Below are 72,089 nucleotides of genomic sequence, written 5' to 3'. Positions count from 1 at the left end.
ATCTTGAAATTTTCCACATTTGCAATCACGAGTCTTGGATAGATTTTATGTGACAAAGAAAGACATATCTATGTCATAAAAGTCTTCTGATGTATTTCTCTCCCAACGTCCATTTTTTTTTTTTTTTTACAACCGATCTAAGAGGTTTTCTTCCAGAATTATCTTGAATTTAACTCCATCCATCACCCCGTCCACCAGCAATTTAATTTAAGCTAATTTCCTTGAGGAAAATAAACAAAAGTATTTTTGATTTAACCGCATTTCATCTTTTGGGATCTTAACCAATAGTTGCCCTGTCAGCAGATTCTCTCACCTGAGCTGTTAGCATTGCAGAAGTCCTGAAAAAAAAAACAACATTTTGACTGAACTAATGAGGGATCACATTTTGTCCTGTAGGAATATGCTTTAGGAACTGAGAGGAATTACAAAGGCTGACATGGAATAACCTGTGTGTAGAATGTTTACACTATAAACAGGCATGGAAAATGATTGCTCCTCGTTCTGGGTCAATGACCCACAGAGCTGCCAGCATTGCCAAAAACACACACACACACACACACACATCAAAATGTGTTTGCATCACATGAGCCACCGTGAAGAGGTCTGCAGACAGACCACGGTGTCATGCCTGACCAAGAAAAACACCAGTTCCCAGCAGCCTTTTTTGATCACTTCTTTGTCAGACAGTTCCTCAATCTCCTTTTGCCGTGTCAGTGCTTTCGTCGGCACTATCTTTCTGCTTTGTCCGCCGATCTCTTTCACTGCTCTGCACATATATGAGCGCCAGTCTTGTGTTCCATGTTTTAATTAATCCTCCCGGCATTGCAGAGTTCTTGCACAGAGTTTCCCACTCTGATAAAAATAAACCTTTGCGCTTAGAAGCTATCAGAGGTCTACTAGAAGACGTGCATTAGTCTGCCTGCTGCGTCCTAATAAGACGGAGTAAGTGGAGTGAATAAAGAAGTGAAGTAGAGAAGATGGATAACTCGGATGATTCTAGCATACAGTCTCGAGCCGAACCAAGAGGGGGCTGGTAATATTAAGCCAGGCAGGCTTATTTATCCTCAGTGTGTGGGCAATTTATGTAAGCAGTGCTCCTTTTGTATGGAGCCAGAAAAAGCCGTCTGACTTTTGTTCCTTCTTCTGGAATGGTCCCACGCCAGAGGCACGATTCACTGAAGTATCCCTAAAATATTCTTGAGGAAGCATATGTCTTTTGAGACAAGTGTTTTTAGAGAGTGGTGTATGGTCATGTTTAAGTTGTCCTTTTTTAAAAATAAAATGTTTTCCATTGATTTAATCAAATGCGTTGCAAAAGTATTAGAGCCTCTTGAACCTTTTGACATTTGTCTTAACAGCCACAAATCTCAGTGTGTTTTGATGGGATTTTTAAGGTGTTTGACAAACAGGAAGCTGTGCTGTTGTGATTTAGTTGAAAAAGGAAGCAGGATTTTATGATATCCTTACAAATAATCGGAAGATTGTGCCGTCAGCATCTATTCAGCCCCCATCGGGTAAATATTTTTCTGCAGCTTATTTGGGGGGGGTATGTATGAAGAGAGAATGAACCTCCTGCAGGGCCTCCAATTTGCCCCGAAGATTTCCATTTTCTTCCCATCTATCTTCTTGTCCATTCAGATTCTCTGCAGCAAACCATCCCCACAGCATAATGCTGCCACCACCATGTTTCATGGTGGGCCCAGAGTGTTAGCCTTTTGCTCACTGAGCTGTGGATCTCTGCAGCTCAGCCAGTGGTATCACAGACCTCTTGAATGAAGAAAATCATTCTAATTATTTTTTTTCCTTGCTCTTGTCTGCCACATTTTGGCACACAAGTTTGGAGATACTCATTTGTATTGCCTTGTTGCTGAAAATGTGCTATATAAATAAAATTACCTTTACCTTTACTCATTTAATTTAAAGCCTGCTGTAGATTTCTCCACATCTTTATCCCTGACCTGTCCAGTCTGTTTCTTGACCGTCTAGATCTTCACTAATGTTTTCTGACAGAAACTCTGAGACCTTCAGATGCAAGATCACTTTTCTAATAACATGACCTTTGAAGGCAGCTAATTGGAATGGATTTTATATTAGGGCGAAAGGGGCCAAATGCATATGCTTACCACTCTTTTCATATTTTTTTTTTTGTGGGATCAAAATTTAGAAAACCATTTATGATTCACCTTCACAGAATCATAACCTACTTTGTTTTGGTCTATAGCATATAATCTGAATAAAATACTCTGGTTTCTTGTTGCAACATGAAACGTGAACTTTTTTTTTTTTTTTTTTATCGAGGTAATAAATCTTCTGCAAGGCAACTGTATATTTGATTGAGGCAGACGTAACAAGAAACTGTTTATAGTACTGGGTCTCGCTTATCAAACACCCTTTTTTCTCCGGCTCAGCGTTGCATATGGCCGTCCTTCGCCCCGGGGATGTTATTGCTGAGCGGCATTTCACTTGGAATAAGATGAGCCGCTGAAATATGACACACAGCGGGAAGAGTCTCCCCCCATCCATCAGGTTAGCTCCCATCCTGTTGCCCCACAGGTGGCAGACCAGCAGGCGCATCACTTTACCCCGCTCTGTCAACAACGCTGTTGTTCTGAGCTTCTCATGCACAGACAAAAGGAGACCTGGGAGAGTCTGAACGCTTTTGGCCTGAGTTAAGCTGGAACCAATTGCTGTTGTATTATAAAAAGAAAAAAAAAGTGTGTGTGTTTTGAAAAATGCTATCCCTTGAGTTTCTATTTCTCTTTCGTCTGTGTTTTTAACTAATTTTCTTGTAGCTTTTACTTTGAAACATTTGCTGTTAATGCACTGTGCTCATGACCATCTGCAGGTGACAGTCAATACAGTGAGCTGAAAAGTTTTTTTTCTCTTTACTCCTGCATGACAGATTGAATATATTCTCCACGGGATTGAAGCACTAAACACCCAGAGGTTTTATGATGATGATGATAGGTCTCCAGCATCAGTACGAGTTTATGAGAAGTATGTAAATTGCCACCTTCTCTTTGTATTCAAGCTGCTGTGTGCTGCACTTTTTTGTATCCAGGTTAAGGCCAGTGAGTCTTTAAAACTTGATCTTAAAACAGACCTTTGTTTTTTTTTGTTTTGTTTTTTTTGTACATTATCAATTTAAAGTATAGTCTAAATCTTTTTTTTTTCCTTTCGCTGGAAAACAACTAAAAAAAGAAAAGTAATTTTAAAAGAAGATTCCTTTCCTTTGAAGTGTTATCAACCCTGATGTGTGCAGCTTTCTTTAAAGTATTATCCTTTCAGTTCCAGGAAGTGAGAACCTGAAATATACATTTTGCCATTTGTTTTTGTGTAAAACAATGTTTATTTCCACAAACAAACACAAATAGTTGTTAAAGCCAATAAACATGCATCATTTCTTACAGTTTCCTTATTGTCCTGGATTTTCACTTTGAGATTGATTTTTTTTTTTTTTTTCCCCCCTCATGACTGTGGATATGATATAATTTATTTGCTGTTGTGAAACTCTGCAATGAATGTGAATATCTGTTGGAGAAATAAATGCAATTGCAATGCAACTTCAGCATAATGTTGTTTGGGCTTTGTTCTTTCCTGGAAACAAGAGGTTCTGCGTCGAAAATGTCAGCTGATATTTATAACTGCAGTGTTTTCTGTTTTGTTTGAAGCTGCTGGTCCTCAGCTGCTAAAGTGCCATGATGGCAGAAAGGGCTGGAGGACAACAGAAAGCTCTGTTCTGGTAACTGCTGCGCTCTGTTGTCCCACTGAGGTGGAAAATTTGCTTTAAATTTGCTTTAACCCTTGAAACCAGGGACTCTTTCGCTCTCGCTCTATGTCCTCATTTTCTATTTACAGCGATGAGAAAAAACTATTTAGCCACTTACATATTTGTTCTGTTTTCCAATATCTGACGCACATAAATGTTTCAAGTCATCAAACTAAAATTTGAGAAAGAGATTAACTGAATAAAAATACAAAATCCAGTTTCGGTTAACCACATCAACAAGACTGTAAAAAAAAAAAAAAAAAAAAAAAAAAAATCACTTAAACCGAACTTCGTGAAACAGTCTAAAAACATCTTGTGCCCAGAGTGAAAACTTTACAAAACTATGTAGTTACCTGAAGCTGTTTATTTTCAAAACCCATTTAAAGGGGCTTAAATTAAACAATTCTGTAGTGAACTGAGAGTGGGCCAAAATTACTTGTAAGAGTTAATGGCAATAATCTCAAAATCTTGACCACAGCAGTTCCCACCATGAATGGTGCACCCAGTTATTAGGATCGGAGGTAATTAGTTTTTCAGATAGGATCTGGTTCGCTTGGCTAACTCTTTTCTTTATTCAATGAAACCATCGTTCAAAAGCTAAGTTTTGTATTTATCCAGCTTGTCTTTGTGTGTCTGCACAACCCATAAAGGTAGCAAACAGATTTTCTTCCCAACATCTAAGCCACTCCTGCCCCGTCCCCCTTTGACTCTTTTAAATGTCTGCCTTTCAGGTGCAGATTAAGTCACGCAATCAAAGAACTCCAGTCTTAGTGGTTCACAGAGGTTTCTTTGTAGGGACCTCTTTGTGAAACATCATGTGAACTCGTTGCAACACGTAATAAACATGTGTGTTTAACGCAACAATCTCATTCTCAAGTAAACTAAAAGGTTTGCCTCTTAAACTCTGACACAACACTCTTTCATGCTGTTCCCCCTGGGCAGCAGTCTCCAGGTTCTGTATTCAAGGTTTCACTTCACTTCCACTTTATTCTTCACCACAGAGGAACCGGAAAGTACCAGTGATGCCTGTTGGTGCTTAATTGATTTGAACTGGCAAGCTTACTTGACAGGTCTCTGGTGGGTCCAGAGGGAACCAGGACCAGTGATGTAAGGAGTAACTCTGCTCTCTCAGATTGACAGCTAAATACCAGAACACACTCACTCATAGGGAACAGAAGGCCTCTTTTCAAAGCAAGGGCTTTTAAAGACGCCGTCAAGCACACAACAGAATCCATCAATTTACACGTACACCGAGAACACAGCACATCAGAAAGACATCAGCCCTGAACTCTGGAGTTGTAGGAGTAAATGTGCTGAATTCAACTCAGCTGTTGGGTCACTTGATGACACAGGACTAGTTCCTATAAAAATAGAAAGTGAAAATCTATTAAGGGCTGCAGTTCTTGCAAAAACCAGAATAAACAAAAAAAAAAAAAAAACCACATATAAAGGTCTTTCTGACTTTAATGGCGGAGTGAACAAAGCCTGATTGCTGCATTGGTTTTCTATGCAGGCTTACATGTTTCTACTTTATCAGAATTGCATCTAATCTGATAGAGAAAATGCTGTTAGACAAGAACTGGAAAGGCAACAGCCCTCAGCATTAATCTGCAACTGAAGACAGAAATGGAACACTGACATCTAGCGTCCATTAAATTAATTACCAAGTTACCAATAAAATAAATTAATGATTATAATCATGACAATGACAAAAAATATCACTACAATAATCATAATTATAATAAGACCTCATTCTATCATAAATAAGCTCAAAGTAATATTAACAGTAATATTAGACTGAAACCTGGGTAGTTTTCTGGACCATTGTTGCATTTCAAACTAGATTGTTGCATTTCAAACCAATTTTTGTGGTCAATTTTAAATTGACCACAAAAAATGTCGTGGTATGGAGCAAGTACTTTCTCGTTTACCTGGAACATTTAGAAGAAATGTTGTATCACTAAGTGTTTCAAATTTTTTAGAAAGTTTTCAGCATTAAATTTAGACATGTTAGTTTAGAAGTGGCAACAGCTCATATTTTCTGAGGGGAAAACTCCTCAGAAACTCCTACATTTAAAGTGATGTCATAAACTTCAAGTTATGTTCTGATCTGAAGCTCTAATAAAAACAAACACAATCTCAGTGGATCATTCACAATATTTTATAAACCAAGGTCCCTCTGGACACATCACTCGTGTTTTATTTACTAAATATGTGAATGTTACTAAATTCCTCTGATTCAGTTTTACATTGTAAACACCATGACATTACCATACGTTTATGGCTATAAACACTGGGTTTCAATCCTAACAAGACTGAAAGCCAATCTTGTTGGATTTGGAACAATCTCATGTTGCTCCAGTAAATGGGAGAACACTAAAAGTCTGCATCTGGTGAAATCCCTTTTAAATTATTTACAATTACACTTTTCCACGGGCTTTGCAATGACTCTATATAAGTTCTAAATTGTTACTTTGACAGAATGACATGTCTTATCTTATCTTAATGGGTATATTTTTTGCAAGATGAGTCGCTCTCCCACATTCCTTCCTACTGCCTTTCATCCCTGCCTCCTTCATTCCTTTTTTTTCTACCTCCTTCATCACTCATTTTGATGTTTGTCATTTATACCCTTCATAAAATGAAGTTCATAAAATGAAAGATATAATCCCCACTTCATTCATCCCTCCTATCTTCATCAATCATCCCACAGACCTAGCCCATTTATTGCTCGGCTCTGCCTCCTTCATCCCTGAGATATTTTTCCTCATTCTTATCCCCTTTATTCCTTTTACCTTCATCCCTTTACTCCTTATCCGTATTTTTGTCTCATCCCTCTTCATCTCAAAGTTCCCTAGAAAACTCATCAATCTTTACCAATTCGCCAAGCATAGCATTGTAAAACTTTGCAGTTTTCTTTTTCTTAGCAAAACATTCTTGTTTTTCATCTGTCCATCTGTAAAACAAAAAAAAAACAAGTTTTTTTTTCTAATTTCTTCTATAAAGTAAATGATTAAAGTGTATTAAATGTACATTTACTAAAGATGACTTAGCTTTGAGAGGTGATCCCAGATGCTATCTTGAGTGAAATAAAAACATTCAGTGATCATGACGCTGATTGAAAATTGAAGCAGGTTTAAAAGCGACATATTGAGGTCAACTTAAAGGTGTGAATAACATTTCATTGTAATCCCTTAAAGAGTTAATGAGACTTTCTTTCAAACTACAAATGCCAACCTTACCGTGGCATTTGAAGAAAGGTCAGAAGAAAGTTGAGGTTATTAGGAGTCTGCTGCTGCACAGCATAGACTTGTTCAACACATATCATGGGAACAAATCAGCCCAACCAAAACCTCTTCAGCCTTTTTTTTTTTTTTGTTTTTTTTTTGTAGAATGGTGGAGAAACAGTTTCAACCACTGAAAGGCGAAGTGTACGGCATTTTTCTTTCAACACCTGAAAAGGTGTTTGGATGTTTTAATTCACAACCAGTCTATCTGGTTCTGATTTCGAAATGTGTGCCTGGGAATCTGAAAAACAGGAGATATTTACAATTTGCAGAGTACACGCAGGGCCTACACTTATTTTGCTGAATTGCAACAAAACACAAAAATGAATCAGCTTTGACCTGTTGTAACAGCAACGTTTTCATGTGATCTCGCAAGTAATTGCTTTACATTTTGGAAGGAAGGTTGAACATGTTAGATTTAATGTTTATTCTCTAATTGTTCACCATCTCCCTTCTCCCTTAATGCAAAAAAAAAAAAAAAAAAAAAAAAAAAAAGGAATCTGTAAAGGGATAAATGTTTTTCACGACGCTGTACTCTGGAAAAGAAAGGTGTTTTGCTCTTTTCACGTTCCCTCACCTACATGTGCGCATTCTCCAAAGAACTGGCGAATTTGACGGAAATCCCTGAATAAAATTAGACATGTATTAGAAACAAAAATAAATTCAAACATCAATCTGTTCTTCCAGGGAATATAACATATATATATATATATATATATATATATATATATATATATATATATATATATATATATATATATAATTATATACATCTTTAAAAACAAATTGTTCTCCTTTGAGTTCCTACGAATGAGGAAGATGATTGTTTTGAGCTCATGCTTGAAAGAAAGTTTTCTTGAGAACATCTATAATTAACACAATCTGAATTAATATGCCTCCCCTGTTTCTGGAACCCAGAGAGCACATGTCCTTGTGATAATATTTACATGCCTTAAAGTTGCACCTTGGGCAACCAAACATCTTGTTAGGCAGAGCTGCAATAAATGAGTTTGTTGTGAGGAGGGATTTGCTGGGATTACTTTCAACTCGGCACCAGGAGGGGAAAATCATCATGCAAATGTAAGAGGGACTATGACGGCTAATGTGTTTAATGTTGCTGAGGGGGAACAGAGCTTCTTAGTCTCTGGGGAGGAGGCAGAAGTATGAGCCTCACCAAAATAGCCTTTTTTTTTTTTTTTTTTTTTAATGAAATGACAACGTAAACAAAAATTCACAAAAGTTTTTATAATGGTGAAAAGAAATCTGCAAAACTTTGTTTTTTTGCCCCGTATTTTATGTAAAGCAGCACAATAATGTGAAGAATAGCAAGCGCTCAAGTTACACTAACAAAACTACACCCTTTTCTGATTCCAGTTTTATACAACAGGACCTGATATGAAAATATAATCTGTTCCTCAAGCAGGTGTAAACTTTGACGATGCCAAAATGGAAAAGCTGTTAATAAAAAAAATCTCGGAAACCTTTGTTGCTTCTAAGGGGGGAAGAATCAGTAGTCGCTGATGAAACACACCCGACTGATTATCAAAAAATGTGACCACCTCTACAAAAAACTAAATCAGTTTGCCGATCTTGAGCATGTTGGTGAAATAAGCCATGATCTTAGCTAAGCACTGCTCTTTAATCTGGTAAGGGTTTAAAATCCATTACTCCAAGTAGTTACCATCCTTCCCAGGAGTGACTACCCCATCAAAAAGGTCAGACTGTGCAAAGAACCGAGCTCCATCTTAGTCTCTACAGGCTGCAGTTAAATGTCAAAGTTCATTACCGTACACTTGGAAAATGAATGAATAACGTTGGCTTGGAAGAGTTGCTAGGAGAAAACCTCTTTTCTCTTTAAGGAATATCAGAGCACTGTCTGGTAGCTTTGCAAGGCATGCATCTGAATCAATCACAAGAGTTCAAGAACAAAAATACACAGCATCACAATTTGCATTTACAAACAGCATATCTACACCTCACAACACCTGCCAAGCGCGACGACAGAGGGGTGATGAAATGGATTTCTTTTAGAGCCGTAGGACCTGAGCACCGCACCGTCACTGTGTTGACCTCATTGTGGGAAGACCCGGCCAAAGTCCCTGAAGAAGGGTGTTAGACATATGTTGCCCTGTGTAACATGTGGTTTACTAATAATAATAATAATAATAATAATAATAATAATAATAATAATAATAATAAGAAAAATAATAAAGTGACCTACAATTAATCACAAATTAAAAACTCGGAAGTCATCTTGGGGCAAATAAACATAAGAGAACTTAAAGCAACCAAAATTAGTCTCAAGGGAAGTCAGCTATGTTGACCTGGTTGACATAGAAAAGAAAATGACATAAAATTACATTTAAATTATAATTTTACATGGTGAAGAAATATACTTTACACAACAAGAAAGAAAAAGATCTATTATATTCTAACAAATCACCACAGGGAGAAAACCAGATGTAGCAGTAGTGGCAATTGTGACAGCAAAAGAAAAGGCAAAAGGTATAATGACTCTAAATTATGTGAAATTATTTCTAGAACATGAGGTCCCATTATTCAATCATTCCAGAATATCAGTGAAAATACTGCATATGGTTACATTTGAAATCTGAAAAGTGTTTCTGATCTGTATGACTGTTTTATATGAGGATACTACATGCACATAGCTGTGCAATCTGATTTGTGAATGAAAAACAAACAAGGGGAAAATCCAGTGTGATTTACATTGTGGAAAAATGGACAATGAGGAGTCCAGTAATTTGTCCCTGATGGAGTTGTATCCTCATCCAGAGATTTTTTTTTTGTTTGTTTCAAGATGTGCTCAAGATGACATTGGCATCTGTTTTTGCTGTTATGCATTTCAGTAGGTTTCAGCATATCCACCATTCAGTAAAAGTTCAAAAGTTAAAAAAAAAACGTAGGTTTTAAATAGTCCATAAAACAGGGATATTTTCATCTTTACGTAGCCTGACGTCGCCTTTACTCTCTTACCATCCTGTTTAACTTTTCCGTCTTGCTCCTTTTTTTCCCATCTCATCTATTTTGAGCTGTTGTTCTTTATCGCATCACAAACTTTCTCTTCACCGTGTGATCCTGTGACATGTAAACAAACCATATGTGGCAGTCCCAGTTTTATTTTAACTTTATTTTTCATCTCTTTTAGCTTTTTGACAAGGCGTCTGAAGTCAGTGCAGCAGAAACCCAGCATGGATCCTCTCATTGTCCTTGTTGACAGCTCCAGCCGGGATCTTTAACATCTCTTTCACCGCAGGGGGTTCATTCTCTTCTTTCTTTTCCAAACTGTTGCAAACAGAGCTAAACCTTAGATGGGAGAAGAGGTGTCCGTGTGTGTTTACAGGCGTGTATGTCTGACTGAAGATGCACGTATATGAAGAAGCAGCTTCCGTAGCATCTTCTGTCCCAGTGGGAACATTGGCATAGGTTGCAGCTCTATGGATGCCGTCCCACCGATGTTTCTGGATGCACGAAAGAAAACAGGGACATGGACTGGATTATTATGAGTCTCATCACACTTTTGACAGGTTCTGGGGGTCTCACTGCTGGTATGAGTCAACAAACTTGCGTTCCTGTGGTTTTTGTAGCATCTTTTTTTTTTCCGGTTTGTTTCTAAATTTGGTAACAAGAAGAAACATCTCTTTGATGCACTTTATGAACACAGAACTCACACTGAGCGAAAAGCTTCTTAATACTTCTCAGTGTTTTGTTGAATTTTAAACAATTGTTGTGCTCTGTGTGATAACAAACTCCTGTTTTCACGCAAAAGAAAAATGTTCACAAAGCTGTAGGCTTCCATAGAAGCCTTTTCTTCCAAAGAAAACATTAAAGTGTGGTTAAAAACTCCCAGATTGTTTTTAGTGAATATTGTGGTCTAGAAAATAACCTCGTGTATGAATCGAAAGATGCCCCACTCAGTGAAACATGGTGGTGGTAGCGTCATGCTCTGTGTTTTTGTTGAAATGGAGGAAATTGTGAACAGTCAATACCAGGAAGTTTCACCTCAAACCTTCAGGCCACAGTCAATCAAGATTCTGACAAGGTTTGAATGTTGAAATTGAATCAAAATGTGTTTCCACATAGTTTGAAACCCAGTTTGTTCGTGCTTCAGTTAGATTGTTGTACAGGACAGGCTACATTAAATGTGTACAAGGATTTATCCTGATGTAATCTCTTTCACAAGAAATCCTGGAGATGTGAGGACACTATGAAGAACCACTGTATCTGCAATACAGATAAGTCAAAAGTGGCTTCTTTGCAAGTAAGTATATTTTCCAAAACCTAATTTAGTTTGATAGGAAGTAGCAGGTTGAAAAATCACAAATTGAGTAAAGAAATAAAAACTGCTCACTTACTCTTCCTGTGACACTTTAACTCGGGCTGTCAGCAATTCTTAATCCCAGCAGTAGGAGGCAGTGGCGTGCTGAAAACCCCTGTTTACGTTAAGTACCGTATTTTCCGCACTATAAGACGCACCTAAAAACCTTCAATTTCCTCAAAAGCCGACAGTGCGCCTTATAATCCGGTGCGCCTTATATATGGACCAATATTGAGCCACAACAGGTCCAGCAACGGACTTTACCACAGGGGCCGCGTTTCATTGGCTAATGCCCATTTTAGGTCACAGTGCAGCTACCACGTGCGTGACCGTCTCACAAACACAAGCTACAGTAGTAAACATATGCTAATGTACATTCAAAACCATGAATGCCGACTTACCCAGCCTTGCAAGAACAATAGGCATCAGTGATCTTGTCCACAGCTATATTTATGCTGAGGGTGTGAGGATCTGCTGTTTTCCTCATCTATCGGTAGCTTTTAGCTGTGACGCGCACAATGTTGGAGGCATCCAGTGGCTCAAACACCTTGATGTCGTCCAAAAAAGATGACATGAACTTGTTGGTTCCCCTGTCCATTGTCGTGGCTGATATGTTGTGAAAATCCGGCAGAAATGCTACGCTAATTAACTCAGATCGAAATGAAAGACGTCATGTTTACAGACATGCAGTAGGCTGCTTACGTAGTTGGTCCACTACGGTAAGCAGCCGCCTACTTCTTTTTCCCCCGTAGAAGAAGTGGTGCGCGGTGCATGCTGGGATAGTTGTCAGAACACTGGTTTGTTAATAAAGTTTGATAATACATTTAAAGCCAGGGGGGGAGGGGCAGGGGAAGAGAGACAGAGACTCTCTGCAGCATGTCGGTTGGTCTGTGTTACCCAGAAAGCAGTTGGGCATAATATCGCAACACCAACACCGTGAGTGAAACAACGGCTGGGCCAGCCTACTATATAAAGTACTCGGGGACCATTTCTTTATTAATGTGGATGTGTAATAATAGAGTATGAAGCGTCTATTCTATGCGCCTTATAATGCGGTGCGCCTAATGTATGAAAAAAGTCCTAAAATAGGCCATTCATTGAAGGTGCGCCTTATAATCCGGTGCGCCTTATAGTGCGGAAAATACGGTACTGAAATTTACCAGTCACCCTTACCTGGATAAAACAGATGGCAAAAGGAGATGCATATTATGTCAGCACCCACAAGTTAATTGCTTTATAATAGCTATTTAAGCTTCACTTAAGCTCCCCTGCTGGTAGAGAGAAAATCCACTCCAGGCTGATTATAGATAAAAACAGGATAAGAGGACGTTTTTTATTTCTACTTTATTTCTACTTTTCACATTGATTTATTCATTCCATCTCTGCAGAACCTTTGCAGAAATGCTTTTGACACTTCGTCATATCCAAGTAAAGCCCTTCTATTGTCACAATCATATTCTCATCTCTTTATCATCATGCAGAGATTAGGCTTTAGCTCTGTTCAAAAACATAAACAGCAGAGCGTAATGTTACACGTATACTATTTATTTTTTTGTGCTGTAAGCACCTAAATTGCTCTCAGTCAGCGGAACACGGCTCTAACAAGAGTCATCGCTGAATTAGATTATGCAACAAGCAAACAAACAAGCTACTTTTTATGATCAGATCATCCATTTATGGCTTGATACTGCTCGTGATTCCTGAAGAACTGGAGTGTATTTTATTACTCTGAGATAGATTTGGAGCACCATTTGTAATATGAAAAACATATGAAAACCAATTTTAGAAAGGTGTGGACAGTTAACTCAAATCAAGAAAAGCACAGGTTAATAATGATCTTTCTTTTCTGTTTTTTTTCCTGTTTTCCTTTGACAATAAGAAAGAAATGCTAGCACTCTGGCTGCTTGTCAGTTTTGTGTGCGCTCTGACAGGTTATCTTCTACAATTTTCTTAATATATAATTCTCAGGTAGCGGCAGAGTGAATCGGGTTCAAAAGCCTGCAGTTCAAGCAGAGCAGACACCCGTATTCATTAAACGCGACAAAGTCTTTCTTCGGCGGCAGGAATCTTCTGTTAAATCACTTTCAGTGCGTTGTGGGGTCTTTTTTTTTTTTTTCTCATATTGAGAAAAAGTTTTTTTCTTTGTTTGAACTATGACTGACTTCTTTTTTCCTTCTAGGGAAACAGAAGTCTGAGTTTCTGGGCAAACTACAGACGAGTATCTAAAATTAGATTAGACAAAGCAATCTCAAGGGTTTACAGTTGTTTATAATGTATTATGAATTTATGATATAAAGAGAAATCTCAAGTGGGACTTAGAGGAAAACAGTGGTTCTCTCTGTTGATCAGTACTTCAGGGATTCTGCACCTGGCTGAAGGACTTTGCCTCGGATGAGGACCAAGAATTGAATGGAGAGTGATCTGATGCACCGAGAAACACATCCTGGACACATCCTGTGGTATTTGAGGTTAATAATTGACTTGACCTTTGGAAAACTCTGCTGATGCCACAAACCATGTGTCCATCTCCTGCTCCATCCTAATGCAAACACTTGACCTCCTGTGTTTATGGACGGAGCTGATCTGCAGAGGGCAGATTGAGAAGTGGAGTTAGGGTTAGGGTTAGGGTTGGCCACAGAACTGTTTGAATTTCTATAAATTGCTGTAAGGGATAATTGAAGAAAAGAACAATCGGAGTAGGTTATGTTCCTGTACTTGAATGTAGGGATTCTATTATTCAGTTTCTGTGAGTTTCTTTAGGAAATAATTGCAACATATCCCTGTTGTCCTGTGCTTTATCATCCTTCATTGAAGACCTTTGCCTTCTGCTGTCTCAGACAAATAAGATTAAAAGAGTAATCCGCACAACTGCTGTGTGAGATTTTACTCGCACAGCAGTTGTGTGGATTACTTTACCTCTTGGTGAGTTACGCCCTTGTTATGTGGAGGATCTATACTCATTTCTATCTGGATTTTTGTATTTGTGTATACACCGACATTCTGAATTTTAGGTCATATTGTGCTTGTGAGACACCAAGCACAGAGAATGACCCAATTTTTATGTATTGCACTGATTTCATTAAAAGCCAAGACTTTTAAACATCTAAGCATTCTTTATTTCTGAGTTTCAAGGATTTTTTATTTTTTTTTTATTTTAGGGGATCCACCACTACCTTCCAAAAAAACATGGAGTGTAACGAATATAGTCTGCGGTACAAAGCTGGGGTTTAAACCAGAGCTCCTTCTTACTGACAATTGTTTAATTAAACGTCTTATACAAGTTTGCAAAATATTTTGTGATCATTTACAGTTGAAACAATTTACCAGTTTCTGCGATAGTAATTTAACAACTCAGAGAAATCAATGAGATTTGGGGCATTTTTGTCTTCTACTTTAACCAGCACCGTTGGGATTCCATCCTTCTTTTTTGCAAACATCAGGTCAAAATATATTTTTTAATAATACTAGAGTTAGATATTAACCTTCTGATGGATTAGCTCCAGACTATTTACTATTCAGGAGGTGGACACACCGTGGACAGGTTGCCAGTTCGCTGCACAGAAAGACACAATATGGAAAACATGTAAACCCCGTGCAGAAAGACCCCAGGTACGAATCTGAACTCACAACCTTCTTGCTGCAAGGTAACTGTGTTACCATACGTGCCAAGGTGCTGCCAATGAATTTAAATACCTCTAAAAATTCCTTTTTTAATTGTAGGTGGTTGTTTTCTGCATTCACCTCCACATCGTATTTCTTCCAGCTTTTTTAGAAGTTGTCTAAAAATGTCCCGAATCTTGCCTAATGTAAAGCTAGATGGGAGATATCCTAGACTGTAAATGCTATCAAAATTTCAAACTTAATCCTCAGAAATATATTCTCACTTCTCCACCCAACATTTACCATTAACTGTGGCTTCACAAGTCAACGTGGAGAAAACTTAACCACAAGACAAGAAGAGTAAATCCACAGTGCTTTATGTCTGTTATGGCTCCTCAAGGAGAATGTTGAGGTAAGGAAGGTAATTAGTTTGGTGAGCTTTGATACCTACCAGGGGAAGTTGTTTTGAGCAGACACAGAAAAGCCTTTGATGGTATAACTCAGCAGTGTGAACGAGTTGAAAGTAACTGGAAGCTACAAAGCACCAAGCAGGTTGATCCCTCACTGCGAGTGCCGCATTACGGCATGCTTTCCCCCACTGCCTACTTCTCTGCTTCTTTGTTTCTGAGTCCTTGATCTTCCTCTCACACAGGTCTCAGCATGGCAAATTGTAAAATGACTTTTTTTTTTTTTTTTAACTTCCCTCCTGGTTCTAATATTTCAGGGGGGGAAAAACAAGCCATACAGCAAAGCTTTTACTTTCTAACAGATTTAGCTGGTGCCCCAGGTTTTCAGTTCAGCTGCTCCCAGACCACATTTCTCCTCTTCAGATGTTTTCACTCCACTAACGGCCTCCCTCTCAGTAGGGTCCAGCACTGCTTTATTGGTTCCTTTTTGGTCGGATGAGCCAAGATGAAACACTCAGCTTGAGCACCTGCTGAGTTATGTCTCCAGACAAATAACTCTTTGATCTGCACACAGTTTGCTCTGAGCTGAAAACATACATCGAGGCAATATGTTATACAGGTGAGTTGCTGATATGTCGAGCAGTCATGTCCTTCCAGGCAGATTTTCTTCTCTGTCGTTAAATAGGCGACGCAAGTATTTCGAAACACATCAAACATTATTATGTCCGATCATTGTCTGTTTTTCAGAGAACAAGAGCGTTAGTGTTTCTTTGTTTTGGTTGTTAAACTTGATGTAATTTTACATAATTGATCAATTTTCAGTTTTTCACAGAGGTTTTGTGGAGCGACTATGAGAAATAAATGTGTTACTTACATGACATTACTTTATTGACGTCTTTACTTTGATGCAACGGATTAATTTTAAAGCTCTCTGCTAGACAAACTGATTTTAAAAAAAAATTTTTTTATGTATGAATGTTTGAGAGATCAGATCATACCTGTAGTACTACAATTGTACTTGTTTGATACTCATTCAGATTTATACAAACAATTACCACATTCATGTGCTCCATTAAAGAGAGTAACTGTAACTATGCCTAAAAAAGAGCTAACATTAAATGCAATCTAAATCCTTATCCCAGCTTTGAAAAAAAAAATCTGTCAAGGTTCAAGCCAGGATATTTTATTTTAGTCCTATTCTGCCAGTAATGGATATTCTTTTCGAGCTGACACAGGGGAACACTTACATGTTATTGTTTGGTTAAAAAGAGAAAAAGGTAGAAAATAGGGGAGATAGATACCGGGAGCCCTGGCAGCATTACTTCTCTCTAATCCTCTTTGTGCTTCACCTGGCTGGCATATTAATGATAGGGGAATGACCTAGATTTCTTTGGAAGCACACTTGCATATTTACAGTCCAAATCACAATGAATGAGTTGGCTGAGTTTTTATTTTAGACTGTTTCTTTCATCAGTGCAGCAGAGAAAGCTTGTGAGACCACTAGTCGCTTTGGTTTTGTAATTTTTTTAGGAGACTTATAATGAATGCAGTCCGTGTTTTCAGACATAGACTTGCAAGTCAAACTGATGGTGTCCTTTGATAATTCCTGCCTCCTGAACAAACGCCTCGCAATTAGCAAATCTGACAAATTCACATCTCAATGTGTTTCAAGCTAATGTAACACAGTTGGGAGAGCTATTTTTGATCTTTTTGCTTTTAGAAGCTTCACTTGGGAACGTGCAATGCAATTCGCAACATTCACACCACCGACAAAACGCGTAAGCTGCAAAATGAATTCCAGTAGTAGCAACAAACGCCGAGGCGCAGTAGTAAGGGTGTTTGCACTCTGTCAAATGAGACGGAAGCAAACCAGAGTCTGACTCATGACAGAGAAGTGTGGTGTTAAACTACGAGATGTTTTATTATAGTGTATTTCCTTCATTTTCACATATTCAACCACAAATTTCAAACGTGGTGTATGAGAGTTTTATAGCCCTTGTTAGTCTAATACGCTAAATGAAACCGAAGCAACCGCTTTGCTTAATGAGTCACCGAATTGGTAACAAGAGTTCACATATATGCACTTTATGAATCTAGCTGTTCTGTGAAGGCCTCAGAGGATTGTTAGAGAACATTAGTAAACAAACACCATTATGAAGATGCATAAGGAAAAAGGGGCAGGAAAAAAAAGTTGTGGAAGAGTTAGAAGCAGGGTCAAGTTATGAAACAATACTGCAAGCTTTGAATTCAAAAGCCCATTATTCAGAGGAGCAATGAAGAAGTGACTCCAGAGAAAGCTCAGAGATCCATACAGGTAGGACTATACGTAAAACACTGTGGGTAGCAGAAAAATAGCTCTGCACGTCAATATGAAAAGCATCTCTGCTGCTGCATGCTGTTATAGATCTTGGTGCCGCCATCATGACTTGAGGTTACTTTCTTTCTTTAGAAGTTACAGGGAAGCTGATTATAGTAAATAATAAGAAGAATTGTGCTAAATAAAGGAAGCTCCCAGAAGAAAACCTGTTTGAGACGGTGAAAAACTTCAGACAGGAACTTGGCAATGTTCACTTTCTGTTTGTCACCACGACGTGACCAATAGGGTCAGAGCTACAAGAAAATGGTTTCAACTGAAGCATGTGCAGCATGAAAAGGTTCAGAAAGAACAAAGCAAATATCCAAAGCATGAGGATGATTTAGATCGGCTGAAACTAGAAGGAATCACATTTCCTCTGGAAATATAGTGTGAATGCTGAAAGCTGAATATTTTTAAGGAAAATTACAGAAGTTTTGAAATCAACTGCAGAAGACTCGCGGATATGTAAGAAACAGGCAGAAGCAGCAGAATAAATCAAAAGCCTGCAAAAATGTAAACAGAAAAACTCAAGAAGAGGAGTGAAAACGTTCAGTCAATGCAAAAAAGTATGCAAAGAGTATCAGAAATTTGTACGGAGCACAGTTTACGAAATTTAACTGTAGGATAACAACAGTTTATTACCTAAAGGATGTGAAAAAGCCTAAAAAGATATGACTCCATTTTACATTTTGAAATGAGTTTTTAGTTAAAAATACTCAGAAGTGGTTAGCTGTGAAAGAGCATAAAATCTTTAGCAGAATTTGTTTATTAGACATTCCATTCCATTCATTTCAATGGGGCCCAAGATGATCACAAAAAGCAGAATATTTCATAAACCATAGAAAAAGTCAATATAGCTGTAACGTCCTAAATGAGCAGAATATGATACAAGTTGAATGCGTCAAAAAATAAGCAGAACTTAAGAGGCAAAAAGTGCACGGGAAATCCCCACAGCTTTCACACTAATGATTATTTCAGCCAATTTTAGAAAAAATACAGTGAGCTTACTATTTTTTCTCCCCTTTCAGTATTTCTTCTCTATTGCTGTTTCACAAAGCAACTTAATATGACACAACACAGCAGGAGGAAATGTCACTCTGCGCTTGTTTAATGGAGGAAGAAACTCAAACGCACGGGGCAGCCAGAGTTGATCCGAAAGGGATGCAGTGGTCAAAACCTCTTAATGCCTCTGACATTTCAGCTCAGACCTCTCATCAAAGCTGCCGTGCTGCCCAGGAAAACAGTGAGGCGGGGGTATTTGTGAGAGAGAGAGAGTGACGAAAAGAAGGTGAAAGCTGAAGGACAGGAAAGCAGACAAAAGCATTCAGGCAGATGTTGGACGCATGTGACGGGAGAGATTTAAAAGAGCTCAAAGGAAAACTGAAGCCGAACAGTGTCATCTCCCTCAAAGTTAAACGTCTGAACATCACCGTACTTTGAGACGGTGCTGCAATCCCCCCTTGGCGATCCTCAGTGGCAGATCATATCACAACTTCGGCTGCACTCCCGGACACCTGTCACAACCAACCGGACAGGGACTCACATGTGTGGGCACAGTCGCTGGAACACACAGTGAAACAGCAACTCACCCGCCTCCAACCTTGTCTGTCTGTATTATTCTGATGCACACCGCTCCTTCTGCCTTCACCCAAGCATAGAGATCCTCGAATGGAGATTGAACGGCACCAAATGCTTCTTTGATGGGTGTTTGCCTGCATAAATAGACTATAAAGTCTATTTTTTTTTCTCTCTATTTCACACCGCTAATTGCCAGTAAATTGAGCCACATGTGGTCTTTGAAGTTTTAATGGGTCCATTGTTAATGCAAGTTAAAAGTCTGCACCTCGCCTGCTGTGTCTAAGTTGAAATAAACTCAAAAACAAAAGAAAGACATTTAATGAGTTTCTCTTTGCAGTCTGGTGAAAATAAGTTTTGCCACCAAATATGATTGTATAATTCATGGTGTGCTTCAGCCAGGTGATGGAGGGAGAAGCATTTTAAAGTTATTTTTTGTTGTTTTTAATCAAAACCAGTGAACGTGATAAACAGCTACGGATTTCAGACAACAGGACATAACTTTAAAGCCTATCATAGAGTTAGTTTTACTTTAAATCTGAGGTCACACTCAGCTCAAAAGATTATATTATTGGAGTAGTTATTATACATACAGTACATATGTCTGTGTGTGTGCGTGTGTGTGTGTGTGTGTGTGTGGGAGCCTGGGTGTGTGTGTGTGCATGCGTAAAGATTTCCATCAATGCAGGAAAGCAGGAAGAGCTGAAGGTTTGCCACAGAGTTGCATCACCTTACCTTGCAACATTCAATGCCTTTGAGAACTGACAATTAGTTTTGAAAATGACGTTTTCTTCTCTCCTTTTGTTGAGATTTGTTTGTTTCTTGGCTTCAGTATTTCACAGACGACATCATTGTTTTTGATTAGTTTTTTCATAAAAAAATTATGATATTGTGTTGTAAAATCTGAGGTCAAATACTGTGACCTAGAATATATGACATAAGAGATAGCGTAATTGTGGAAGCAATTAAAGAAAGTGTCATAGTTTGCAGTAAAATGATGGACCCAAATGCAGAAACCGACCATGGTGGAAATGAGCCGAGTCTTTAATAACCAAAGTATAGAGAAATTTGCACATGAATGACACCAGAACCAACGAAAATGTTCCCAATATACAAAAACAGAACGTGAATAAATAATGCTTTACAGCAGGATAGTGAAATGAATAAAAATTGGTCTATATAGATGATGGATGAGGCTGTTTTGAAAAAGGATGGGGAAAGAGACTTGATTCTATTTTTGTAGATTCAAACATCTACAAAAATATTTATTTCTGTAGATGTTTGAATCTACAATTTGTAGATCTACAATGTGTGAAACATGTCAGTTGTGAAGTCAAACCCACCATGCACAGGGAGAACATGCAAACTCCATGCAGAAAGACCAGGGTTGGGAATTGAACCCAGAACCTTCTTGCTGCAAGGCAACAGCTCTACCAACTGCGCCACTGTGCAGCCTAGTCTGAATATCAAGGGCTGAAATTATGAAGGTATATAAATATAACAATAAGTCAGGCCTGAAACCCTGGACTTCAGCTTTTCAGTTTTCTTGAAGTGTTTAAGTAACTGTTCCCTAATAGGACTAATTTTACATGACAGTATTGTTTGTTTTTAGTTATTGGAGAATTTAATGTCATTGTCATATTTTTAAGCAACTTTTAGTTGGAATGGAATTACATTTTTATCAACCATATTAAAAGTTGTTATATTAGTAATAACATGAGGCAACAAAGAACCAACTTGCTGCTTTTTTCATGATGTTTAGCAAATTCTTACAGTGTGACATGACTCCAAACTGGATATCTAACAGCTGATAGACCTGAAAACGTGTAACATAAAGAGCGACATCAGCCTTAACATGGTGTCCAAAATGATCAAATTCAGTCATATCTACTACAGCACTGGTTCTCACACATTTCTTTCTGGTAAAATGAAGCTGAAATGAAAATAAATCGATGTTCTCCATGAAAAAAAACAAACTACCCACAAAGAAATAATGTAGGAGATTATGCAAACTTTTAATTTATTTAGAATTTTCCAATAATTTCAAACATCTTACATCAGCAGTACAGTTACTGCAGACTGTTGCCCTACTTAAAACACGCAAGCATGGCTTGCCTTTAATTTGTATTCCACCACCAGGCGGCAGTCTTGCACTCACATGGAATTGTCTGTCACACAAACTTGAGTAGAATTTAATTGTTAGATGTCTGGAAATCTGAAAGACGTGAGGTATGCACTTTATTCACAAAATAAGTAAATCATTTGAGCTGTTTTTAGTTTCAATGTTACCACTTGAAGAGATCAACTCTTCATCTCTTTTTTTTAAGATTGCTTTATTATCATTTTGGTTACAATATAAAGTTTTTAGGGCATTAAATCTAATTACTTTGCTTTATTCTTTTCTTTTTTTTAAATTTTATTTTTCTATTATTCTTTACTCTCCTCCTTACTGCACTGTCCAATTACCTGAATCAGATTAGGATTTGTTGTGGCATTAAGTCAATCAAGTTACTCCATCCATCAGCAACATCTCACTTTCCAGCTTTTGTTGAGAAAATCTGATCAGATGCTGAGAAGCAACCAGACCCACCATTCCAGGGTCCCTATTCATTTTCCTCAGGCTGGCTGGTACCATGTGTCTGGACTCACAGGTTTTTGAACAGGACTCAAAGAAGAACGATCTCGAGTCAGTGCACAGCTTCAGTTGTTACTGCTAGAAACCAGTGATCAGGCCTGAAGTCTGGGTGTAGTGATAGACTCAGACTTGAGCCTTCAAATACACATAAAAACAGTTACAAAGTCAGCCTTCCATCACCCGAAGAAGATTTTCAGGACCGAAGAACTAATGTGCGTTTATCTTAAATCGCATTGATTACTGCAACAGACATATGTAGTTGATCCAGAACACTGCTGCTCACCTTCTCACTAAAACCAGGAGGATAGAGAACATCGCCCCAGTTTTAAAATCCTTACACCGTCTCCCTGTAATTCAGAGAAGAGACTTTAAAATACTGTTTATAAGTCACTGAATGACTTAGCACCGAAATTCATTAACTGTTCCATCAACCCTCCAGGCCACTCAGGTCTTCTGGTTCTGGTTCGCTCTGTATTCTCAGAACATGCAGAAGCAGCATTCAGCTTCCGTGCACCACGAATCTGGAACAAGCTTCTAGAAAACTATAGCTGAAACACAGAGTTTCTTTAAATCGAGGTTAAAAAGCCATCTGCATAAAGTTGCTTTCAACCTATAATTGTCATGAAATGCGAGTTGTTGGGTGATCCAAGATGCAGACTGGGAGCATGCTGAATGTTTAATGAAAAAAAAAAGATAAAAAACTTACAAAAAAATCCCACAGGGAACACAGGAAGCCAGGGTGAAAAGGAAAGAGGAAAGAAAAAAAAAAAATCAGCAAGGAAAACACATGGTAGAGGGAGGAACCAGCAGGGAAAAATTGAGAATGAGTTTTATGTACTAGGGAGGTTGATTACTGAACAAGAAACAGATGGCTGATTGGAAACTGGTTGCAGGTGTGAGGGGAGAGTAGCAAACAGGATGAAGAGAGAGGGAGAAAGTAAGAGGTACAGGGGGTGAGGGAGAGTAGGGGGCTAGTAAACGTGAACATAATTAAAATCCAGTAACTAGACAGAAGAAATAAACATAACTAGGAGCACTAAGTATAAATGAACTAAAATAAAACAAAAACAACACTGATCTTATCAAAGTAAAGCAACACGGAATACTCAAGCTAGAATAAATAAACTAAAACTCTAAAACTCTTAAACAATCAGGGATCTTAACTTTAATCACTGTAGCATTGACCAACATATTTGATGTGCATTGATGATTGCATTGATGATTTTGATGGTGGCACTTGACCACATTTATTGTTTGTTACTGTATTGTGTTTGTACAGTGGCCTTTGAACTGCCTTGTTGCTGAAATGTGCTGTAAATAAACATGATTGATTGTCCCACTTGGGCAGTCAATTCATTTCAGTAAAACTAGAAGGGCATCCACCCTAAGACTGGCTCAGCACCGTCTCAAGTGGACAGTTTAAAAATCTGCTTAAATTGCATCCTCACCACATCCTGTTCCGAGGGAGGTCGTGTGTCAACTTTAAATAGGCAATCAATAGACACTCCATTTAATTCAGGTGTGCTGGAGAAAGGGTGCATCCAAATATCCTCACTGCTATTCAATTTATTGCAGATACTGATTGTTGAATATTATGTGTGTGTGTGTGTGTGTGTGTGTGTGTGTGTGTGTGTGTGTGTGTGAGATGAAGGAGTTTGTCTCCGCTTGGTCTGTCTTTGCATCCTTAGATAAGACACTTCATCTGCCACGCCTACTGGTGGTGGTCAGAGGGCCTGACGGTGCTAACGTGGAGCACCAAATGGAGGATTAAAAATAACTAAAATGATCCTTTTTTTTTCTCCATCCGCCAAATTTGTTTGAAAACACACATATTTCTTACATGAAAGAGTCAAAATTCAGATAAATTCTTCAAGAATGTTGTCACATAAGAACTATATACAAAAAACATTGCTAGGTCGAACATGAAGAGGAAGTTTTCTAGATTGACGGCAATCTGTGATGCTGATGCACAAATTACAAGTAAACTTCTGCAAAGCCGCTGAAACGTCGTGTTTTCAGCTAACACGTTGGACATGTCAAGAAGAAAAGAATCCAGCTCCAACTATTAATATCTTCAAATGACACTTCATTGACTTTATCACTGATACTCGGCCTGTCACGATAATACATTTTGCAGAACGATGATTTGTCCCTGAAGTTAAACCATAATATTGTTGTTTTTCAGGCCATTTTCAAGTAATATAAATTCAATGAATATTTAACACTGGAACTGGAAGACATTTTAAATATTCAATATAAACAAAAAACAAACAAATAACAGAATCAATGTGTATTGTTCTTCAAAAAAAGACCAAAAGCACCAGACTGAAGACGTCGTCCAAGTTTTAGGTAGAAAGAGTGAGGAAAAAAGAAGAAAAAACGACAAATCATGCAAACGGAAATAACTGAGCTTATTTCAATTTATCATGTCATTAGTTGCCTATTGAGACAGACCTAACTGTCTTTTTCCAGTTCAGTTTACCATAAACGGGAGATCAACACTGTACATCTGTTTCCTGTGGAAAATGTTTTAGGTTATGAATTCAGTTGTTAAATGATGGATCATACTAGCAGCCTACAAAAAAAAAACAAGAAAAAAAAAAAAAAAAATCGGTCAGGTTGAACGTCGTCATCCCGCCTCCTCTGCTCCGTTTGCAGACTTGCGATTGGTCGGCTGGCTCGCCACTCCCCGACCACCCAGGTTAGGTTGCTCCGTACCGTTGTGATGCTGCTCAATTGATGGGCGTACAGAAGGATACCCTTACGTGTTCCCATTGTGCAGCACAACAAAAACCATGTTCGTTTCTGTCTGCGTTTGCTTTCTCTGCGGCAAAATCCTCCCGGAGATCCGCTGTTTTTCCTCCCGCCGCACTGCTTGACAAGCGGCTCTGGCTCAGTTGTTGCGGCCGTTTTAAAGGTGGGTAAAAGAAAGCTCATGACAGGAACAACAACACAGGGCAGCGCATCGCGGCTAGCAGCAGCAGCAGCACCCCAGCGTGCATCACTTTAATTCAGGTGAGCTTGCCTGACTGGGGTCCTTCTACGCACGCATGGCGGACTCGGACACTTTGGGGGAATTGCACCTGCCGTGAAGAGGGAAGGGAACCGAAGCACATGGACGGATCTGCTCCCTGGACCTCACGTCGGACTGTCAGACCTGAGTAACCTGCGCCCTCGTCGCGCCGCCATGGAGCGTTAACAGTTTTAACTGTGTTATTTATTTGTTTTTTTTTTTTTACTCGTCGCGGGGGCTTCGCGAACCCATCCGAGTGCGAGGATGACAGCTGATCGCCCCTCCTCTCCCCGGACCGGGATAAAAAGGCGCTCCAACTGAGTAGTGCGCCGCCTTCTTTCTCAGCTGTGTGTGTGTGTGTGTGTGTGACAATAGATGGAGCGCACGGGGCTGTAACGTTTGGCTTCCTCCTCGTCGGGTTCTTCACTCCTCACGTCCTTGTCAAAGATTTCACACAAACGCCATCAGACCGCATCACTGATTCGCTCCTCATTTGCAAAGATCAGACCCTCCATTAACGGGCTCACCTCTCCACATGGAAGGAAACTTCCATTCCTCCTCTTGCTCCTCTTTGATGCTTTGCGCTAAACCCACGGCCGGCGGGGATGATCCTTGAGTGGCCGATGAAATAATCAGCGTCGCGGTGTCAGCAAAGGGCTTGAGCCCCAGGGGATTTGGATAGATTATCGCTAGAGTGCTATTTTGCTCACCCGGTCACACTCTCAACGGAATTTAGCGGCTTTGGAGCTGCAGCCTTTTCACTGCTTTCGCCCAAGTGCGTGTAAACTCTAAAGCTACAGAGAGGAAGAAAGAGAGAGAGAGACAGGGGTGAATCCGCAAGCAATGCCTTGCACAGAGGTGCTTGGATCCACATCAGAGGACGCCACCAAAGTGCCGTCACGCCGCGGGTGTGGGGGGATGAGACGCACCTCGGGGTTGTAGTCAGCAAGCAGTCCGTGCCGCGGGATGCCTTCGCCGTGACTTCAGGAGAGGCTGGTCCGCCAAGCAGAGAGAGCCCAGCGAAGAGTCCAACGGCAGCGCCTTCAAGGACCACTTTCCCCGGACCCGTTTTGTCTCCTATCCACCGGAGGATGTTTCAGCGAGGATGCTGCGCTTCCCCGTGAAGAAGATCCGGAAGCAGTTCAAGCTCCTGCTGCTGCTGGTGCTGCTCACCTCGGCCGTGTGGTTCACCTACCTGCACATCAACCAGGGCAAGACCATCAAGCTGCACTTCAACTACGGAAAAGGTAGAATCCATTCACAAAAAAAAAGAAAAAAAAATATCTGGAGCTTTAAGTGGTGACTTGACCTCATTTTGCTTAAAGTCATTATAGTCAGACCTTTCTGTGAAATCAATCAAATTAAGTAGGTGGTGTTTGTAAATTAATTATTTTTCATTTAAAAGGTGATTTAATTCATTATTTCTACCTTAAAAGAAAAAGTTATATACATTTGTTACACCCTATATAACTCCTGCTATATATATAATGTAAGATATTTTATATATATATTTTTAAATAAAACATATACAATATTTCTTATTTTATTTTGTTGCTCATAAAACTCCAGAATTACATGTAATGGGACAGACTTGACAGTTGTCCAGTCATCGACAACCTCCACATAGAGCGGTAAGCCAAAGCGGTCATTGCCAAAGAAGCTGGTTTTTAAGAGAATGCTCCGTGTCCATGCATATAATGGAAAGTTGAGTGGAAGGAAAAAGTGTAGCAGAGAAAAACGTGCAAAACAGTTGGAATAAGCACAGCCTCGAGAGGATTGTGAAGCAAAATACTGCCAAGAATATGATCAGGAAAGTCAATGAACCGTCACTCAGTGGTCCAAAAATCATCTATCAGATTAAAGTAAGGAAGAAAGATGCATTTTTTTTTCTTTTTTCAGGTTAGATTTAAAGTCTTAGAGTTGAGAAGAATTGAGAAACAGAATCCATGTTATCTGAAGCATTTTATGAAGTTTTCTGCTTCTTATTCATAGTTTTTTAAGCCCATACTGCAGCTGTAAATAAGGAAACTTTATAGCACTCTAGACTTATCACCTCCATTCCTGACCACAGTGAAATAATCAGTCAGGCCAAACTGAACCCCAACCAAGTACTAACTTCACAAAGTGCAGAAAGTATGGGGACATGTTTCTGTATTTAATTTTTTTTTCTTTGTTGGATTTAAGTAGTATTCTGCATTTCTAAGACATTATGTGTTTGGGCATCATTAGCCAAGAGCGGTAAAAAATAAACAGAAATAAAGACTCAAATTGTACCACTCTGTGTGCAGTAAACCTCAATAAAATAAGTTTTACTTGATCAAATTACTAAAATAAATGATCTCTTCCATGATATTCTGATTTACTGAAATGCATCTGTGTCACTGCCTGTTATGGTATTCGCTGCTACTGTAATGCTGTCTTCCCGGGGATAAGAGACAAATGCATTCAATCATTTTAGGAGTGGTCAACAAACATGGAAACCAAACGGATAGAAAATACGAATAGACATGTAAACAGGCTTGTGCCAGTTAAAGTTCTGAAGATAATCATTAGCCTCCTCAACCTTTGCTCGAGCTTCGTTATAGAACATTACATTTACAATATAAAAATGCCTGATTAACATATTTTTAATACCCTACATAAGTTGTTTTTATTTTTTTTTATGGAGTGGTGGTGTAATAAAATGACAAACCATTCCAGAAGGAAGGATAAAACTCCTGTAAAAGCTGCCACAGTCAGCAGAGCAGCAGCAACGGTAAATAGCTGCAGCTGTGGATCCGGGAGGGAACAATCGCTAGTCATCAGACAATCTCACAAGTTGTGATGAGGTCAGTTTTGTCTTTACCTAAATATAAATATCTATTAGTTTCACAGGCTCAATAAAAAAAAAAAAAATTCTTCCAAGAAACTCTAGCTCTGCAGGTGCAGATGACCCTATAGTGCGTGAAGAAGTAACAAAGAGAAGGGCGCAGGTCTGATAAATTAACAATAGCTTCCTCCCGGAGGCCAAGTAAAGAGCAACGCCGTCCGGGGCCACGTCGAGAGGCGGGCCGTCGCTTTCCACATTAATAATCAAAGGGCTTTTCATGAAGGTGGCCTCAGAGGTCTTAAGCTGCTTGGAGGCATATATCACGTCGTGGGCAGATGTTTTATTTTTATTTATTTACCTGCTCCATATTACCAGGGCTTAATTGCTGCGGTTGTTGTAAGATGATGCAGAAAATGACAGGAATGCCTGATGTGAAGTGGTGAGCCTGATTGGAAGCGTGGCTCCCTCCATTCCTGACGCTGACGCGCTTCTCGTATCTGCCGCAGCTGCCGATGTAAGGTGATGCCTAATGATTGTGATGTCCTTGAAGAGTGTTCGCGGCACTCACACTCACACACACACACACACACAGCTGACTGACACACAGAGATCATTTTAATGTCTGGGGTTTTCCTAGCAACAGACTGGGTATAGTTTTCTGATGACTGGTCCCCTGAATCATGCCGAGGGGCAGCTTAGAGGCTGTGTCAGGATTTATGAGTAATTACTATAGTTGCGTGTGGCAAACTTTTCTTAATGAACATTATCGGTTTTCTATGTAGCAGAGCTATGGTTTTGCAAAACACCAAGTTGTTCTTAAGTACTGATACCAAAAACAACAGCTAATTTACAGTTTTAGAAAATGCTTTTTTTCAGCCCCTCAATAAATCTTGTATCCATGATTTTAAAATACTGCACCTCTCCCAGTTTTGATGTTAATATATGACAATGGTATGATTTGAGGAATGGCCGCCAGTAATTAAAAGAAAATAGGGATTAGGAAGGAGAGAATAAAAGCATATTTTTTATGAATAAATGTTTCTTCTCTCAAAAGCATCCCTTTACATGATTCATAGTTGGTATGGAGCTCTGTCCTTTAACAGCTTCATTTTGCCCAAACAGTCAAAGTCATGTTTGATCTTAAATAATCTGTCCAGATGCATTTTGTGGACAAAGATACAAGTCTGTACCTTGGTCATTCCTGGGTTGTTTTCAGGTCATTGTAGCTGGTTGCCTTTCATCTGATGGTGACAATTTGTATCTCAAAGTATCAGGATAAAATACGGTGCTCCAAAGGGAGTGTGATCACAAATACACACGAGAAAACTGATTTTATAGCGAATAAATCAGACTAACTAAATTTCTAGAACGGCCTTGACCTCAGTCCATTTGAAAATTTATGGCCAATACCCCTAAAGCCATCTCTTCGTCAGGAGTCCAACTGCTTAATAAACTCTACTGTTTCTGATGAGTGGAGTGGTCGAAAACGCAGCCAAAGTTATGTCAGAAGCCTGATGATGTGGTTTCTCTGCAAGCTGGTCATCAGCATTTATCCAAATATCATTTGAGTTTGTGTGCACAGTTGTGGCTTTGTGAGGATGAGAGCAAATGGCGTATATTTCAAACTTGTGGATCTAATTGTAGTTCTAAAAAGACGAATAAATCTTTCTCATAATTGTTACCCTGGTTTAGAGGTACGCTTAACTGCAACTTCAGAATTAGCAAATTAGCATTCTTGTGCGTGACAATTGTTTGCAAACATCACACCATCAGCTTGTTGTAATTTTGCCGTCGTTGCTAGAAAACCCCTGCTAACATGCACAATAGTGTGACACTGCCTTTGCATTTCCTGAAAGCAGAGACACAAACGCACAATGATGATTTTTGACAGCACCGCTTTCCACATTTTAGGGCTTTCTCTAATAGCCAGTCTTTGTGACTCATCTGCTGTGGCCGTCAGCCGAGGGAAGGGAGTTGTTATGTTGGGCTGCACTGGCCTGTTTTCCTGTCTTTTTTTTTTCTCTCTTCCTTAATTGACTGTCTTCCGTTTAGCCGGCATCTGAGCAGGTCAAATCACTTAACCTCTCATGAATAACCCTGTCGTCTCTTGGAAGAAGGGGGTTTCTAAGTGAGATGTAGCCACTGCTGAAAGTGGGCGCCTGCGTCAAGTGTGTTAATATTCTCATCAGGCTAGGAGGTTTTCGTTTGTTTTTTTTTTTTTCTTCGCTACCAAACAAGAATATAAAAGTGCTGACATGAGAGTGGCTAGAGTAACATAGTTTGTCTTTTGGTGGATTATTTGAATGATTGTCCAATTTGCTTTTGATTTGTACCTGTTTGGGCGACGATTTTCTGATCCTTGACATTTATGCACTTAGAAAAATATAGACATGTTGGCATAAACTGCGCTCAGGCTTTGTCTGTCTAACAGGAAATGATAATCTATGAAATGTTAGTCGTTAAACTGAAATATAAAATTTCATGTGGAGCTATGGATTATCTGAATTCAGCCAGTCAAAAGCTTGCAGAGCATTCATACCGCTTCAACTTTTTCGCATAACTAGAAACTTATGTGGTTTATGGTGACTTAATTTGACAGCTGAATACAATGAGGTGCATAATTACGAAGAGGAAGAATAATGGCAGATGGTCTTCAAAGTTCTTTTTCAAACAAAAATCTAAAAAGTGTGGGATTCAACAGTAGAACCAAATTTGCACATTTTGAAAGTGAAATCTTTACCTGTTTTTCTTTGGAAAACTTCTTAAGCCAAGTAAAATTGGATCTGTGAGCATTAATTATTAAGTCACTTTATAAAACATGGATATGCTTTCTAAAATATTTTGTTATGTCTATGGTTTTAGATTTGTGATCTTAATCCTACTGGAAGCTGAACCTCTACCTACGTCTCATTACATGTTTAAAGCTTGGGATCTGGTTTTATGACCTGCTTTTAACTTCTTCACAACTTTATTTCTGACCAACTGGGAGAGTTCTTTGGTCTTCTTGATGCTTTTTGTTCAATAAGATTGTCTAAAAACCTGATGCCTTCACAGAAATGCTGAATTTGTACTTGGATCAAATTGCATAATTAAATGCCATGCTTGTCAGAGTTTTATTTGATAGTAAAAAAAAGTGTTTTCTATCCCTGTGAAACCATATCCATGAATTATCTGTGTTGGTCTGCTACATAAAATCCCACATAAACCATAACAGTTGCAACATTTATGGTTGCAACATTTCAAAAAGTGTTTCTTTTTCTTAGCCATGCTTCAAAACGAAACGAGGTTAGCTTTTATTGTGATCGACCTCTTACTGATTGTTAACCCTTCTCAAGGTTAAACGGCTGTGAGTGTTAATATTTTATACCATGGTTTAATTGCAAAGAAACCGGTCGCACATAATAATTCACATCGGAGCGTTTTGGTTCAGATTTGTCATCGTTTGGTGGCTTAAGCTGGCCTCAGCTGCGTTGTAAAGAGCCATCATTTTCTGCAGGTAAATAATTTAGTACGCGACGGAGCTCTGTGATAAAACGGTGACAGAATAGTGATAGGCAGTTCAAACACGGACACCTTGTGATTTGTTTTTTTTTTATTGGAGATGGTTGGAGAGTTGTGGGAAGTATTTCTTTCTAAATGGTGACACCAGAACAGTAAAGTTAGGAAGGAAAAACGTGATTTTTATTTATTTATTTTTTTGCGTTTTGCGGCACAGAGAGGGGCTTTCTACTTTTACTGAAGTATACTTTGTACTAAAAAGGCTCTGCAACTTTAAAAATTTTGTAAAGCCTCTTCAGATGACATAATTTAAGAGGCTTTCATTAAACATATCAGTGACCATATATAGACCATTTATAGATGCTTTATTTAAATGCCCAGTTGCTGTTGCACCTATGACGGGAAGAAGAGCCAGGAAGATGTAATTAAACAGTTTTCCGAGTGCTGGCCGGCCAGCCTGGCCTTATTTAATCAGAATTTCAATGAGGAAGTGTGTTGGCAGGCAGTGTTCTGCTGCATTTTAGATGAGTGCCACATTTCTGTGGCCACCCAGTTGTACAGCAGTCCCCCTGTTTTCCAGCATCAACAGGTCCTCTGAGGAGGAAAAAGGCTGGCCTCCACACACAGGCCTCAATTGATTAAGTATGATTACACACACGAAGGGGGGCACACATGCCGGCGCATACACTTAGCCATCCCTCGGACAAACACAAATCTGTTGCCTTTTATTAAAATAGAAAAAAAAACAACAACAACCTCATAGCGCGTCCCTGTCGTCGGCACTTTAAAGTAGGAGGAGGAGATCTGGGAAGGAAGGGATGTCTCAGGGGCCTCGACAGATTGGTGCCTCGGTTGCCCATGGAGACAACATATGGGAGAGGAGCTTGTAGTGTGTGTAGCTTATTTTATCTATACTGGAACATTAATGGGTTCTGATGAAGCATACAGTTTAATATTAGTCAAAAATCAAGCAAAACTCGTGGAGGATTTATTTTTTTAAATCCTTTTTTTTTTTTTTACTTTGATTTCTACTTCAAGAAGAGTAACGCCAGTCGGATAGAAATCCCTTTGCGTTTGTAGGTTGTTTGCCTGTAGGTTGGATTTGGGTTCTTGTTAAGCTTTCAGCTGGAACATCCTTTAGAAGGTTTTCTGTACCTGCATATTTTCAGATGTTGTTCTCATGAGTTCTCTACAATACTTAAATGTAGTGTTGTAGTGAGACATAAACCCACCCACAGGAGAATATTCGCAACCTTTTGAATATTATTTAATCATGCAAGAGTGAAGATGATCAATTAACTTGTCATATTTGTAAGTAGCTGGTTATTAGTATCCCGTGGTTTTAACCTCTTTTCTTGTTAACCCCATCATATATCATATGGATCACGTCGGAGCGAGTTATAGCAGAGCCCAACAGAGGACCCGGAGTCCGCAACAGAAAAGAGATTTGGGGACATTAATGCAGGGATTCTGTGTGAACCCAGCTGAGTGGTGTTTATTTTTAAGCATTACCTCCCCACGGGGTTTTCTGTATTCAGAATTTCTTTATCTAGGTGGAAGGAAGTCGGATATCGGATGACGGTGAAATTTATTAGTACCTCGTTACCAGAAACTTTGAAGTACAAACTTTTGATCTAATGCACTTTATATTTTTTTTAGTGCCGCACTGAAGAATATTGCTGGTCATGATCAGAAATGGATTCTCTAATTTAATTTCTCTTTTCTCAGAAAATGACTAAAATAATTATATCAATTTCCACCTTTTTGAATGATATTATTTGGATGTAGATATTGTATTTCATTTGAAGATCTGTATTGATGTGTCCAGCAGTGTATTGCTGTTAGCTTGGATCTTTGGGTCTGTGTTGCTGTTAGCTTGGATCTTTGGGTCTGTGTTGCTGTTAGCTTGGATCTTTGGGTCTGCTTTGGGCTCCATCACAGCCTCGGCCATCATTTTAGCCCTGCAGCTTATCTGACCGACACAATAAATCTCTCTGGTAATTCCATGGCGAGGATGAACAATGTCCCCACGGCGACTCTCGCGGCCTCCCAAGTGCGCTCAGGATGCTGCCTAGAGCACATGGCGCAGGTGCAGACAACAGATGGATTAAGACTCGAAAATTATACCTCCCTCTCTTCTTATGTGCATGTTGTCGGGTTTTATTGAGTGAGTCGACTCCTTTTTCTGATTGTGCTGAGTTTTGTGCCTTCTGGTAAGAAAACGTCTGTTCTTTGCCGCATGAAACATTTGAGCTCTTGAACAGTCCACACTCAGAATTTATTAGATTGTGTACTTCAGCTCTTGTCGGTGCCGCATGTGTTAAGGATTGAGAGACGGAGAGAAGCTGGGATGAAGGGTCGGTGAAAAACACAGGAACTGGCTTGCTCCAGAGTGCTAACCTCTGGGTTAATGAAATTTGCACCTTCCTGCGTAACAAGTCAGCATCAAGGCACCAACCCTTGCCCATTCAGATGAACGCTCTGGCCTGACGCCACCTGCTTTGCCGCAGGAGATTTGTTTGTGCATGTGCGAGGGTGAGCCGGTGAAACGGAGAGATTTCGTGTGAAAGAGGGCACATGTAGTTTTGTGGTTTTGTTATTGCACACCTTCCCACTCTCGCTGCTGCCTGCACTTTAGGCCCAGTGCTTAGTCAAGCGGAAGAGGAAGCAGCTGAATGATGGCACTGTCTGCCCGCTGGCACCGTTGCTCTGAACATTTTTTGGTGGATGGAGATCGGGGGGGTGGATGGTGTTTAGGTGGAAGAAGGAAGGACGCCGTTCTCACGCAACAGGTGGGACACGCAGCAGGAGAAGATGTAACCGTGATTCGTGATAACTTCAGGCCTCCAATGGGTGTGGTGCGCAGTCGGCGTCGTCTGTTCGCTTGGCTCATGGAACCGTGCACACGTTACACCGTGCATACGTTACATTGGAGGTATTGCCTTGAAAAAGCATATGCAAGTCCTGATTTCTTTTTTTCCTCTTCACATTTCCTTTTGCATGTTAGTGAACAAGTATCATCAGGAAAACCAGGTGACCCCACTCTACAGGTGAGGGATAAAGCTGTGGAGAATTAGAAAAACTTATTGTCATGCATTTAATAAATTTGGTCTTTATGAAGTATGGCGTTGCAACATCATAATGTGGGGATTCTTTTCCTCAGGAAAAATTGGAAGAAACTACAAAAGACTTGAAAGTGGACAGTAGTTTCACCTTCCAGCCGTAAAACGGCTCCAAACTACGATCTGCAATGGATGGAATAGATTTAAATCCATTGCAGAGTTCGTGGCAATAGGAAACGGTTATCATGTAGTCTGACTGAACTTGAGCTATTTTGAAAGGAATGGAGTGAAAATGCCAGTCTGTTCATTGTACATGTTTAAAACTTTTATGCTGCGCGAAAGTCATAGCTGTGCAAAATTGTCTAAACGCGTATCTGTGCCACACTTTTCAGATTTTTTGCTGTTAAAAAAAGATATACACATAAATGTGCATAACTGATTTCTGTTGGTCTGTAACTGCAAATTTCAATAAGGTTTACTGAAGCCTGTAGTTGCTACAGGACAAAATCTGGAGAAGTTGAAGGGATTTGAACGCGTTTCCATAGGTACTGTAACTGCGAAAATCTGTTCAGGTGTGGCTTCAGCGCTCTGTCTTAGAATGCAGCAATTACTTTCTTAAACAATGCCATTAAGACTTAATTAAGGTCAATTTTCTCAGCAGAGACCCATAAAAAGCCTCACAGTTTGGACAATTTATTAGGACACAGCTGGGAGACACAAAGCAAGGGGAGCGCCAGTCAGAAAGCAGAGGGAATGAGCTGGTGGTTTTATGAGCTGGAAAACAGAGACGGGAGACGGGCGGGAATATCGACTGGAGGCGATCGTGATCCATGTCATGATGGGATTTGTCAGCTTCCCCAAACTCTGCCTTGGTTCTGCTCTCTACTCCCCACCTCTGCAGAGGGATTTTCTTTCATAGGGCTTATTTGCAGCACTGCCCTGTATCAGCCCTGGTGTTGCCTTACAGTAAGTGATCCGGACCTTGCGGGATTTCAATCAATCATCAAAGAGTGAGTGAGTGTGCGCTCCCTGCTGCCCAGAATGAGCTATTCTGTAGTGGTAGTAAATGGGAAAAGGTCACCTCTCTCTGAGGCTATAGTGGCTTGAAACAAAGAAAGGGAAGATCAGAGGATAGCGACGGCTTAACCACAGAGAAGGCTGACTTTTTGGCAGACGGAGGTGTTGGCTGCATTGAAATCAGCTCTGAGTTTTTTTTTTTTTTTTTTTTTACTGACCTGCTGAAAAACTGCTAAGATGAAACACTTGATATCAGATTGTATCTTCTGTGTGCTTCTGTCTTTGTTGTGTTTCCTGAAAGCTTATTATGAAATCACTTTAATTCTTATTCTGACTCTTCATTATACACTTATGAATATTTACACATTTGTCAAGCTGTGAAAAAAAAAAACCCAATTGTTTACATACACTGCAAAAACCAAAAACCCACATTTTCTCTTTATTCTCTCTGACTTTAAATCAAACTAAACTTTTCCTCTTTCCGGATGGTTAGGAATTATTTAGGCGATCCTGTTTACTAAATGTAAGAACAATAGAGATCTTTAATTTAATTTAAAAAGGACTTGTTCTGAGGAAAGGGTTCTGAGAGAGTCTTTTTAAACGGCGTATAAAACTGTATGAATAGTTTTTTCCTAATGGGAAAAGTTTCATGTTTTTTTTTCTCCCTAAAACTGACATTTAAGGGCTTTTTGCTGACATGTTTGGCTGCCATTTGGATTGACATAAAGCCTCCTTTGAATTTTTTTTATTTTTTATAATAAATCTTGAATGATGGAAAACCGAAGAATTGATGGTTGTGCTGATAAGGCTCCCTACTGCTTCAAAGCTGGTTGGATACAAATGTAAAAATCTAACAGAGCTGAATAATAAAAACCTTATATTTCTCAACTTGACTTCTTTTATCTCAAGGCATGTTTATCAAATCCCACATTCTCCGGTGTTTGGCTGTTTTTTTTTTTTTTTTTTTTCTTTCTGACTGTCTCCACATTTATCTAGTTTTCTAAGAAGCATCGGGGAATTGCTGGAGACAAAGGCCTTTGAAAGTGAAAGGGGGGGGGGAAAGGACAAGGGCAGCACTTTGTGATTCTTTCGTGTCTACAAGGCCCACCCGTCGGCCTGATTATCATGTGAGCTGCTTTGTGAGGACTGCGGCTCCCCACGCCGAGAGGCCGTCAAACACTGCTCCCATTTTCCTGTCGCGGTCGCTCACGAAGTGCAGCATTCAAGACTCAAGGAAAGCTTCAGTTTATTCTAGAGCGCGGTTTTTGATGGTTTAACTGCACGTGCTGGCTTTGGGAGACATAATTACCATGATAGCTGGTTTAATTTTAACATGTATTCACTCATTTAAAAAGGACTTGTCCTGAGAAGAGCTGGGAGATGAAAGCAAAAGCATTTGGTTTCTGCTTAAAAATGGTAGCAGCTGAAGTCCAAATGTAAATTTGTTCATATGTGGAATTGTGAAATTGTTCTTGATGTTTTCCAGTGGCAGTCTTTTCTAGTCTTAATTCGCCATTAATATGTTTTTTCTTTAAGGGTTCACATCCTCAATCAAGTTTTTATGGTTGTATATTCAGATTTTCTAGTGCATTCTTTAGAGGAGTAAACAACTCATGGCAGCATGAATTGGACATTTGTTCACTGTTGCTACTCATCAAACAGAAAACTGAGCTGAAGGTTAATCAATCAGTTCTTATGCACACCAAACAACCTATTTCTAAACTACTGAAGCTCCTTTCAGACACGCACTGTCCATTAAATGAACCAGATTTCTTTGTTTCTGTCCAAATTTATTCAGAGAGGGATTTATAAACCCCTCTGATTTATAAATCCTTTTGACTCTAAATACACAATCCGCAGTAGTACTGTGTCGAATTACCTTTTGATAGTCAGAGGAAACCCACTGATGTAAAAAAGGAACAAATAAACTAAGCCTGTATCGAAATCTTAAGACAGAAGATGAGTATAAAAGGATGAATATTTCATGACATGCGATAATAACCTAGTTGGAAGTTGAGCTTCAAAATGGATAGTGATCAAATCGGACCATGAGACCAATTTCAAGAACTTCTTCTTGTGCCAAAACTTTTGATCAGCGAACAGCCCGTTTGAGTTTAACAGCAGTTTTTAATAATTACCATACTCTCTCTTTTTTTCCCCCCCTGGATTTCACAGTTCTACTTAGAACCTGGTTTTGATCTATTTGCACAAAATGCAAACTAGGGAAGAACTGTTTCTTCCCTGGTCTTAGGACTTAAATCATGACTACACCTCTTTACTTCGCAATGATTTGCCCACATGTAACTAGGGATGAGCAATGTTAATGCTATTGCAGTCGTTTTTTTGCAATGGCGAGAAAAGTGTTTCAAATGCCTTGGCTGTAGTTTTCGTTCTAAATCTATCGCCGTATACAGCCTAAAGCAAATAGCTGCTGCTCTATAATGTGGTAGAACTGTACTTGCAGCGGTCTTGACTTTCATTTAGCATTTGCAAATTAACGTCTTGTTTTCTGTTGCTTCATTTTGCACAGCGGCAAAATAGAGGACTTTTTTTTTTAAAAGTTTAGAGGAGTCCTATGCATCTAACATCACAAAGATCCCTTGCTTTCTCCTTCACTGCCCTCTTATCGCTTTAGTTCCTGCTGTTTTGTTTTTTCCAGTTTTATTTCTATTCATTTTTTTCTACAATAAAATACTTTTTCACATCTCCTCCACTCTCTAGTTTTAGATCCAATTTTACATCTACAAATGCAACAAGGGGCAAACACAAGCTTTTCGCTTGGAGTTTCTCGTCCCTCACAGCGATTCGACTCTATTACCTTTCTGTCAAATTCTGAATGCTGCCGGTACCTGCGCTGCTGGTGGAAATGAGGTGCGTTTTTTCACTTTGCTAGAGAGGATAGGAGGACTAGCCATGAGCTGCAGGCCATAATACCCGGGTCTACCTCTTTCTCTGAACACGTAATCACACTGTTTGGCTCTGAGAGAAAACAACTAAGGCCAAGTGTGTATTTACCAGAATGCAGGACTCAAGCTGAGCGCATTGAATGGCTGTACCAATCTGTTCTCATACTTTTGTGCAACATATGCTTTCACATGTGAATTATTAGAAAATGAAATAAAGAAAAAACTAATGGAAATACGTTGATTGATCTCGTAATTCAAATAAAACCCATGTTCCTACACAAGGGTTTTATTTCATTTAGAATATAGAATAACATTCCAAATTATCGAATGGGTCTGTACGTACGGACGTCCCACAGACTTTCCTGCTGCTATCTTTTGGCAGCTTCAACACTTTTAGACACTAGAAACCAGGACACATATTCTCAAAGAATCCCAAGACTAAAAGTAGCTCCTACTGACGTAATTTTAGGGAAAATCTTAATGTCTTGAATTCTAAGGGTTTTCTTAGAATTTCACAAAACGCCTTAGGCCTTAGAGCTCCCACAGCGACAGAATGTTAGGAGCAGTGCGGAGGAGTTTTAGTCAGTGCCTTAAGCAGGAAAGATGGCAGAAAGAAGCAAAAGAAGCTCAATAATGACCATTATAATAATAACCATTGCTACAATTAGAGGTGGGGGAAAGGAGAACGGTTGTGAGCTTGATAATCCCATCTATACACCATGAAGTACAGAGGTGGCGACTTTATGTTGTGGGCTTGTTTTGGTGCCAAATGGTTTGGGCATTTCACAGATCTCAGCATCATCATCAGAAATATTACGCTGGAAATACTGAATCAGAATCTCACAGCATCAACTAGCAGGTTTAAAGCTTGGGGTCAGATGGGTCTTTAGTAGACAGTGATAATAAGCATACACCAAATTAATGACAATCACAAAGCCTGATCTCGATCCATAAGGACTTCTGTAAAATGTGGAGGGCCTTTAGTCTTTATTATATTTATATTTCAATGTCCATAAAAGCTAGAAAAAGAACAGTAATTTTTATTTGAAACAGATTTAACTGTAGTTGTATAATGTTTATTACACTGAACTCTGTGCACCGAACAGAATAATTTCCATAAATCTGCACACTTGTTTCAGTGATAGTCAGCTCTTTTTTTTTAATCCTTTATAAAGTGTTTGCGCACTTAGAAGCAAAGCATGACTAATTCATTTATTCTTCACACCGCATTGTGGAGTGCGGCTTTCTGCATTAGCTGACATTCCTGCTTTGCAGCGAGTCACGTTGGTGCTGAAGCTTCTTTAAGAGGTCTCCACCACCGCTGCTTCAAAACGCCGCCGCTTCGTTCACTTAGAATCAACCCTAATTAGAGAGAAAACAAATTGGGCTCATGCACATATTCTACTATTTCATCTCCCACTTAATTAGGCATTTCACATTATAACTCCAGCAAGTGGATGTTCAAGGTTGTAGCATCTTGTCAAAACTACACAGAAGCCTTCATCTGATTGTTTATCAGTTTAAGCTTCCTGCTGACTGTGTTCTGCAGGGAAGGCATCCATAACAGCAGCAGCGAAGATGTTTTAAAAGTGAGAAAGAGGATTTCTTGCCCGACTGTGGCAATACTTATCAGGCTTAAAAGTGTGTAGTACCCAAGGTCCATTGACATTTGGTGTGTGTGTGTGTGTGTGTGTGTGTGTGTGTGTGTGTGTGTGTGTGTGTGTGTACTCGCGTAGCTATTTTATTGAGGATCTTCTCTGGCTTATTCACTAGCTTTCTGAAGACCGATGGGCCGTATGTGGGCCGAAGCTTAGAGATGTATTAAGTATTGGTAAAAGTTAGGGTTAGAAATATGCTGGTAATGGATAGAGTAAAGGTAAATGTTTGTGTTATGCACAAATGCAGCTTCTAAAATGAATAGAAGTCAATACAGACCCCTACTTTTCTGTGTGCTTAAGGCTTGACAAATAAAGTTTTTCCTGCTTGTTCATTTAAAAACACCATTCCAGCGACGAAGCAATTACTAGTGTAATTTGGCTTCTCCATAAACGTGGATAGTGTGGTATAATAACACAGTGTGGACCTGGTGTTCTCTGTATTTTTTATTTATTTTTTTTACACACTTTTTTTTTCTTTTTTACCCAGCTTTAAAGGAATCCTGATTAGAGTGCCTCTTTTATACAAATCTCCTTTCAGCCCACACATCTGCAGGATGAAATGCACACTCTCCATGCACATGCAAAAAGTAGATTCATCAATTAATTTTTTTATGAGTGCCCTTAACACTTTGCTGCTGCTCCGCATGAAAGAATCATTCAATCATCAAAGCGTGTTTGCTGGTAAATCTAACTCTTTGCCTTACAAATGAAGTCATCACAGACTGAAGTGGATTCTGCTCATCACTTTGATCAGCCTGAAACATTCAGTCTGCTCGTATTAGCTCTGTTCAGCTCTCTTAGTGCATTTTTTGTTATTGATCAAACATGTATTAATCTAACAGTACTGGCAATCATTTTAAATGTTGAATCTGTTCTTTTCATGTCTTTTGCAGTTTTTCCAATATTGATTAAACCAGATTTTTTTTCATTATGTTAACAAAAACAACAACCTTAAGTAAAGATAATACAGAAAAGGAAATGATACCGATCACACTGGCGCTGAAGCAGTTCTGTAACATATTAATGATTCAATGCAATTAATGATCCACTGCCTCTTTATGTTCTTTCAGGAATGATTGGTAAAAGTCAGTGACTTGATGAAATTGCCTGGATTTCCTGATATAAATAAACTCTTAATCAATTTGAGAAATCCTGAACTTCACTTCATTGTTTAGTAACTAGGACTGAATTGGAATGTATATGAAATGTCTTTGCATTTGTCTATAATTGGACTGAATTGACTATGTATGTCGGTGTTCATTAAGAACTGGCACCACTATATATAAATGCCAATTATTCATACAAGAACATATTTGGGTATGTTTAAATCTGTTACATGAAAGAAATAGAAAAGGTGGATACAGAGTAAAAAGGTGACACCTTTGCTAATCGTTGATATTAAAAACTAGACCACAGCAACCAGTAAGGGATCCTGATTTGCCTAAATCATAGTGCTGTGGTCAGATGGGGCAGCTTGTAACTTGGCAAGAGTGATTCTCTTGGGACTCGGTCCTGCCAGGTTGCAGTCCTGGAACTGTAGCTGTCTTGCTTAGTTAAGTCCTGGACTTTTCCCTTTAAGAAATCATGTAAATATGAGAGGCATTCCTTCGGATTACCTTGTAAATAATTTGTAGTTAATGTAAGCAAATCAGCCAAACAAAATAAAAACATAGATGTGAAATTTTGCATCACTCAAATGTATACAGAATAAATATACGTTTCCATTTGTGTCAATAGAAATAAATGCTGCTGTGCACTGCTGGTCAGCCACCTAAAACAATGCTGCTACACTTTTGAAAACTTAATGAGCCCCATTGACCCCTCTTCTTAGGGCAGTACTCTTTTTAAAACTACAGCTAGCAAGCTAAGAACACAAATCTGTGGTACTAGTGATCGGACTCAGCTAATATGCACTAGTTTCTTTTTTTAAGTCTGTTCAGCCACAGTTTGAAGCAAAGTCTGATTTTCATTGGTTAATTTCCAGTAAATGTTTATTTATTCTGACTTGTGTCAGTTGAAAACCCCTCGTCTGTCATGAGAACACTGGTGTCCTATTGGTGTACATGTTAGCATTTAGGGGTGACGGTTAAGGGGTTAAAGTTATTTCAGTGTTGAGGTAATGTGGTCAAATGGTCAAAACAGATGAACAAAAAAACATCAGCCACCAGTTCCAGGTTCTCCTGGTGAATTTTATTGTTTAGCTTTTTTTTGTTGTTTTTGGCTCTGGTATCCATCAGGAGCATCTGAGATTTTGCTGTTTTTCACTTCATTAGACTGTACCATAATAGAACGTAATGTGTCAAGCCAAACAACAACAACAAAAACTAAACAAAGAAACAAGAATAAGATTTTTAATCAAATTTACAAACTTATCTACATATCTAAATGGTCTGCAGAATAAAACACTTAATACGGGGCAACTAAAAGGGTTACTTTAAAGAAAAGAGAAAACCCTGCAGTTGGTATAATGAGTGTCATGTTTTAGCAACAGCAGGAATAAATGATGTTTAAATAATTAGACCACGTTCTATATTATACTGGCACCAGACATTTCAGACTTGGGTCATTAGATGATAAATCAAACATTCCATCTTACTGGAGATAATTCTGGTTGTCTTCAGCTTCTTTTTATTGTTGTGTGTTTTTCTTCTTGTTCATGGAGTTGGATTTTGGTTTCCTTTCACTGCCTGTGTTGACCGTCCGATATTCCAATGTGCTTCGACAGGCAGCTCACCATCTGACACTCTCACCCCCTCACGCTTCACTTTCTCTGTCTGTGCTATATTAAAAAAAAAAAAAAAAAAAAATCAACCCGTATGTGAGGCTGTTTCGGCCGCGATTCTGCTACAGGCTGCTGTTCCGCTGCTTTGGATAATATCTGTGCTGGTGCTGCAGCACTTAGGTCCACTGCTCTATCCATTTCTCTCATTTAAGCGCACACGGCTCATTCATATGCAACTCAGGATTTCTATTTTGCTGCCTTGGTTCTTTTCCTTCCGGGGTTTTGGGGGAGTCTGCACCTGTGGGGAACAACACACACACACGCAAACGCACACCCACATTCATTGGCTGAATATACTTGCGTACCCTTCTATTTTGGCAGCGGGGAACCAAACTCTTGAGGCATTCACATTTGCCCTCTCAGTTCCATCTGCGAGGAAAATAGGTGCAGGAGCTGTGGAGGCACCATGACAAATTGGGGAAAGACAGTATTATCAGGCTCCATTTGCCAAGCGAGACTTGCTTTTATTGAAGTTTGAAGCAGACTGCATATTTTAAAAACCCACTGGCCTACTGGGCATTGCATTGAGGCTTTATTGGATTTCAAAGAGGCCACAATTGTTTTCCCTGCATAAAAAGAAAACAAACAAACAAAAAAAACTTCGGTTTATTTTATTATATGCAAAATCTTGGAATAGAAAACGCTGAAAACCTGCTGAACAGCTGTAGAAATCAGATACCGGTCTCAGGATGAAAATCAAGTGTTATGGGGCCACATAGCAGTACTCTGTGTGCATGCAGTGCATAAGTGTCTCTGCTGCAGGCCTTATATAAATGGCAGCGAAAGCACCTGAAGGGTATATCGGCTCTCACAGTTGCTACATTTTCCTGTCAGGAGGTTGACTCACACAGGTGCATGAGTCAGTCGAGTTTGACGCCCGTGAACGGAGAAAATCACAAACACAGTGGCTCATAAGAAACACAATAGACTCAGAAGCACAGCAGCAGTCAGGAGATGGAGAAAGGTGACATTAGATTAAAAGTCGAGCCGAATGTGACCTCGCTTCCTCCTCAGCGTTCGCTTGTTTGTACTTGACTGAGAATCTAAGACGTCTTGGCTCGTAACCTTTATCCTGTCGGTTTGGTCGAGTCTGCATTTCTTCAGTGCTTTATGTTGTTCAGAGCAGAGAACGAATGTTTCCTGCTCCCATTTTTAGCTGACCTTTTAGGTCAGCCGAATAAAGAATCCTCATTGGGACACTCCTTCGGCTGAGCGATGTAAGATCAAGCATTTGCTCAAACTAATTCCAAATTTGATACTACATTTAAGTTCACTGAATCAATGCCAAACATCACCTTCCAAATCCATTACCTACTTTTGGTGACGTTATATTTCTACATGGCAAAAAACTTTTTATGCTATGTGTGGCAGAGAAATGCATAAATCCCTGGACATTTATCCAATAGAAAACTTCAAACATTCTGTTTCGGAGCCAAAACCAAGAAATGGAGAGAAATTGTAGATTTTAGTTCTGGGCTAGCGCACCTCTTCAAAGGAAAGGGACACTTTTGCTAGGCACTGTGGCTTTTTTTTTTTTTTTTACTTCTACAAATGTGTAGAATCCAGTTAATGGAGGACTGAATTGATGTAACTGCTTAGTCCGGAGAAGCAAAGATTTTTTTATTCTTTTTGTTGCCATAAAACCTGGACTTGAACCTGTGTTTGATCGATTACCGGTAAAGCCATAGGTTATTCTCACTGAATTCTGAGCAACCCTCGAGAAACCAGAAGCAGTCTTTGCCTTTTTCTCTCCACAGGCAACAAAAGCTTTGGAGTGACAGTGAGTATTCAGGCTTGATGTACAATTTCACCTCCAGAGGGTGGGAAGCATAAATCTGGACGTAAACCTTAGATGCCTGTCAAAGCATCCCGTACTCTGGAAAGGTTTTACTTATCTTGTTTGTGCTCTCCTCCCTGTGGAGGCTCTACCATCCTAGTAAAGCTGCAGTATTATATATTTTCATGGCTTTTCTTGCATCAGGTGTAACTGACAGAACACCTAATCAGATATTTCTGGCCATATTGATTTTGAATCACGAAGGCAGCTGTGGTAACATTGGATGAAATCCATGTCTTGCTGGATAGTTCCTTCTCTGTTATTTGTTTTATGATATTTCCTTTTTTTTCGACCCTGACCTCTATAGATTAACAGTTGAAATGTTTGATTTAACCCTTCTAAGGTATAAAACTGTGCATTTATATCCAAGAAATGAGCAAAACTCTAAATTTGAGTCTAGAAAATGTGTCGACGCAAAATGTGGACGTTTCTATCCCCACCTGACTGACTTGCCTTGACAGACTAACAAGTGTGATTAGAATCTAAAACATTTTCAGCAAGACGGATTTTCTTAGCATACATAGGTACATGTAGTATTTAATGCAGTGAGATTCCGGGTAAGTAGTGTGCAGCTTTTAATATGTTAGTAAATGCATTCATTGTCTCCCATGCAGATACGGCTTTGAATATCTTTCTCTCTCTGCTCTTCTGGTACTTTCCATTTATAATTTCTTGCCTTTGCTATTTTTTTTCCCCTTCCAGCATTCCTTCCAGTGTTCTTCTTTTATCTCCTTTATTTGCTAAATAAAATTTCATCTGATTGGGATGTCAGAAGGGCTGCAGGCGTTAGACTCTTCTGGCCCTCAGCAATGTGCAGATGCTGCTCACATTCACGCTTGGAGTTGTCTCGAAACTGGCATTTATTTTTTCCTGACATCAGGACATGTTACTCACATAAAGTCTTATAATAACCATTCAAGTGTCCACATGTTTTGTTTTTTTTTTTAAATTTATTTTGCTCTCCAGTGTGCCGGTAGAGAAGCTCTGTCCTTTTTTTCTGAATACGTTCTCCTTTTTTCACTATTCTCTGGAGTATCTGACAGACAATATGGGGCTCAGTGAATTCCCAAACTCATAATCCAATTTCACAATACACTATTCCCCCTCTCTTCTTCGCTTGCCAGACTGGAAGCAGCAGGAGCACTTGGGGATATGCACGCATGTGTGTGGACTGAGAGTTACCAGAAGGACCGGAGGGTTTTGTGCAGCCGGCTGCTCTGAATGCAGAAGAAAGATTTAAAAAAAAATATATAAATATATATATATATCTTCTTGAGAAGTTCTGGCAGTAACAAGTTCTTCTGAAGTGACTGGCTCAAGGTCTTCAGGCTTTTAAATGTAAACCAGGCTTTTTTTCAGTACTGTCAGTGGCAAAGATGGGCCTTTTAATTCTCTGTGCACCTGCCACATTCAGGGTTGTGTTTACGTTCTTTGTGCCGTTTCAATTATTTCTAAATGCTAACCTCACTGACTCTGTCTTGCAGTAAGGGTTTTTTCCCTCTACTTTAAATCTCTTTCTGTTTCTTTCTCATCAGTGTATTTGCTGTATACTTATGAACATCTGCACGCCAACCTGCCAAGACTCTCCCAGTTAGGCTGGTTCTGTGTTCGGGCCGCGGCTAGTTCCTTGGCTCCAACCTCAAATGTCTTGGCGTCCATTCATGGGTACACAAGCGTGATATTGAATCACACAAAAGGAGAGAAAGAGCTCTGATTTCACTGCTGGGCTTTGCCCTCTCTGCCCCCTTGCTGCCACCCTTCCTCTCTGTGGCACAGAGATTCAATGTGCACCAGAGGAAAGAAACTGATGATATAACTGGGAGCCACGGGAAACACAATGAGACAATGACAGGTCCCTTATACAACCCCTCGCAAAAAAAAAAAAAATAAAATAAATAAAAATATGAAAGCTCTACTCTTGGAGGATGTTCAGTCAGTTGTTTTACTTTGTAAAAAAAAAAAAGAAAAAAAAGATTCCACCACACAGATATGACGGCGTGTTTTATGTCACAACTGCACATTCTGCCTTTGTAAACTAATATCTCGCAAATATTACATGACTGGAACTAATGCTTCGTGTTTTTCAGATGAAGGAAAAATAATCGTCTTGGTTAAAAATATTCTTTTCTCACTGAGAAAAGAAATTATGGAATGGTCAGCGAATAACTGAACCACAATTAATAACATCTTAGCTTTCCTCATGGACTTCACTAATGACAAACAATATTCTCATCATTAAGAAATCACAGATTGGTTGCAGTTAATCTAGAATTTAGACCCAGCAGACTGGGAACCTCTATACTCCATCTCACTGCGTTCTCCTCGACAGATTTTTAAACCTTTGCAAGCGCTCTTGATGGGGCCATGTTTCCTGTCAGTCAGTCAGGAGCCACAATCTGCAAACACACTATCGTTTTAAAATGCAGACTCTCATTCACTCTGACGCTGGTGTAGGTATTCGTCTTTAAAATGCAATTCAAAGGAGGATTCCTTGTTTGTCTTTAATATTAAGCAATTCCACAACTTTAATTTTAATACTTTAATTTACATCAGATTTTCCTTGATATATAATTTGGTTTTATCATGTGGAGACAAAATATATATATATATTTTTTTCGAGCACCAGAAAATAAAAGTATATGTGGATTAGAACCCAGATTATGAATCTGAAAATTAATTCGGCAGCTGCGACCATCCCCCATTTATTAGGTTCTGTTATGTTTTTTGTTTTTTTTTCCAAAGTCCAGCTTTTTCTGTTGCCACAGCTGTGCTGCTGCCCTTCAGGATCACTCCTAAAAATTAAATCTTAATCTGCTTTTACCACAGCCAGATAAAAGAAGAGGTAAAGCCTGCAGAGTTCCAGTGACAGAGCAGTGTCATCAGTGCTCTGCGAGGACTCGCCATGTGTGCAGCTTGTAGCTTGCAGCTTGCCTCGTTGATTAGTAACCCTCATAATGACTGGACGAAGCTCACTGACCCTCTGTCAGATCAGGCTGGATTCTTTCACACCAACCGGGGATCAATGGCCACTTAGTTTTGGTTGAGATACTTATTCATTCATTCATTTTTTTTTTTTTTTTTTTTTTTTTGTGGAGGCGATGTGGAAATCGGTGCTTCTTCACTCAGAATAACAGCAATTCAGGAGGGAGTGAAAGTGTTTAATTAAATGCTTCCTGACTTGACCGGTTTGTCTGAAGCACTGAAATGTGCGATGCAATCATACAGTGGCACTTCTGGTAAAGACGCTTAAGTAACCTCAATATAATTAAGTTTTTCATTGCAGTAACATTAACCAGAATTAACTGAAATATAGGTTGGATTCTTCTACATTTTTCATTCGGTGAAGAAAAAAATATCTTAAGATCTTTTTACAAAATGTCTGATGGATTCATTGTTATTCTTGCTACCTATTCATTTACAATAAATACAAGTAACAAATAAAACTAATTACAAATAACCTGTAACTTCCTCTGGGCCTGATGTATACATATGGTGTTACATTTCTGTTAGCCACTGAGAAAGCTGCGTGGAATAGAGGCATCTTTGAGTTACCAAGTTTCCATGGCAACCACCAGCAGCTACCATCCAAAAACAGAAATGCTTAGAGTTTTCATAAACCTATGTGAAACTCTGTCCCTTGGTTTGAAGAGGCTGGATGATGAGGGATTTTATCACTTTTCAGCAACAAACACTCCAGGTGGGTTTGGAGTGAAACAAAGAACTAACGTGGAAAAGAACGACTCTTTTCTACTGTTTGGCTCTCAACATCCATTGTACTCGTTTCTCTGGATGTAGGAACCTGTAATTTACTCTCTTGAAGTTATTAAAATACCAGGAAATATAAATATTGCTAAATATGTATGGTGAGCATTCCCAGAAAACTGAGAGGAAACTTTGCGATGGTGGGTCTTTATAGGTCAGGATGCTATATCAATCCTAAATTCTATATCCTATGTCATTACTGTTCATCAGAAAGATGGCAAACATGATCAAATCTACAAAGAATTTTTTTTCTTCTTCGAATTACTAAAGCAAACGTTAGTCCAAAGGATAGACAGCAGATGTACCAATAATTATGTTACTATTGACGATATATGTTTTTGTGAATACCAAAATTAAAATCTGGACCTTTCTAAATTATTTAGTGTAAAATTATGCTATTCTAAAGCGTTTTGAACCTTTTGACCATGACTGTGGCTAGCACTGTGTACATGTCTTCTCTCCCCCAGTGATCCTATAAGTACATTAGTTTCATACATGCTTAGTGGTGGAGAGTTGTTGCGGTATTAGAGTACGTCTAAGTGTTTTCTGTTGAGTATTGCCCTACAGGTCTTTGTAGGTGAGCACTCTTTGCCAAGCTAATTACTTAACTTTGACCCAATGAGGCAGAGACAAGGTGGGTTGGGAATTAGTGGCAGTCTGTAATCTTTTTCCTTTTTCCTGAGAGCTGTTAAAGCTCTGATGGAGGATTTGGAGACAAACTTGGCTTCATGCTGGGGCTGATAAAAAGAGTCAAGAAACTAAAGCACAGCCTGTTATTGTGTAGTTCTAACACTTCAGTCCCTCACAGTACAACCTGATGAAGTCTAGCGTATCATCTGCTTTTCCAAAGCCCTGTTTGATGTAAACATTTTCATCTATGCCACCTTTTAATATTCATCCTTGAGTCTCTTGCATTTAAAAATTTACAGTTATTTATTTTTTTTTTTTTACAAAGTTTCTATTTTCTGTGCCAAGCCTGATGAAGAACAGTTTGGTCTAAGGTATCAAAAACATTTTATTGTAAAGGTATTGAACTTTGCAACTTTTCCATGTTTTTTTTTTTTCTTATCACAGCTGCAAACATCAAAGACTGTTTACTGGTATCGTCTGTGGTAGATCAACACAAAGTGACGTATTTATGTGAAATGTAAGGAAACTGAGCCAAAGGTTTCAAATTATTTTACAAATGTGTCAGAATGATGAGAAGCAGCCATGTGTAATCGGCCTCGGGAATGCTTCATCACACTTGTAGCTGCCCGTTCTGTTAAAAGAAAAATGTGAGTCAAAATTTAGGAAATTACATTTATTTTCAATACAAAATGTAACAGTTTCGCAATTTAAGAACTTAAAAACATTATTCAATTCACAAAACATACATTACAGAAAGTCAACCTATATATATATATATATATATATATATATATATATATATATATATATATATATATATATATATATATATATATATATATATAGGCAAAATCGCATATTTCTCAATTACGTCAATTCAACTAAACCTTTGAATTAGTCCTGAAATTCACTGATTGTCTGTTTAGCAGTTAGGCATTTCATGATAAAAAATATTCTCATTTGCTGGTAGAGTTATTTATTGTAGAACCTTTTTATAGAAACACTTTTCTGTGTCTGCAACACTGGAACGTAGGGATGTTGTAGGATATTAAAACAAACTTGAGCTGCATAAAAACTATATAAGTAAGTTAAAAGAGCCACAGCCAACGGTATTCTTCGATCCCTCTTACATCCACACAGAAATATACACAGCTAATCCTTGTACATTTCCACACCAGTTTATGTAAGATGTGTTCATCCATGCCTGAACAAAAGCTTTGCCATTTGGAGAGTTAGAGCAGGATTAGACCAAATCTCTGAGGGTCCTCGCCAGAGCCGAAGCACCTTTTGAGCATGTTTATAAATGGGTTCCTGAGGTTGTGCGTGTTTTCCTGTCAACCATTTGAAAATCAGAGATATGACGGCAAGATGCCTGAGTTGGACCCTCTTTTGTTTTCTAATTTATCCTAAGGACCAGTGGTGTCCCAGAAAGTTACCCAGGAGATTTTTCTACTTCTCACTTCCTCTTTACTTTTTGGAGCTATAAGCAAATGAGCTGATCTTTTTTTTTTTTTTCCCATACCTTCCTCATCTTCTTCCTTTTTGCCTTTTTACTCAACCCTTCAAGTACCCCAGGAGCTTCTGACCGGTTGTTTTCTTCACAGTTGTCTGAGGAATTACAGAGCAAAGTCTCGACAATTGCGTCTTCAGCGTAATTGGCTGGCACAGGCTGTAATCACATCCTAAAGCCATATGATGATAATAGTGGTGGATCTCCTTTTGTCTGATTGTCTGAAGGCATTTCAGTAAGATGTCATCTTTTCTTCTGTCTTATTTTAACCGTGGAAAAAGAAAATGCGTAGCTGGGTGGGGGCTTCACCCGAGGCTCCCCTGTGCATGAACAGAAAACCACCAGGAGAAATCCCTTTCTCCCCACTTTTGATTTCAGATTTAGCACTTTGTTCACGCTACACACATCTCAGGCAAGAAACAAGTTATAAATGACTAAACAAGTAAACTGCATGCGTGTGTTTGTGTGTACAATTGCATGAATGTCATTTTGTTTTCATGTGTTGCCGTTGTGTGTGTGTGTGTGTGTGTGTGATCGGAGGGCCTCTTCATCTTCTGAGAAGTTGACCTGGTTTCTAAAGTCAAGCACCTGCGCGGTCAGAGATGGAGAGTGTGTGCGCTATTCATCCTCAGAGGTGGGGGTTTGACAGTATCGAACCACCATTAGGCCCTGAGATGGATGCTTTATACACGGCGAGCAGATGGGCTGGATGGAAATGGAGTTCTTTTCAGCAGGAATTCATTCATCCATAGCATATGATTTCATAACAACATGGATTTTCCACTGCCTTTTTTTTTTTTTTTTTTTTGCTTTACCCACCGTTATGTTTTGTGAACATCGCTGCATAGACTTTCAAATTGTAGAAATGCATAAGCCAGTTGCAGTTGATACTAGAAGTTTACATGAATGAAATACTTTTTTTTTTTTTTTTTTTTTACTGATATTAAGTAATACTAAACTTTTGCCCTTTCACTATAACTTGGATTTTTAAAATGATCATTGGCTAAATGTTGGAAAAAAGGAGTGAGAATTTTGTCTCATCAATAACTGGAATGATTGCCCATTCCTTTTCATGGAACTGATGTAATTAATTCAGATTAAATGTCGGCCGCTCCGTCACACCTTTTCAAATCTGCCCACAAACTATTTGATGTACTGAGATCAGCGTTTTGTCATGACGACTACAAACCTTTGTTGTTCTTCAGCCACTTTGTATTTGTTTTTATTTGATACTTAAGTCCAATTATTCAATCACTGTTCTTTACTCATGATGCTGCGTATTTTGTAAAGTTCACCAGTGTGCCATGCATCAAAACGTCCTCACATCATTCTTACCTTTTAAATGTACTTCATAGTTGGAGAGGCTTTTAGGCTTACAAGTTTTCTGCTTCTTTCTCCAAATGTACTCTCAGTTATTATAGGTAAACATTTTAAGCTTAGTTTCAACGCGCCAATTAGAATCTGGCAGAAAAAGAGCTCTTTGTCATCAAGGGAATAATTAAACTGCGATTGATTTTTATGTTGCTTTTGGAGGAATACCTTCCTCATAAAGTGGGTAATGAAACCTTCTTCCCAGCATCAGCCACCGTGTTCACAGACTCTTTTGCATTTACTGCGTGGCTGATGAGCACATTTCGCATCAAGACATGTTCATCCCTGGAACACGGCGCCCACCTCTTCCCTGCCAGCCGCTCATTCAAACGATAAAAATAATTGCGTTTAATTGAATGAAACTTCCAGACGTTTGAAGGTGCAATGTTTATCTAATTAAACAAAGAGGAACCAGACTTGTTGAGGTTCAATTTTTTCTTTCCAATATCTGGCCTAACTTTTTAAAAATGAGGGTTTTTTTTGTTCCCATGTCGCACAAGAAAGCAGTGTGTGTTTTGAAGTGTAAAAAATATTCTCTCCTGTTCTGGCATTTGGCAAACGTAAGTAATTTTAGTCATCCTAAACTGGGACAAAGCAGAACAAGTTTAGTGATGTGAGTGAATGACGGTGAGGGGAAAAAAAGTATGTAAATATGTGGCTTTAACTGTTCCGTCATCTCTGGACTAAGAAAAAGACTTTGCTTCTGCTTGTGTTGGCGCTCTTGGTTTCCTCTGTCCTTATGTATCATGATGCGTGTTTTAGTGCCCACAGCAAGGACCCTGAAGGGTGTGTGTATGTGTGTGTGATTGCCATCTTTCTTGCTTGTTTGGCCTTGTTTACAGATATGAATTCAAACCGAGTTCCTTATGGCTAGATATTCTGCAGTGAGTAATTTCTGTGATCTTCTAAGTCAGACATCGGTCTGCTCCCGGCAGGATTTTGGCATTACTCATGTCCCCTGACGGAGCCAATAGTGATTTTATTTCGTGTTAAAAGTAATATTGTCACACCACTCTCCCGTGTTTTCTTGTGACCCAATGCAGGCAGAAGTGTAACTGCTGCAGGCGTGTTGTCCCAAGCAATGATCGTCATGGACATTTCTGCTGCTCTGTTTGCCTCCGTCCTACTTGTTTTTGTTGCCTTTGACCCCCTCGGTTCGGCATTAAGTTGTTTTAGCAGAGCTGGTGTCGCATCCCCGTCAGCTGGTAGTGCTACTTCCCTTCCCTTACTCCCCGTACTCCCTTTGGGGGTTTGTCTGATGAATAAGGACTCTTAGACTTGATTGTAAATTGATTTATGTTGGATCAACTGAAAATTGTTTGATTTGGATTTGCATCAGATCTTAAGTTTTATCTCAGAGAATAAAAAAAGTTATCTTACTTTAGTTTTATTCTCTTAAAAGTTGTAGAATTAACAGTATAAGAGATATAGCCATTATTTCTCTCCAAACATCACCACTTACTCTATTTTGAATGTTCATTTTCTTTATTTTCATTTGCAGTCCTCCTGTTTTAGAACTAATACACAATCTGATCCATGCATGCATATGTGTGTTTTTAAAAAAAATCTCTATACATTTGCCATAGCTTCACTGTGGAGGTTTTCTTTCGTGTTTTAAACATTGTCCATAGCATTCCAAAATGGAAAAACATGGAACCTCGCTCTCCTCTGCTTACATTCCCTTTCTCAGATGGGCACTTTTCCAGAAGTGAACCGGTCTTATCTGTCTTCTTCCAAACATTCATTTGCCATTGCTGTCCTCCTCTGCTCCTCCCGGTGCTTTTACCGTCCCTCTCACCTCTGTGCGCTCTTCTCCTTTCTCCTCTTCTTTCCAATTTCCTCTCCCAAAATGAGATGTTGTGTACGAAAGAGAAGTGTGTACATTCCTTATCGCCAGCTCCTGTCTGGGTATTAGTTGGTGGAAATGGGCTTGTAATGAAACGAAGACCACGGCTGTGCAAACACACATGCACACTCAATAGATTTAAAGGATTTTTTTGTGTACGTGTGTAACTGTGTGTGTATGCACATACGTGCACATTCTGGCAAGTGGCTGATTAAGGTCACCCTCTATCTCGTCTCATTATTATTTCTTTTTTTTTGGCCATTGTCCTCTCATGTCTCTTGCTGCCTTTTTTGTGATGCCTCTTCCTGGCTGGTCTGTCTTAATAGCGTTTGCTTTGCTCCTTTATTTTGTCACTGTTTGTCTTGCTCTTTCCCTTCACCCTCTAAAAACGCCTTTGCATTTGTTTAATCAAGAGTCCACTGTTCTTCCACCGCCAGTTGTGGAAAGCAAATGCATTCCACATGAGTACAATATGCATGTGTGGCTTCAATCGCTGTCATTTCAGTGACCCTGCAGCGTGGGCCTGTGCTGACCTTACCCCCTCTGTTCCTCATGCATAGAAATGTGTTTAGCAACAATAGCAGAGTGTCAGTCTGGGCAACCTCTTGTTTCCTACGCCGCTGTGTTGTCGGGCATTTGAATGCCCTCTGCCTTTGCATAATCTTTTTCAAAGAGCACTTTGAGTCCACACTGAGCAAAGTGGGCTTTTGTCTCCAGCAATGACGTCCTTTCTCTAACGGTGCTCCACCATCAAATTAACGTCTTACACTTTTCTGCTTCCTTGGCAAACGTGACATCTCATTTGAGAGCCTTCGTAAGATGAGGCAAAGAGCTTAGCGTTATGGCTATTAAGCCAGACCGGACGATTGAATTATTGTAGTCTTTATAGATTGTGCCCCCTTTTGACTTTATGCCGACGGTTTATAGCTCAGCAAAATGTGACAAAAGGTCATCCAGTTTTTTTTGTTTTTTTGTTGTTATTATATCTCGATCACAACAAAGGATAAGAATCTGTGGGTATCCAGGGTTCCTCCACCGTCTGGATAAGTCTGAAATTTGATCTAAGCATTTTCCATATCTGGATAATTATGGTAAAATACAAAAAGAGGCTGTAAAAAATATTTGTGTTCCCAATTATTCCCTATTCCAATGTCTACAAAGTGTAAGATCCATCTGTCCATGTTTCACAGTTTTGTATTTATATTTTCTAAATGTGCTTAAGAAGGACTAGGACTTGTGGGGAATTATGAATTTTGTCTGGAATAGTTTTGACTTTTGACATGCAACGTTTGTACAAAGTCTAAAAAGAACAAGTTGTTTTTCTGTGTACACAGAAAGAGAAAACAGGATGGTGTAGTTAGTGTTGCTAAGAGTAACCCATCAAAATATGCTTCTCTGCCTCCAGCTTATGCTCGGGTCAGTGTGTTTGCTCAAGGCTATGGGTTTTAGCATTAAATCCTCCTACAGGGTGCATTACTGGTTGCCCAGGGAGATGAGTGCAATTGTCTACACAGATTGTGCTGCACCACAAGGAGATGCAGCGTGCCTGATGTTTTTGTCAAATATAAGCTGTTGGTTTCCATCCCTTCATATTTTTTCTGTCTAATAAAGATCATTAGAAAGGTTCTTTTGTGCTGTATAGTTTCTGTGTTTCCAGAGGTCTAATATAAATATCCACCACATGGACCTGTGTGGTGGCGAGAGTTCAAATGCAGGTCAGAACAAATTGTATATTGATCACAGATGAATAAACAGTTGCAGCTCTTCTTTGCGTCACCATAATGTGAAGGTTTATTTTATATTTAGAAAACTGGTCACTATTTGGCATGGGTCAGGTACCAATATTAAGGCTTAAAGTTCATCCATTACAAAACACTAGCGTTTTCCATCATGCTGTTCCTAAGGTGCTTTTAATGAGATGTGAAAGAAACTGAAGGAAGTGATATCTTCCTTATGCATAAAAGTACTGCATATGAATGAAAGAGAAGAGAAGGTAAACAAGGTGTCAAGGAAATAAGACGTATACATTTTATTTTTAACCTCACTTCTTTAGTCAGTCTCATTATGTTTTTCTTTTGAATTTCAATGCATTAATGTTGGCATATCTGCTCGAGTAAAAGTCTTACAGCATGTTTTATTGGAACATTACAGACACTATAGTTCTGTGTTTCTCAACCCTGGTCCTCAGCGCCCCCCTGCTCTGCATGTTTTAGATGTGCCTCTATTCCAGAGCAGCTGATTCAAATGATTGCATGACCGTCAAGTACTGCAGAAGCCTGTTGATCACCCAGAGATACAATTCAGGCGTGTGGCAGAAGGGAAATGCCTAAAACATGCAGGACAGGGGGGCGGTGAGGACCAGGGTCGAGAAACACTGCTAGAGATGTGTTTTTGTTGTTGTTTTTTTCTTTACACTAAGTAAAATCTATCTCACACTAAAATATGTAGCTATGGCTAAATTAAATCCAACCGAATTGCATGCATGTTATTTAATCTAACTAAAGTTTGTGCATGAAAGTTGCTTTTTATTTCATTAACTGCACTGCAACATTTTACGGATCAGCAAAAAGTTCCTAGGCTTTAACCTAAAAAAATTTGAAACGGTCTATTTTGGACTTTTTCTCAACTGAATAATGTTCACAGCAATGTTGTTTTTTTTTTTTCATTCTGTTAAACCACCTGTAGCACAAAATGTAAAATTTGAATTGGACCAGTATCCCACTTTGAGCACGTTTTATTTGGCGTCGGCCTTTAAAATACATACATCTGGCCATTTTTGAGCCAAGCAGAGTGACGCAGGAGCCTGAGGTAGTCTCACACCATGCATGGACACATTGTGGTTTTGCAAATCAGTGGAAAAATGCATTGATTAAAGCCCTGTCGTTGTTCCTGCACTGAACGGGTTGAACATGTGTTCAGTTAAGGACGCAGAAATGATTGTGTTGCACTGTCCACTCTTCCTAGAGGAGAAGAGTGAGTGACCAAAGGTGTGGACCGATAACAGGAAACTTTATTCTTTGCCGATACCTTATCCACAAGCAGTAATCATCAGTATCACGCCATTCACCAGTGAGCATCATACACTATTCTTGATGTGTTTTAAGGAAAACTGAGGTTTCCATGTGCCTCCTCAGACAGACTTTTCCTTTTTATCTCATCCCTTCTGCTTCCACTTGATGGAGCACATCGTCAACACAAAACTCCCACACATAAGTCTCTGTGAACAGTAACCGAGGAAGAAAATATAGACTAAAATCTTCTCACTATGTCTTGAAAATCTATGCCTCTAATATGTGAACACAGCCTGGGTTTGTACATTAGACCTTCTAGTAAACAAACAGATGGTGGAAGTACATCATTTAAGCACATTAAACAAAGGTGAAAGCTGCAAAAACAAATGGAGCCTGAGGTTTCATATAGACAATATGCGGCATTTTTGTGCATTCATTGCAGTAAAACCAGTGTTACTGGTGTAAGTATAAATAACTTAACCATCATCGCTGAAGCTGGATTGAAGTTCCTTGCCTGAGGATTTGCAGTGAAACCAGACTTTGCTGTCACTGGAGGATCCTAAAAGGAACACCCATGAATAATTTACTCATTGCTAGAATATGTGAATGGGTAAACAGACAGAAGAAACAAAGCACAAAAAAAAATTGCAGCAGCTTGCATGAATTAATTGCTTGGCGGAGTGTCCGGCTTATTAGAGCACTCTGTCCTTGGTGACTGACTCAGGGTTAAAGAGAGAATTTTGTTTTGTGCTCGGAGAGTAAATGCACTTTGCTTAGGTGGGGATAAGAATAGAATTTCATGCAGGAGTTCGTTCAGGTTTATATATAATTTACTAAGGGTTATTTACAGCACTTGTCTTATTTAGATCATATGTAAAACATCCCCAGTTTGCACCAATCTATGGGATCGGATTGGGTTTGAACAATTTCCCCTTGATACTGATAATCTGATTTGTTGTTTTACATCTGTGATCATTAAGCATCAAACTTGCCATCATATTCAGCCTATAAATGCAGCAGCTAACAGCCTGTACTCTGGGATACTTTCTAGAGTTAATAAAAAATCAGATAAATGATGTGATGGACCCATTTGTAAATGTAGTTTTCAATTTACTGATCCAGATTCACCTGTGGTCATGAGATATAGTTAAGGACAAAAACCAAGGGATGCTGGATACAGTTGGATAAAAATCCCTACCACTGGACTCGGTGTTGCAGAGTGAACTAGCTCGTCCAGTGGGACTCGAAAGTACAGCTGCTGTTCCTCTGCATCAGAAGGAATCAGTGGTCAGTTCTGGCATCTGACCATGTTGGCTCCTGAACATATATCCTTTTGGTAGTTTTCTGGCCAGGACCACTGGTAAAAAAACCCCCCAAAAACCCAGGGCATATCCAGAACACACTGAAAGGGAATACGCATCCCTTCTGAAATGCGGTGGAGTGTGTTGCTACGGAGACAGGGATGTTTGGGGTTGTTACTCATTTTACTCTTGCAATCCGAGAAGACAGACAAGCTGAACACACAAGCTGAAATCGGTAACAAACAGGGAAAAGCCTTATTGGTGCTTCTCCAATCCTGTTTAGTTTTGCAATTTGAGCCAGTCTGTTGCATCTGTCTCTTTGACTTCTCGGAGCTGAGAATTGTCCAGAGCAGAGACGTTCCACTAATAACGAGGGGAGGATCACCAGAAGCGTCTGTCACTGTTGAGGGCAGTTTTAGAGCTGGCAGGGTGCAGCCGAGTAGCCTCATTTAAGGTTGTCACCAGGGCCAAAGTGTGACACCACCAAAGCGAGATGAATCGAGGCCCAGCTGGTTTCCATGGGCTGCCTGCTCGTAAATAGCCAGGACTGCGGTGCAGGGTGGAAGCGGTTTGTCATCTGGCGCGGTCCCAGCTTGGGCCTGGACTCCCCGACGAGAGGGGGAATTTATCACCGTACAGTGATAAGACAAGGCTATTATTGTTTCTGTCCTCCTCCTTCATTCCCATCTCCCTCTACCCCCTCTTCTTCTTCTTGTATGTAACGCATCACCTTTTCCTTTTCTCTTGAGCTTTCTCGTCTGTCTTCTTTCATCCTTGCTCTACCCACTTTCACCTTCTCCTGTCTTCCTCCATCTTTTCCTCTCCTGTCAGAACCCTTCTCCTGCTGTAACACCTTCATTTTTCTAGGCACCTGTTAAGTCTGTTATATCTGTCCTCTTTCCTTCACCGGTCCTTTCTTTTTCTCTCTCTCTCTCTCTCTCTCTCTCTCCCTCTCCCTCTCTCTCTTCCATGCTGCACAACGGTGATATTATCAGGAAAGTAATGACTCCTTCCAATAATGATAATACGGTACTCGGTGGAGGATAATGACCACATTGGAGTTGTACATGGAAACCACATTCAAGTAATAATTGCTGCTAACTTATCAGACGGTTGAAGAAAGTGATTGAGAAGGTAGAATAGTTGTAACATAAGGAAGGGGGATGAACTACTCCTTTTTTTTTTCTTTTTTTCTTTTTTTTTTGCTCTTCTTGTCTGACGCTGTTGAATCGTCCTTTTCTGCTGCTCCCATAAGGACCGCGTCCCTTTTGAAATTTATTTCTGACTCGCATTGCTTGGTGCCACAAGAGATGAAGCTTTGGCCTCTAGTGTCAGGTTTATCTTTTGTACGTTTCTTTTTTGGATGCAGACTGGGTGCAGACACCCCAGGCTCCTCACTCACTGTCTCGTAATGTAGCGGCTCAGCTGTCAGGGGCGCAGAAGATGGATGAAGGATCAGAGAAAGGTCTCCTACAAACTTCTCACCTCATTTAGATGCTCTGTTTGGCTCTGACTCTTGCTAACAATGCAACGCTGCGTAGGCCAAAGCTGAGGCCCTATAGGCGCCGTGTCGTCTTTGTTTACACATGCTTGCTAATGGGTGAGCGGGAGGAGGATGCATGCAACCTTTGTCCGTTTCTTCTAATTCGGTTCCCCAGTGATGCGCAAGGCATGACATCTGCACAGGATTTTAATGCCTCGTCTTTACCTTGACTGTGATTGAAGATGCTATGCTGTGTGTCTCTGGCAACTCTAAGGATTTAAGGCTGTTGAGTCTTTTTTTTTTCTCAAACATTTGTTTACCTCAAACCTAGAAACTGATTCTATTCCATCAATGTTCTCCGTTGTACTGTTCCTTTAACTTATAATCCTCTTAATAAAATGCTGGCCACAACTGTCCTTTTAATTTGACTTCATTTCCACTTGCAAACATCTTTAAAAAAAATATTTGTGAATCTATCCGAGAGGTTGTTGTAACTTTCTTTAACCTTTGTATCCGTCAAACTCAGTTTTTATATTTTTTTTGTCAAAAAATCACGAAGGTAATGTTTCCAATTTTTCTATCCCATCACCATGGTAATCCATCAAAAGGGCCAAAGCTGACCTTCAAGGCCTCCAGTGAGCCCGTGGAGTTCACAAAGGCCCTGGGCATTAAGCAGCAGGAGGAGATGGGCAGAAGCAGAAAGCCATTTAGACACGAACTGTGAGTGTTTTCTGGCAGTTTGCGGAGGAATCAGACTGATTTGGTACACAGCTTGTGGCCAAACTCCAACTGCATGGGAGCTTGATAGAATTACATGCTTTCCTTTTTTACCGTTTGCCCAGTATGACCTGAGTTGCCAGCTTTCTGAATCCGTCCCACATTCGGTAAAGTATAAAAAGCAAGACGGATCAATAATGGAGACAGAAAGCATGTAGTATGAGGAAACATCAGGGCATTTATCATATGCCACATGCATAGTATTTTTGGCATTGCTTATTCACTTGTAGACCGACAAAAATCAATTGAAAATGTATGGAGCTGGAAAACCGCAAGAGTGTTTCCTCAGCGAAAACATTTGTTTTCTAGGGAATAAATCAGTACAGCTTTTTCCTTTGCACTAAGAAGAGTGTTTATAAACTATGGTAAAATAAATCATGAATAAATCTGTTTTTTTTTTTTTTCCTTCCTGCAGAATGAAAAGACATCACATACAGAGGTCAGGCCATTGACTAGTTTGTAAAAATATTGGCATTTATGGATTATTTTAAAGGTTTATGTGTTCCTAAGAGAACAAAATAAGAACATTCAGATAAAATAACAAATTTCACAGTTATTACAATATTGTATTTAACAATTTTAAGGCATAAACATGTTCATATTTTGAAGATTCATTGATGGCACTGGCATAGATCAGCAGATTGTTGTGACATTTCCCAGGAGGAAAGTTAGAGGATGAACGTTTTTCTACACCAGGACCTATTAATATTGCTCACCAGATTTAGAAATTGTGCTAACTGGATGTAAATAACATCTTTTCATGATCTCACTCTGAATGCCACTGTCAGAAATTTTCTGAATATTCCTTAAAATAAGAATGCAAAATTAATCCTATTGAGTTTTTACTCGCATATTATAGCATATTATTTTTACTGAAGGTGTGTTTGCATATGATTTGTGTGTGTGTGTGTGTGTGTGTGTGTGGGGGTGTGTGTGTGCGCGTGTACCATGTGTGTGTTATTTGCCCTTATTTGCCACGAGATCATACCATTTTCTTTCAGGCTATCTATGAAATGTGTGTGCCGGCAGTGAAGCTCCGATTTTATGTTTGTTCCCATCCAGGCATTTTGTTTTATGTTATTTAAATGACCCTAAATCACTTTAGCAGCACTTTAGTGAAGTCTAAAGCAATCTAGGAGCGAAGAGAAGAGATTGTGGGACTTCATTGCCCCTGACCCATATTACAGCACATTATGCATTTTTATGCAATGTTGCCTCTTTTTTTCTCCCTCCAACACACCCAAAGGCCTTCAACGTCCCCACTTCACTCCGTGTGTTCTCTTTCAAGTTTTTCATCTCTCCTTTTGCCGTTTCCTGCTCCTCATGATCACAGCCTCTTTGTCTCCATTTATCTCATCTTCTCTCGTGTCTGAAGCCTTGTTACGCCTCTTGTCTTAATGCGCTCTCTCTTTTCTCAGAAGGCCTTGTTGTCAGAGCTAAGCTAAAGGCCAGAGAGTGCAGCACTCAAAGCCGGGCCTATTCATCAGTGTCACAGCAGCCCTCCACTCGGCTTCGTTACTGACTGGCTAATGGCACAGATCAGTGCAGTTTATTTGCTATAATTAGCTGGCTCCATTTGGCCAGTACAGCCCAAGCAAGCCCTGCAACACTTATGCTGCCCCCTGCCATGCCACCCTGCCTGCGTGCATGCATGGATGCCTGGTCGTTCTGTGTTAAGCGAGTCAATTAGAAGCTTTAATATCCTCCACTGCCTTTTCTCAACCATGTCTCATATTGTCATGCGTGATTGCAGAGTAAAACGCCTTGTAAAACGGTATAAGCGCTACACCAGTTGAAAGCATATACTCAAATTCTGATAAAAAGAGAAAAAAAAAAGAGTAATTGAATAAAGTCTTTGAATAGTCAGTCAAGTAATGGATGTGAGCATGTGGGCCCACTGGGAACACTAACTACATTAAAAATAATCAAGTTTGAGTTATTTTTATGACCCAGGATTGAGTCACATGCTGTTGAAGTCAAATATTTACAACCACTGTATAAAAAGACAAAACATTTTTTCTCTGTCACATCAGATCATATTAACCGTTTCCTGTTTTGCGTACGTTAGCATGACCAAAATCCAACAGTGTGCTCTTTTCGGTGCGAATTATCATGTCTTTAAAAAACTTTTAAAAAGTCTAGACGATGATATAATGGCTTTGTAGGCCTTAGACAGGTTAATTCACAATATTAGAATTAAACTAAGCAATAATCACCTGTGGATGTTTTTCTCAAGTCAAACTGCTTTGTTGTGTGACATCATGAAAAAAAAATTCTGAGAAATCGGGGGCGATATGAAGAGGAGAGCTGTGGCGCTCCAGAAGTCTGGTTCATCCTAGGATACCATTTAAAGCCTGAGGGTCTGCATTTGTCTGTTCAAACAGTTATATGCAAATACAAAACACAACGTCCTGCCATCACACTGTTCAGGAAGGACGCTGGTTATGTGCCCCAGAGTGTTTTGATGCAGATATGTGCACATCACATCCAGAGTAAAGATAAAAAAAAAAAAGACCTTGTGAAGATTTCGCCTGAAGCTGGAAAAAAAAAAAAAAAGATAGTCGGACCAAAATGAGTCTGACACAGATATTGTCTGAAAGGCCACTCAGAAAGGAAGAAAAGGTTTTTCCAAAAGCAACATAAAGAAACGGATTACGGTTTGAAAATACACTCGGACTCAAATACTGCACTTTTTGGAGATAAGTGATGAAAATAAAATGCAAGTGTTTGACCGTCATGTGCATTCTTACATTTGGATAAAATAGAGTGACACTTGGAAACTAGAGAACACCGTTCAAAGTGATGTGCAGGGTTGGCGCCATATTGTGGGAATGTTTTGCTGCTGGCGTAAACCTTTGTGGCAAACTCGTAGAAGGATGCCTTGAAATCTCAATGTATGCCATCAGAGTACGGGTTAATGATGCCAAACATAAAGGAAATACTTCTGAGAAAAATCTCTAACACATTCTTTGCCACATAATTCTGACATTTAGCAAATATTAATAATTTTAGTAATGTTAACCAAACTGAAATTCTGAAATCAGGAAACTTTTCCGCAGATTTTAACTACTGAGGGGCAAAAATGGTTGAAGGTTTTCTGTACAGTGTGTCAGTATCTGGTTTTAGTTGTATGCACCAATCCAGAACTGCTGGTTTTGGTTTTTATTTCTTCAAAAAAAGGGTTTAAATGACATGGTTTCCAAAGAGTGAATTAATATGAAGAATTTCTTACTTAATGTAATTAAAAATGTATTTCTTACTTAATGTTCTGTACATTATCTTTAGTCTGATCTTCAAATGTTCAGATTAAGCAATAATGACTAAAACTCCACAATGTCTAAGACTTTTTTTATAGCAAAGCATTATCAAGTCGTTGTTTAGTTAAAATTACATTCTGTGAACATACTTTGAACAAACTGGGTAATATTTCTTGACCCAATATTTGGTAAAAAAGAAAAACACTTCTGTCCTAACAGCATAAACTGCCCATTTGTGTTAAATAATTCACTCTGCAGTTTTTGGCATATAAATTGTGTTAAAGTTTCTTTTACAGCCTTTTTGAGAGCTCAAATCTCCCCCTTGACTTTTAATTTTCATCTCATCCCTAATACCCACGTGTTTCCTCCATTTACAACCATCCTTGTCCCACTTAACCTTTTTTTTATTCCCCTCTCTTGCAGCTTTAAAAGCTGCATCCTCTTCTTTTGTCTTCTTATGCAATTTTAATCTCCTTCCAAATAGAGGATGGGGAGCAGAGGGATCTATATAGAGTTCCCACATGAGGATGCTCCAAACACAAGGGGGAGAACAGTCTGCGTCACAAAGATGAAGTCATACAGTATTCACTGAGCAGACAAGACCAACCTGTCTTATTTACAGAGTGTGTTGTTCTGTGGTGCACACATCTGCAGTCTTCTCCCTCTATAAACCTTTTGTTTGTTCTTTTTTTTCTGTCCTTCTTTACATGTTTCTATTTTTACATTTTTCTTCAATTTCCTTCTAATGTCCTCCACTAAACAACTGGATCCGCAATCGTCGAGCTCATTTGTGGAAAAGCCTTCCCGAAAAAGACATCAATTATGTATTTATATCTGGACATTATGGAATGTTACTGTAAAAAGAGCCGAGAGGGTCCTTGGTGAGCACATTTTCTCAAGAGTAAAGGCAAAACGCATTGGCATGCTAACGATGAGGGAAATACGGCGGTTTCACATACAGATGTTGTTGTGTCAGCAACTGAGAAACAGTAAGTCTCTAGAGATTTTAGTGCAATAAAAAAGCAAAACATGCTGTCAGCTGCAGTTAAGCACACAAACCCACCTTGGCAATAAGGAAGGTCAGGGGCTTATGGAGGAACTCGCTCAAGTTTACAGACGGGTCGGTACGCCTGTGAGCAGCTGAGTACAACAGTAATTTGCAGAAGGAAATTCACCCTATTAAGCTTTGAGTTAGCAACATCAGACGTCCATACGGACATACAGGCCAGCACCGTGATTGTGTCATGGTAAGTTTGCATACTTTATGCTTTCTCATTGGACTTTCAGAGCAGGCTCTAAAAACGCAAGAGTTTTTAGAGCAACTTGACCTCTAAACCGTATAGGAGGAGCAAGGTTGTGGCAACCATGAGTAATATTGCACAAACTAACCACTTAGAAACACATTTTGTGTTTCATTTGTCACCAGCTGGTGGAATATTGTTACCGTCCAACTTTTTAGCTACCAAAATATCATCACAATCATACGGGACCAATACCACCGTGGGGCTATGCTGAATCTCCATTGTGTCTGCGAAAAAATAAAACCTTGCTTGCATAGAGATTTATCAGACATTTCTCTGAATCCAACAGAGGCATAGCATTCACTCCCAACCACATGAGACAAGCTTACTAACCAATCAAAAATAGGATGGGTCTTTCTGAATCGAAACTTTGATTCAGATCCAGCGGTACTCCTTTCCTTGCACCACGGCTGTTCGGTGTCGGTGTTTTCCATACTGGGAATGGGCACTGAGCATGTGCCACAAGCATATGGAGCCAGGGGAAGATATTAATACAGACACAATGAACAAACGGCGCTGGACTTGGAGGACGTGTGTACTGATGGTAAACCCCTTGAGAGTTTGTGACTGAAGCTCCGACAACCTTGTGCACGTTTTCACGCTTTGTGCTGCATGAAACCGTAGCGAGAGAAAAGTTTTGTCATAAAGCAATTGTCTCAGTCATTCAGCACGCCTCACATTTGCGGTGGACAACAGCAAACCTTCACTGACTGATTGTGTAGCTGATTTAAAAACGTGTTAGCTCCTTCATTGATGACCTAGATCTGCTCCTAGTTATGCAAGAAGATTTTTGTATTGCCAGAAACAAAATAAAGGTTTCATAAATCTAATGTGTATTAAGACATCTCTATTCAGTGTCATGGGGTCAGCTCAGGTTTGACCAGTTAGGTGTCAGAGATGGAGATGATCACATCTGGTCCCAACTCAAAATTGGGCTGTGACGCCAATAGGAAGCTATTAAGCGTATGCTAACTTTAGCATCGTTTGCGGTTGCCTACTGACGGTAATTGAACAGATAACTTGGTAACTAATCTAAGATATTTTCCTTTTGGTTTGTGCAGATACTGGTGGTAACATCTGTACATTTTTAACTAGGATTAATTTTCTACTGCTATTTAAAGACACAGTCACTCTTATTGAATGGATTTACTAATAAAAAAAAAAACAAACTTGTAATTTAAATATTATGTTTCTGTTGCTACAGAATATATATTCCAGACCTGTTTTGCTTCAAAACCACACACAGCCATCCATATTCATTTCTACAATGACAATTAAAATCACTGGTGTGAAAAAAAGACATTCTCATAATATTTCAAATGGAGGAACACAGATGGCTGGCAGCATTAAATATTTGTTTCAAATTGATTTTTGAAAGCCTTTTTAGACGACTAACAATAACGTACTTTAATGCATGCTTCTTCTGTTCTCTGTTCCACCAGTTGACCACGTAAGAGTCCCTCTTGAGACGACACTTGTAAATCAATTGCAGGAAGAGGAAGTGGCATTGTGCTCTAAATGTTGTGAGCTAGTATAATTGATTTTCCTTTTGCTGTTATATCACTCTTACTGGGATTATTGCACAGAACAAGTCCTGATGGCTTCCGGACAACCGGTTATTATTTATCAATTTTTCATTGACTTGGGTTCATCACATGTGTTCAAACTAAACCCATTGATGCTCATTTATGTATCTCCACATGGATCAATTGCAGTGCGCTCAGAGACACCGAGTTTGATTTTTTTTATTTTTATTTTTTTTATATGGAGAAGGTGCAGTAAACCTTTCTTTTATTGCCAATTTGCATGGGGGCAAATGTTAAGTATAAACAAATACTAAACCACTATAACATTTATGGCCTTAGGTAGTTACAACGCATGTCCCCAGATGGTCCTTTAACAGCATTTAACACCTCTTATTCCATGCCAGAATCTCCAAAATCTCAACAATTATCACAGAAAAAGTGGTTTGTCTGAATGCCTATTTGTTTTTCTTGCACAAAAATGTCTGTATGGCTGCCATTCTGTTTTATTTATTGAAAGATTACACTTCTAAAGTCAAGTCAAATTGAATTGTGTAGCACATTTTAGCAACACGGCAGTTTAAAGCTCTTTACACCATAAAAAGACAACACAGTAACCAGTTATTAAATAAGCAGTAAATATCACACTTTGTCAAATGCCATCAACAAAGTCATCCAGCAAATATACATCAAATATAATGACCGATGTTCCAGTTATTATTAATTAAAGGCAACTCTATACAAGTTGGTTTTTAGCCTTGATTTGGAGGAACTTCAGTGTTCTCACTGTTTTTGCACTTTTCTGGAAGTTAGTGGAGCATAAAAACTGAATGCTGTCATGTTTGATATATATACAGCATTTTTATAAGAACTACTTGATTGTGCTATAAATTGTTACTATCTCCCCTTTAAAATAATGAAATATGAACGTATGCTTCACAACAACATCCTGCCTGCTTTTCTTCCTTCTTTTCCTTTGCCATAGTTTCAGCTTCTGCCGCAGCATTTTCTCTGATTAGCATACTGCTGTATCACCTTGCTGTTCATCACTTGGCATACAGAGAAAAACCACCTCACAGTAAACCCGGTGTTCTTGTCATTCGTGCAGACACGCGTACACGAGCATTTCCATATGCTGTGCGCATATGCACACAAGCACATTGATCTACACACACGCATATGTATACATGTAACCTGACACCTCCTCAACTCTGATGTGAGCTCTGACAGCTGCGGTCGGGTGAACTCTTTAAAGTTTAGTCGTTTTAAAGGCATGCCAGGCAAGTCGAAGTCATTACTCGCTTCTTAAAAACAGCTGAACCTGAGAGAAAGTTTTTTTTCCCCCCAAATGTTTGTGCGCCAAGATGCCTCCCCCATGTAAACTTTTTGTATAAAACCTCCACCCCCCACACCTCCCGCCCCGAGTTGTGGCCTTTGTGATGCAATCTACAAAAAGCTTCAAACGGCGAGCTCGCCTGTGTCCTCTCAAAGTTGAAGAAGTTGCACTCAATCACTTCTTCATCTGCACATTAAATATTTCTGCCGGTTTGGAACTGGAGGCCATGAACTGATTAAGCAGAACATAAGACAGGTGACTCTTTAATCATTAGTATGCTGCGTGGTTTCCCGCTGGTGGCAGAGCTTGTAGTCAATTGGCTTCCATTAACCTGCCAGTCCGCTCTTCATTACTTCATTAAAGGTAGTATAGAGGCTTGAGGAAGTCTTGTCACAGAGCAGGCACTGACTTTTAGCTTGCATGTGAGATGTCCTTGCGTGCGTCCTTTTCTTTGAAACTTGGTTTCAGTAAACTCAGAATGAAAGTCATGCATTGCAGCTCCGCTGAAGGCAAACGTACTGAACAAGGAATATAAGAAAATGTGTGGCTGCAGCAGCAAAGACGTCAGAAAAGCTACACGGGAGAAAATCCGAACTTAATTCCCGTTTTTATACGTGTGAACAGATACACACATAAACAAATCAAGAGAGTCTTGATGCATGTTCCAGGATGCTCACGTTAACGTACACATATGCATAAACGACAAACCCGGCAAGCTTTTTCAGATTTTTTTTTTTTTGGACTGTTGGAAAAACTTGAGTGAACAAATCGGACGACATTTTCTGTTACGGTGAATAAAGTTTAGTTTTCTACAGCCCTGGATAAACGCAGAGACTCAGATTGTGTTCCACAAAATATTCTAACAGGATTGGGATAATTCGTAAATATTTGCTTCATGGTTGAAGAATATGTCATGTCTGAATGATCGGTTTAACCTTATTTTATGGATCCTTCACTCTCTGACACCTGGCTGCTGTTTCAGGTCGTGATTTCTAGAGATTTTAAGAGCTTGGGACGGCTGTATGTTATTCTCAAGTGTGTTTGAAATGAAGTTTTTGGGTTCTAGTTTGTCATGCAAGGGATTCCTTTTACAACTAAATCAAAGTGAAAGAACAAAGCAAGAGATCTTTCCCTTTTCTGCATGGCTTGCTCTTCATAAAACTATTTGGTAGATGGACTTGAGTTAAATAATTAATGTAGTCTTCACCTAAAAGAATATAAGGGATGCCCTCACTGGCCACTTCATTAGGCACACGTTATGTGCCTAATGGAGATGACAGGTTTTTGTAAACATAGTCAACATAAATAGCGAATCGCCAATAAAATAGTGGGTTGATGAAGAGGATTGCACACCATAATGGGGAAGAAAAAGTTTAGTGTCAGGATAAACTATAGTGTAAATGTTAGCCTCAGAAACCAATAATACCATCCTTGAACTCTTCTTTTTCTCTCGAAATGTTACAAACCAATACAACAACTCAAGCTGCATGAGAGTTAGCAGTGCATCCTTTTCCACCTTGAGACCATGGCCGTTTTAATTGAAGCTGCCATCGTAATTCTCTTCACAAATCCTTTAAACTTATTTGAAAGCTGCCTTGACGTCTGCACTTTAAAGTTATCGGCGCCACATCATTTGCATAAAGCACTGATGTCAAAGCTGGAAACTGTTCACACATCGGCTTGGCCTAAAAATAATTTTGGGCAAAGAGCATTTAAATGTAAAGTTAAAACTCATGACCTGCTTCAGTTCCTCATAAGTCAACGTTTTCACGAGCCAAAGTTAATTAGGGCAGCTTTCGGAGTACCACCTCTTATAGTTACCATGTTTGTAATCTAAACTTGCTCAGTGTTTTTATTATTATTTTATTTCATTTTTTTTTTTTTTTTGGGGTGGGGGGTAAATGGATGGGTAATTTATTGTGAGCTGTAAATGTTCTTCCTCAGATCAAAGCATATCTGATTACAGCTGTGTGGAAACGGAGAAGGACAGGCAAGATGATCTCCAAGCAAATGTGGAAAGGAAATCATTAGTACAGATTGCATTTGCTGGAAACTTTCAAATAGTACTTTGACGCAATCAAAAAAAAACAAAAAAAAACGTATATATTCATTTTTGCACCTTTGGTTAGATCGTCTCTGCTGTACTTCATTGTTTTTGTATCTGAGTGAGGAGGAAAAATCAACAACACTGTGGTTGTCCTTCAATCTCTGTCTCCCCGCAGCTCCACCCCTTCTTCAATCATTGCATCTAATTCAACCCACTCAGACTTGTTGTTAAGGGAACATATTGGAAAACTATTAGTGCTCATTATGCTTTATATCTACCCATTCTCCCCATTTTGTCTTTTAATCACATTCGCTTCCCTTGTGTGCGTGTTTGTGTGGTGTATGTGTCTGCATGTGTGTGTGCGTGTGTGTGTGTGTGTGTGCGTGTGTGTGTGTGTGTGTGTGTGTGTGTGTGTGTGTGTGTGTGTGAGTGAGATCCTGCTAAGCCACTCTTCTTTAAAGTGTGTGTGTGTGTAAACTACAGCCACCACCGTCAGGCAGACAGTAATGAACCAATTGTACTGTAATGCATTCAGCTGTAGGAGAGCACAAAGTCGCCCCCACCCCTCACACACTCGGTCGCCATCACTTTTTATGAGGGAGTCAACAGCACAGGCGCCATCTTTTATTGAATCCCTTCCTCGCAGCGACAGCGTTGGGCATTCCTGAGCCATGTCAGCCAAATGGGATCAAATGAAGTCAAATACAAATAAAAAGAGGTTGGCCCGAATGGAATGGACTCTCCCCTTTTTTATATGCGCCGCAAATGTTTACAGCAACTCTTATGGGGACATATTTGGTTCTTGTTGCTCTGTAAAACCAGACCCTCATAAGTTGCAGAAAATCCTGTTATCGATTTGTGCTTCAGTTTGACCATCCATAACTGTGTGCGTCTGTGTTTGCTGGCAGCACAGAGAGATCATTTGCTTTTTCTTTTTTTTTTTTTTTTTTTTTGCTTTTTTTAACTGATGCTCCGACAAGAAGACGTGGCTAGACACGTAATAAGTATTGTTTGTTTACTTCCAGCCAAGGTAATTGTCACCATTATGCATCAAAACCCTCATATTCCATCTGTGACAGAACAACACTTTAGTTTTATTGCCTGGGAAGCTATTTGTTGAAAACTTCCTTTTTATATTACCCTTCCTCCTCCTCCTCCTCCTCATGCTCTCCCTCCTCCTCCTCACATTTTCTGTCTAGACTTATTTTTTACTTTACTCTGTTGTTTTGTTTTCTAATTATAATCGCACAAACTGATCCACCTTATTATTCTTTTGTTTGAAAATGTTTATTTCTGTCTGATAATTGGGAAGAAATGACATTTACACAAATTTATTTTTGACCGCGGCGTAGATGGAAACAATGTTTGTAATTTTAAATGTACTGATGTTAATGAACGCGATTGAGTAAATGTCTCCATTAATGCCAATGATTAAAATGAAGATGATGATTTTAATAATGGGGATAAGAAAGGCAATGACATTTGTCAAGATAATGATAATAGCTGCCCGACTGAACAGTTTAATGTTTTATTTTTTTTGTTTTTGTTTTGTTTTCCTGTCCAGATGGAGAGAGACAGACGGACGGGACGGACGCCAGCCGAAAGAGGGACACTCGCTCCTCAGCCGGACACCACAAGAGCGAGGACACCAGTGACAGTAGGGAGGACGAGGCGGCAGTAAGTCTCTCTCTCTCTCTCTCTTGCAACATTTTGTTTTGTTCCCTCACGCTGAAACTATCGGAGAGATGCTCCTGTATTTATGCATATTCACCACACCACCCACATCTCTCTGACTAACCGGCAGCAGCAAGGTTTTATGCATCTGTGTGTAGAGAAGCACATCATGGCAGAAGGAATCATATTTGTGCTCTTTAATAATCAGGGAGTAGACCTGTGACCCGGTTCATCCAGCAACTTTTGCATTACCTCAGCAGTGTCTCAAATTACACCTTCTTTCAATTGGATTTAAAGCTATTATATTATGGCGCCTGAAAATAAAAGATAAAAAAAAAAGCAATTCCTTCTTGAGATTGTTTTGTTTTAGGCATTTTTGTTTTACCTGAAGCAAATCCTACAGTTTAGCCTTTTGTTCTCACCGACTGCTGTGAATTTTAATGACATTTCCTGCTCCGGGAGGCCACAGCTTGAATTACATTTTGAGTCCACTGTGCAGTCAAACCTCCTTGCTTTCATTTCTGCTATAATTTTAAATCAGCAGTTTGAAATTTAGATTTTTAGATAGTTGCAACGTTGTCGGCGTGAAAACAATCAGGCATTTAAAACACGTGGCACAGACGCATTGCATGTTATTAGAGATGCATAAATTAATTGGCAAATTTTCCTTTACTCTCCTGTCAGCCACTGATTTGTGGTCAGTGATTGACAGG

General features: G+C 39.3%; 2 protein-coding genes across 2 annotated transcripts in view; both read left to right on the top strand.

Moving 5' to 3' along the window:
* The window catches only part of tmem86a (transmembrane protein 86A), a 13,085-nt gene extending 9,517 nt beyond the window's left edge, over positions 1–3,568 (top strand). Inside the window, exon 4 of the mRNA XM_015002888.2 lies at positions 2,903–3,568. The gene's annotated coding sequence lies outside the window, so the exon portion shown is untranslated. The remainder of the gene's footprint in view (positions 1–2,902) is intronic.
* A 20,324-nt stretch (positions 3,569–23,892) lies between these two features.
* LOC148158687 (N-acetyl-beta-glucosaminyl-glycoprotein 4-beta-N-acetylgalactosaminyltransferase 1-like) lies at positions 23,893–71,800 on the top strand. The gene is made up of 2 exons (XM_088006351.1): positions 23,893–26,225; positions 71,267–71,800. Exons 1-2 carry the CDS (start codon positions 26,084–26,086, stop codon positions 71,497–71,499), a joined length of 375 nt encoding a protein of 124 aa, XP_087862477.1. The 5' UTR covers positions 23,893–26,083; the 3' UTR covers positions 71,500–71,800.
* Positions 71,801–72,089: the final 289 nt, after the last annotated feature.

This window comes from Poecilia mexicana, unplaced genomic scaffold, assembly GCF_051168715.1.
Source record: "Poecilia mexicana isolate PSO_F unplaced genomic scaffold, ASM5116871v1 scaffold_6, whole genome shotgun sequence".
In the NCBI taxonomy this organism is placed as follows: Eukaryota; Metazoa; Chordata; class Actinopteri; order Cyprinodontiformes; family Poeciliidae; genus Poecilia; species Poecilia mexicana.
Note: the sequence above shows the minus strand (reverse complement) of the source record. Positions and strands in the feature narration are given on the sequence as shown.

What these genes read in the sequence shown, in the direction of transcription:
- LOC148158687 (XM_088006351.1), top strand. Translation starts at nt 26,084, where the DNA reads ATGCTGCGCTTCCCCGTGAAGAAGATCCGGAAGCAGTTCAAGCTCCTG. An exon ending in GCACTTCAACTACGGAAAAG is followed by an intron (nt 26,226 to 71,266) that starts GTAGAATCCATT and finishes TTTCCTGTCCAG; the next exon opens with ATGGAGAGAGACAGACGGAC.